Here is a 70,573-nt window from a genome sequence, read left to right on the forward strand (position 1 = left end):
CCATGGTGTGAGCATATCAAAGCTTCTACCATGGAAAGATATCCCCCCAAGAGAAGGAAGGAGACACCTTGTAGCTAAGAAGGATCCTCACGCAGAAGTGGTTGGGGGAGTTGGGGGAAAGTCTGAGTGGGTATCCTAGAACTCTACCCCACTCTGAACTCTGACTCCCTTTCTAGGGACCTGTATGCACAGCTCTAGCTTTCGTATGTTTCTTCTCCGCCCCAGCATTCAGTTGAACAGGAGAAGGGCTCCTGGCATGGGGACAGTAGGAAGAAGAGTTTTGTAGGCACAGGATATTCCCTCTCTCTGGGTTGGGTCTAGTAGTGGCTAGGAACCACACAGCAGCCCTCAGTCTCCCAGGGGCCTCAGTAGTGACAAGTCTGAGAGCAACCACATTGGTTGGCCTTCAGGCTGGCGAAAGGGGTGTAGAATTACCCTTTGGCATCTACTATAGTAAATTATGGTACCTGCTCCAGAAAGGCAAAGGCTGACACATCCTCCTGCTCAACTCTTTATCAGGATGTCAGGTGGCCCCCAATTCTTTAACGACGCAGCAGGTGCTTTTGGGCCCTGCTGTGACAGCCTGGAGGGTGAAACACCTGAACATTCTTTTGTGGTCCTGTCGCAAAAGCACAGAGTCCTCCCTTCAGCCATCTCATGTAGTCAGCCGGTAGAGGCGGGCTGTGACTGGGAAGTGCAAGAAAGATGTCTCTACCCATCTCGGATTCCAGCTCTTTCTGGGAGATTTCTGCAGCCCTTGCTGAATCTCTTCCAGGCAGACTCCACAGCAGTGCTCTCCATGTTTCCCTCCTCCAGTCCTCTGAAGCCCAAAGCCACTGTGAACATGGACTCCAGTCCTCTCTCCCAACTTCCGCCATCAGATAAACCAGGGCAGGAGTGTGGGCAACTTACCAGTGGCTACACTCCTGAAGAAAACACCCTTCCCAGCAAACACTAGTTACCTATAATGCCTCGAGGAGGGGCAGCCCCTTCATGATCCAAGAGGGAAATGTTGACAGACCCCATCTTCTTTAGACAGTCACTACCTTTTGACTGCAAAGCTAGGCCATGCCCGAAAGACAGCGTTCCACCACAGGCCACTCCTCCCTCCAGCTCTGACATTTTCCTCCCTTCTACAATGTTCCCCGAGCCTCAGAGGGGCGATAAACATATCTGTCCTATTTATGGCTGAACACTACTGACTACACTTATTCTCGGCAATCTGGCCAGTTACGTGTCCCTCCAGGAACTGCTGCCCATTGGAAAACAAGCTTCTCTGGATGAAACTGACAGTGCACCAACCCATGGGTGTGAGCATAGGTGTTTGGAAGGCAATTTGACCAGCACATTGTGTCTGTTTAGTGAAACAACAGCAGTAACCGTGCCAGTAGGACCTGTGACTTCCTCAGGCATGAGATTTGACAGTCCCTTACAGAAGCTGCATTTTTCAGCTGCGATTTTAGCCACACAGGGCCATGTGAGCACTCCTGGCAAGTGAGACTCGAAAAGAGGTCACTGTGAACTTCCAAGCCATCTCATTCCTGGGGAAAGGAATGCCCTCTCTTCTCCTGAGTGGAAAGCAGAAGTGGTAGCCAACTGTGGTCATGGGGACAAGTGTCTTCTCCTAGCATTTACACCCTTTGGCGTCTCCTCCCACACTGTGGGGTGGGAACGGAAGCCTTCTGTCAACAGGCACGTGTGTGAGTCACCTTGGAAATGTATCCTCCATGCTGGCTGCTTCACCCTCAGAAGGCCACCAACATCCACCTACTGAGTGAGGCAGTGAGTCTCTGGCAGACACTGCTAGAAGTCACCTTGGTCCACACAGAGAAACCCACAATGAGTTATTAAAACTATTGCTATCTTAGGGTCATTTGCTAAATCAGATAACTATTGTGGGTTGAAATGTATTCTCCCGAAATTCAGATGTTGGACTCTTGCCTCTGAGGACCCCCCAGGACCTCAGAACATGGTGGCATTTGGAAACAGCCTTTAATGAGATAACCAAGTTCAAGTGAGGTTGTAGGGTGAGCCTCAGTCCAATATAACCTTATAAAAAAGGGTGTTGTTGAATTAGGGAGATGACGGCTCCGTCAGTAAAGTGCTTGTTGCACAAGACTAAAGACCTGAGTTTGACTCCCAAAACCCAGAGAAAAAAAGCTAAGTGTGGTGCTAAGCACTGGGAATCCCAGTGATGAAGAGACAGGCAGCTCCTCAGGGTTTACTGCCTGGTCAGCCTGTATGCTGTGCCTCCTTGCACCCAGTGTGGCCTCTGTCTGTTTGCCTGGGGGGACTCGTGTCCCTCGGGGACACACAGGACATTTTTAGTTGCTGCATTTGTTGGAATACAGTTTCAACCGCATGTGGTAGAGACGGACAAATACCTCACGTACAGCTAGAAAGAATTTCGTTTCTTTACTCCCGAGCCAGCAGGGAGTCTCCTGCCAGGATGCTGAGGGTCTAGGGTGCTCCTCTCTCAGTGTTCTATTTCCTACCTCTTGGATGTCACCTGAATCCACTGTGGTGAATCTCTAGAGTTAGTTGGACCAGAGAGAGCAGGGCAGGAATTAAGTTCTGAGAACCAGACACCTGGGGCGCAGATTCCAGGAGGATGGCTCTGAGCAGGTCTGAGAGAGGTCCCTCTGTGTCCTGTGTTGTTCTAGACAAAAAGAAACCTCAGGGTACGAACAGCTGGCAAGTGTCCTGGGCCTGGGGCACCATCCAGGTCATGGAGGAAATGACAGGGGTGTGCGTAGATGAGATTATTTTTACCAAGACCTGTGCAAACAGAGGTGCGGGCTGGTCTGGCTAGTTTCTCCCTCCCCTGGCACCTGGCATACAGGGCCATTACCAAGTAGGCAGTGTCTGCTTGGTTGGGAGCCATGGAGGTAGGATGGACAGCTAGAGAAAAGGCAGTTAGAATTGGCCCAGGTACCCCCCAGGGGCTTTCTAACTAGAGCTACTAGTTCCCCCTAGGTGAGGTGGGTTCAGACTCAGCTACTGCTGCTTGCTGGAACATGCTGAATCCTCTTAGATTCCATATCAGGCTCGTGGGCTGGGCTGCAGTCAGGGTACCAGGGTCAAAAGTCAGGGTGGGTAGAGAGATCATAGTCAGGTGTGGTTCTGGGACCATGGGTCAATGTGGGCTGAAAGGCTCACTCTCAGGATCAGGGGTCCACCTAAATTGGAGCCTGTAATCAGGTCAAAGGTCAGGCTGGGATCAGAAGTCATGGGTGAAGCCTGAGATTGGACCTGGGGATTAGCCTGCAGTCATGAGAGAGGCTTGGCCAGGGGCCAGTCACAAAGAGAACAACACTGCGCAAAACTCCCAGCCCAACCCATTTTCATGCTTCCTCACCCTTCACTGACAGCCACTTTGGGCCTGCCATCCCCAGCAAAATCCTCTCTGTTCTCCCAGAGGCAAAACTGACACAGATCCCGACACAGATCCCCACTCAGAACCTAACAGGGCAGTCGGAGACAGGTGGGGTGCTCCCAGAAGGACCTGTCAAGGCAGAGCTGAGTTGGGGTGAGAATATGAGCTCCTTCCTCACAGGAGATCCTGGTCCTCAGGATCCAGGTAGGAAAAAGCACTGAAGGCCAAAAGAGAGGGGTGACCAGGAGACAGCCCCTAAGCTGGGGCAACCTTAGAAACCTGCGGACACAGATGGCACTGGGTCCTAAAAAGGTTCACCATTTATCTCCTAAATGTGTCTGGCTGAGGATAAAGCAATCCAGGAACTCGGGTGGTGTTTGTGTAGCCCTGCTGCCTTGGAGTTTACCTTGTTCCAGCAGTGGAGCAAGATGAAAAACGCTCTGAATCGCAAATGATTAAATAGCATCTCAGAAGCTGTTAAGGGTCTGGGCTGGTGTTTAAGTAGGAGGGAGACTAGGAATTGGGGTGGGGAGAGGAAAGCAGTTTTTAATATTAAACAGGGAGGTTCCCAGCTAGAGGAGGAGGGCGAATGGGAACCCCCCGGTGAAGGGCACTCAAGCTAGGGGAGACTCTAGGAGATTCTCAGAGCAGCAGGAGGCTAGAGTGGCCAATCAGGGGGCAGGAGACAAGAGTCTTGAGCAAAGTGCTCAGGGTCTGTGAGCTCTTTCGGGGTCAAGGGTGATGGCATCACTGGTGTCTTAAGACAATTAGTCTGAAAGGAGGATATTAAAAGCTGGGTGTGGTGGCACACACCTTTAATCTTAGCACTTGGCAGCCAGAGGCAGGTGGATCTCAGAGTTGTAGGTCAGTCTGGTCTATGTAGAGTGAGTTCCAGGACAGCCAGGGCGACACGGAGAAACCCTATCAGAAGTAAATAAACCAGGAAGAAAGAAAGAAAGAAAGAAAGAAAGAAAGAAAGAAAGAAAGAAAGAAAGAAAGAAGGAAGGAAGGAAGGAAGGAAGAAAGAGAGGGAGAAAGAAAGAAAGATAGATAGATGGATGGACAGATAAACAGACAGACAGAAAGGGAAAAGAAAGAAAGAAAAGGAGAGAGGGGGGTTAAATGACAGCAGAGGGAGGCAGGCACTGACTTCCCTTGGTTGATGCGGAAGATGAAGAGAGCTTGTGAGAGGCACTGTCCAGGACTCTAACGGGTGAAGCTTATTCAAACAAACAACCCACTTTAAAGAGCATTGTAAGGCAGGGAAGGGAAGTTAAGGGTTAAATAATGACTACAGATCTAGAGCTGTGAAGGAATCTCAGCGTTTTGCCAGTGCGACAGTCCTGCCACAATCTGGTGCAGCTTGGTGGCAACCTCTCATCCCTCAGAGCAAAGCTCCTTAAACTGTGGTCATATCCTCTCACGGGTCACAGAATGGACTGTGGTAGGTCGAAAACATAAAGGGCTCCGAGCTAAAGTGACCAAGTATTACTCCAAGATCAATCATGTCTCGAACCTGAAGCCTTTCCGGCTCACCCGTGTTGCGTGACTTCACCGACGCCTTGCTTCTGAAAACAGCACACACACACACACACACACATACACACACACACACACACACACACACACACACACACACACACACACGTCAATATGAATACTCAACCAAATACTGTGAATGCAGAGTGGATACAGGAAGAATCTAAAGGGTCTCAGAAAGCAGAAATGCAGGTAATGGAGACAAAGGTGGCCTGGGCAGAATGCAGAGTGGGGAGGGACAGAGAAGTCACCCCCATGCTCCTTGCTCAACATCCAGCCTTTCCCTCCTTCCCCTCCCAAGTTCCCATCCTCTGCTCACAGTCCCCCTCCCCATCGCTACTTCCCCATTTCTCTTCCTCTGTTTCGAAGCCTCCATCTTCCAGGCCTGCTTTCCAGCCCTGGACAGGGAGCCCCACCGAGCAGCTAGGTCACCAGGCAGCTCTAATGTGAGATCTCTGATGCCCAACCCCACCAGATCTGCTCTCTCCTTCAGAACAGCCTAAGGATATGAGTAAGGAGGTGGGAAGGGGTGGCCCGTAGGGGCCAGCTTTGCAACCATGGGTGATGGTTCCTGTCTTGGCTAGACAATGTGCTACCACAGAGGAAGACTGCAGCTGGAGAAAGGCAGAAGTGGCTAACGATGGCTCCTGTCCAGGCCAGGAACTTGGAGTGCCAAGCCTAGGACCACACGAGCCTCCTTGAGAAGTGCTGGACTTGCTTCCTTCCCCTGCCACAGGAAGTCAGCAGCCACGCACAAAGGACACAGCCCTCTGCCTCGCCATGGTTCTCAGGCCCTAAGGTGTCAGCCTCTGCTCTTGCTAGGCTCTCACTCCTGACTAATACAGGTCTCAGCACCAGCCACGGAAGGGTCAGGTGGGTTTGACTTACCCTGTGTAAAGCACCCAGGGACAAAGAAAGGCTGAAGTTGTTTGTTTTGTTGTTGTTGTTTTAATTTATTGAAAGGATAAAGCCAAAACGAACTCGAGCTTTAGAAAATGAAGGCGAACCTTCTCTCAAGCTGGAGGGAGAGCTCATGAAGAAGGTACGAGGGAGACCTGGGGCTTCAGCTGGGCCAAGCCCAAGTCTGCTCCCTCCCTTCTCAGACTGCAGAGCAGTCAGGAGCTTTCAGACCTCCAGCACTGGCTTGGGGCTGCTGGGAGAGTCAGCCTCCAGATTGAGGAGCTACGGTCCTTAACCTGCAACTTGCAGACCGACCCTCACTGTCAGGTCACCCAGCCCCGTGTGTAAGCTATTATAATGGATGGTCTCTTCCTATGTGTGCACTACAGAGCTGTATCCAACACACTCCTCTTTGTATTTCTTAACTTTGCTTTCCCATCTTAAATTCTCATTCGCTCACATTGTCTGTATTGATTGAAACTATACCTAATCTCTGACTTTTTTTTTATGCTTCTATAGGTGGCTTAGTCTCAGTCTAACCCTTCTCTACGTACGGCCTTTTATTGGGCTGTAAGAGTCATTCAGCGTTTTATCCTCATCTTCTTTCTACTCCTTTCCCTTGGCTTCCTCCTCCCCTTATCTCTGCCCTTTCTCCCCCTCCTCTTCTTCCTTCTCATCCTCTCTCTCCTCTTCCCTCTCCTCCTGCTTGTTTAGGAATTACATGGGAATTTCTATTTCCCCAGTGGATGGCTATAAAACTTTAATGCTCATTAATCTCTAGTGAGATTAATTGTGTTGCTGGAACTCTGCCTATGCTTTGTCCTACCCATGCTATATATCCCTCTTCCAGAATCTCTGCCCAACATCACCTGTGCAATAGCTCACAAGAACCCCGGGCTAGGAGAGGCGAGGTGAGTGTAACCCTGAGCTCTCCTGGGGTGGGAACCCCAACAGGGATCCATCACTGCAGAAATGAGCTCTGAGAGACCACCTGGTACTGTCTGTTGTTCTGGGCACCAACCCCTAGCCCCAGACCTTACTCCTAGCTCTGTCTTCCTCTGTTGACAGGTGCACACACCAGCCTGTCTCTCTCAGACACTAGCATTGCGTGAGCAGGGGACAGAGGAATCGTGTAACCCCACTTAGGAGCTAAGCTTGTGGAACTCAGGGTAACGACTTGAGGACGCAGCAGTGATACTCAGGGTCCAGTCATGAGATAGATGCTGGGGCCTAGAGCTCTGGGGAACACTGGTGCCATGGATACTTGATCTTACCAAAACTATACTCATAATCACTGCTGGCTAGTCTTATATCAACTTGGCACAGGTAGAATTATCTGACAGGAGGGAACCTCAGTTGAGATAATGCCTCCATAAGATCTAGCTGTAGGGCATTTTCTTAATCAGTAGTTGATGAGGGAGGAATCAACCCATCCTGGGTGAGTGCATCCCTGGGCAGGGCTGGTGGTTCTGAGTTCTATAAGAAAGCAGGCTGAGCAAGCCATGAGGAGCAAGCCAGTAAGCACCACCCCTCCATGGCCTCTGCATCAGTTCCTGCGTCCAGGTTTCTGCCCTGTTTGAGTCCCTGTCCTGACTCCTTTGGTCAATAGTGCTATGGAAGTGTAAGCCAAGTACAACCTTTCCTCTCCAACTTGCTTTTGGTCATGGTACTTCCTCACAGCAATAGTGACCCTAGTGGACAGACAGACACATGTACTTCTATGTGCATATACGAGGCTGCCCACAGGGCAGTCAATATAAGGAGCAGCCCCTCCCTCCAGAATCTCTAGACTCCTGCACCATGAACCTCATGCCAAGGGGCTCAAGGATGGATCACTGACCCCTGAGTTTGGAGGAAGGGAGTTCTCAAGTGGTCCCTCTGTTCAGATTGGGAGCTCTAATGATAGGACCAGGGTCTTTTCCTCAATCCCTTGGGCCAAGGCTGAAACTGCCCAACTCTGTCCATTTCCCGTGCCGCAGTTTCCTCTGTGTGGACATAGAGGCAAATCACTTAGGCCTGCCTTGTGGAAGGACTGGCATGGATGGAAATGCGTCTTAGTCAGTATAGTGGTTACACAGAATGCACAAAGCTCTGTGTTCAACCCCTAATACTCTATAATCCAGGCATGCCATGATATGTACATTCAGGGAGTGGACAAAAAAGGATCAGGCGTTCAAGGTCATCCTTAGGTATATAACAAATTCAAGGCCAGCCTGGGTTACATGAGACTCTGTCAAAGGAGGTGGTGGGGAGTGGAGAGGAAATCTTGTTTTCATCTCTGCAGTGCAGCCTGAAGATCTCACCCATTACCTGCCTTCTTTTCCTTTACCATTCGCAAGACAATAAAATCCCATTCTCCAAGACACACCTTAGTGTCTGCTCCCCTGACCACCTGATATGAGCCTTGTGTCTGTGGCACCAGCCCTCCCCAGAGCTCTAGGCCATGGCCTTCAGGAAGCAGGGAGGTAATCTCACGACTGGATCCTGGGCTTCACTGCTATGTCCACTGGTCATTATAAAGTGTTCCCTACCCTGAGTTCCACAAGCTTAGCTCCCAAGCAGGGCTGCAAGATCCTCTGTCCCCTGCTCAAGTGATGCTAGGGTCTTCAGAAGGCACATTTCCATCAGTGACAAACTGAGCCTCCCCACAGGTCCAGGCATGGTGATAGATAAGAAGAGAGAGGTGAGGAAACAAAGAAAGGAAGGAAGGAAGGAAGGAAGAAGAAGGAAAGAAAGAAAGAAAGAAAGAAAGAAAGAAAGAAAGAAAGAAAGAAAGAATACTCTGAACATCTGCTAGGGCCTCCTTGTGACCCTTCAACTTACTGATGGAGTTGAAATGCTCTAACACTCAGAAAGGTCTAGCCAGCAATGAAGGTGCATTCGTGCACACTGAGGAGGTGGGAGCACCCCTCATTGATACGGACTTAAAGCTTTTGGTTCTTTCAACTCAGAAGCTCAGTCAGTCAGGGATGGTAATACTGCTGTTGCCCAGATGGCAATGTGACTGGATCTGCTGGTGAATGGCTCCCCAGGCCACATCTGTCACCTGGCCTTGACTTAGCCCCCTTATGCTGGTCTCAGGTCGAGGACATTCTATGTTTCATGGCTGCCCTTGTTGTTCACCAGAACCACCACCTCCTCCTTCCCCTTCTTCCTCCTCCCCCTCCCCCTCCTCCTTGACTCATCAGCTATGGCACAAGGCACTGACTGAGACATCCTGAGAGGTGGCTGCAGGCCTGGAGGAGGCGAGGGTGGCACACGCCACAGGGATGCACCGGGCTGGAAGCCAGACAGGATTGGATGAGTAACTGTAGATTCGTTCTGCTGAGCTTGTTGTCACGGGGAATGGCAAGTGACTGTCTCCCCCCCCCTTCCCCTTCCCTCCGCTTCATCCACTGCACCCCTGTGATTCTGGCAGCTAGAATCTGAGCCAAAGTCTGGGAACAGGTTGCAGGGATCCAGTAGAGATCAGGCTGGCTCAGGACTCAAGCGAGAATGGCTTCAGAAATGGGGGCGGACCATGGCTCAGGCTCTCCTGTGACAGTTCCAACATAAGATTTGTGAGGCAAAGGCAGGCGATATGGGAATCCCTTCTCAGGACATAGTGGGGAACCACCATAGCAGGCACCTGCTACCCCAGCCTTGGGTGTCTGCTCCCCCAGCCTCAGGAAGCCCATCTGCCCCCATCTCTGCTTCTGATGTTCCTTCCCTCCTGAAGCCTTTCCTATTACCTAGGTAAACAACAGTGTCCTCCTCCTCAGATTCCACAAGGCTCCCCAAGAGTAGGCACATGGTTGACCTCCCTGTGTCTCAGAACACAGACTTCAAGAGGCAGGAGTTGACAGGCAGGAACCTGGGTTGCATTTTTAAGGTGGTATGTTTTTTGGTTTGTTTTTTTGTTGTTGTTGTTGGTTTTTTTGTTTGTTTGTTTGTTTGTTTTTTGATGGTAAGGAGGGATGGATCCCCGAGAAACAACCAGAAAGAACCAAGAGTAGCTTTCACAGCAGAGAACTGGAAGAAAAGCTATTCTCCCTGAGCCACCTTCCTCTCTTGGGGGTTGGGCCAGGAAGACACCAGGGGGTCCTGCCTATGCTCTCAGCTGTAGCCTAGCACCAGCCTTCCAACCTCCAGTGGAAGGAGGATCAGAGTAAACTGGGCAGTCATCCCCACGGGCCACCCTCTCACCGTGTATTTACTTCTCCTATCTGGTGAGGAGCAGAGCAAACGTGGAGTCTGGCTTCCCACTCCCTTCCGTGTACCCGAAAGCCCCCCAAGATCTCTGTCCTCAGAGACAAGAAAATGCTAACAGGCCCGTAAGGTGAAGCACCAGAGCATTTCGCTCAGGCTGGGCTGAAATCGCCAGGAAATCGCCTCCCTCGGCCTCCAGAGCAGTGTGATCACAGGCACATGCCACCATGCCCCACTTGCTGATGGGATATCAGCAGTCTGCAGCAGCCTAGGTGACATATGGGGGTGGCAGGGTTGAGAGCCAAAGCTCACATCTGGAACTTGAGCATGCCACCTCAAGAGCTGATAGGACTCCACTGCCCCAGTAGAGGACTAAGGCCTGAGAGGAGGGTGCCCATGACCACAAGGGAGGCAAACCCCTGATTCCTATGCTCACAGTGGCTTCAGAAATCCTAGCCCTGAAGTGCTGAATGGCAACTACTAAACAGCTCCCTCTTCTGAAATCCTGTATCTGGAGAAAGGTCTGTGCCAACTAGCCCATTCTTTATAGGAAGCAGACATTGCAGGGAGTGCCTCTTACCTCTATGCCCTGATGTGTAGCAGAGGACTGGATCAGGATCAGAGGGAGAGAGAACAAGGGAGGTGCGGTAGACTAGGAAGGAGAGGACCGGGGAAGCCAGGGGTCGCTTCCAGACTTTTCTGTAACCGACCTCAAGGCCACGCCCACAGCCCTAGTTTCCCACGTTGCAGGTTGGGAAGCCTGGAGAGTCCTCGGGAAATTCCCGCGCCCCTGCTGGCCAGAAAGTGCCTGGAGACCGACTTCCTTCAAGCGGATCGCATACCCTACTTCGCGTAGGGACACGCGGCCCTCTCCACCGAACTCCGCCCTTCCTCCCACCTTCTATCCCACCGCGCCATCAGCCCCCTACATCCCCTTCTCACCATGACCACTCGAGCTCTCGGAAAGCCATCTGCACGGGTTCCCTGAAAAGTCGCGCGCAAAGGGCTACGAGTCGGTGACCCCGCGCCGCACGCTAGCACCGAATAATCCGAGCCCTAAGGACAAGCGTCGGAGGGAGATCAGCCTCAGATCCCCCGCTGCCAGCCCGCCCAATCCTGGAGACACAGCGCGGGACACTGGCACTAGCTCCTGGGGACTCCGGGAGAACGGATCTGTGGGCAGTTTGGGCCCGCGAAAGGGTACAGGCTTCCGTCCCCGCGCGGGGGCGCTGAAACATTGACTTCGCCTCCCTCACGAGCTGCGCGGGCCGAGACTGAGTGCTCTGAGTGCACCCTGCCCTGGGAGCGGCCTGGAGGAACCCCAAGTCGGGACTCCCTTGTCGCAGACGGTTCCAGCAGCGTGATTCGCGGACCCCATCGGAGCCCAGCCTGCAGCCCCGTAAAACTGCAGCCCTTCTCGTTCAGGAATCTGGGTTGCAAGCTGGCGTGGGAACCAGGGAGCGGGCCGCTGGACCCCCTGGAGCCGACGACTAGAGGAACTCAGGCCCGGGGACCGAGGGTGCGGCCGAGCTTGGAAAACGAGGTGCAGGCGCGGGGAACTCTGGGCGGTGTCGAGCCCAGCGTCCCTGCAAGGAGCCGAGAGAACGCGTGTTAGCGAGCAGCTCCAAACGACGCGCACCTCTAGCGGGACTTTGCGCTCACGCCCCCAGGGCGCCCAGGCTCCACCCCCTACCTGAGCCGAGGCACCGCCTCCGCCGCGCCATTGGCTAACCTCTCCGCCCGTCAGACGAGCCCCCGCCGCCCCCCCCCCCCCCCAGGGCCTGGAGCTTCGCCTCTTAGCGCCCGGGCCGCTGGCCCGCGCCACTCTCCCGCGCTGCACCGGCCACAGACCCCGTTGCCGCTCCCGGCCGCTTGCCGCCGGCTCAGGGCGGACCATGCGCCCTCCGAGCCCACCGCATGTCCGCTGGCTCTGCGTGCTGGCAGGAGCCCTTGCCTGCGCCCTCAGACCCGCGGTGAGTGTGCGCCCCTCCACCCAGATCCCGAGGATGGGGGAATTGCGGGGGCGGCGGATCCGGGACCATCTGGCCATGGGGGGCGGGGGGCAGCAGGAACGCGGTTCTTCTCTCTTCTCCCGGTACCGGATCTAGCCCAGAGGCGTGGGAGCTCGGTGGCGCCGGGTCCCAGAGCTCTCACCATGAGGTGATCCCAAGGAGCGGTGGAGAGGTTGGGGGCGAGAGGAAGCCCCAGACTTGCCTTGCGATGAGTGCTTGTGGGGATACAAGGGGAGGGAGGCTGTGGGTGGCACGATCCAGTGAGATGGGAGATCCTACAGACTGTCGGGTGGGAAGGAGGTTGTGAGTGTCTGGAAGCCTCTCTGGGTGTTTTGTGAACTTGTGGGATGAAGACAGCACCGCATCCGACCTAGACAGCATTAGAGCCCTCACCCTGGGAAGGGGTCCTTGGGACCCGGTGAGACTCTCCTTCTTGTGCCCTACCTCCTCTAACTGTAGGATGATGGTGGTCAGGTAAAGGTCAGAGTTGGTGACAGGAACAAGCATGTGCTGGGAAAAGAAGGAGGGGCGGGCGGGCTTGCTCTACCTTCGACCTCTGCTTCCTCCCACACCGACATGTGTGTAGGTGTGCTCCCGTGGCTGTGGCAGACTCACCAGGGCCATGGGGCAGACACCTGGTCACCTCCTCTGAGAGTAAGGAAGACCTCAAGACTCAGAGTCCTCCTAAACCCGTTTTACAGAAGGGCAAAATGAGGCCACAGGCGCCACACCTGCCCCTGCCAGCCACACTTGGACAGAGGCGATCTTCCCCTCCCTTTGCTCCAGGGCTGTGAAACTGTTACTTCAAGGTTGTCTTTTCCTAAGTGGATTCCCGTCTGGAACAAGCGGGCTGCCTGGAGGAGGGTGGGGGAATCTTGGTCACCTAGTGGGGTTTATCCCATGGTTCCTCCCTTATCACCACCTCCACCAGGGCAGGGATCAGGACATGAATCTGTTTCCACCTAACTGGTGTCTGGCACACCCTGCCCTGGGAAAGTTCATCCCCTGGAGAAGGTGCTGCCCCTTGAGAATTGGCAAGGGTTGCCCCTTCCTCCTGTTCATAGTTCCTCCCCAAACTCCAAGCTTCATCAGACTGGGACCCTCAGTGTCACAGTCTTCAGGCCACACTAGCAACCCTCCAGCCTCCCCAGCTCTGTCCCAACTACTCCATTTTGGATAAGCCAAGCATTTTTGGACCACTGGAGATCTCTGACTCCAGGTTTTCATCCAGCTAGAAACAGCTTGAGCCCAGCCCCTCCAATACCCACCACCCCATCTTCCCACTTATTTGGCGGCAACTCTGCCTCCTCCTCCATGGAGCCTTTCCTGGTTGCTCCTGATCTTGCCGACTCCGACCCCATCTTCCATTCCACTAGCCTCCCAGCCTCAGCTGTCATGTCCATCGTGGGGAGTGAGGCTAGTCCTCTTGGTCCACAAAATAAGGGGAAGGGACTTAGCCTAGCATGGACTGAAGGGGGGTCCCAGCTCCTGCTGTTCTCTCTCCATCCTCACTTTGCTCGCTCCTGGAATAGGCACCCAGTGTTCCTGCTCCAGCCGGACTTCGGGGGGGACATGTTATCAGAGTCATAAAATGGCAGCTGCAGAGTTCACAGCGGAGGCACGGAGCCTTATCACGTTGTTTATGGGGCCCTGCCTTGGCCTAGGAAGGGAAATCTTTGAACGGAGGAGAAGCCAAAAAAAAAAAAAAAAAGAAAAAAAGAAAAAAAGAAAGAAAGAAAGAAAGAAAGAAAGAAAGAAAGAAAGAAAGCTTCCAGTGTCCCAGAGGAGGAAGTGAAGTGTGTTCCAAGGCCTTCCATAGCTCCTCCCCCTGGGCAGCAGACAGGTGCCCAGTGCCAGGTTGGTGGAGACACTCAGACTAGAGACGGTCTGAGGTCCTACCTTGTAAGAGTCTCCACTGGAGAGGACACCACAACTGGTAAGCTCAGATCGATGTGGGGCGCAAACTCCTAGAACTGAGGGACAGGCCTGCTGTGACAGACAGACAGACAGGGAAACCCAGAGGAAGAGGCAGGGCAACGTCCTGAAGTTTGACTACGCTGGCCAACCTTCAACTGCAAACTATGAAAGCAGCCCCCTTTGCTAGCCTGGTTCCTATCAGAGCCTGGATGGATGGGATGCAGGGTAAGACTTCCTGTTCCCCACGAAGGTAGAGGCTACCTCACCAGAGGAGTCCTTTCTGGACACTACTATCAACCTTTCCAAGGTCTGCCTCCACTATTGCCCAGTCTTCTGGCCTCAGCAGACCATACTGTGACCTTTAGGAAACATGGCAGCTACTGGGACAGAACACCTCCTGGAATAGAGACAGCCTCTATAGGACCCCCGGGGCACGCCGAAAGATGGAATTCTCTCTAGACGTGTATGCCTCCCCATCCTGGGGTCAGGAGACCTCGCCTCCTCTGAGGCTTCTGTAGCTTGTGTGGGAGTCACAGCTTAGGACAAGAGCCTTGGATGCTGCCCTTCCCCACAGCCATGGCCAGTTGGCTTAGGAAATATCTTTGATATTCATAGAAGGGCCTGGTTTCCTCGTCTCTGAAGGAACAAGAAAACCCTTGGCCCAGTGTGAAAGAGAATCGGAAGGCAGGGCTGGGCTGGAACCAGCTCCACATTTTGGCTGAGAACTGATCTTAGGTCTCAAGTGAGACAGGATTGGGTGTCCAGACAGGACCTTCATGGACTCTGAAGGAGGAGGTGATAGTGAAGATGTCAGGTGGCCCATGTGACAGGTCACCTCTGCTTCTTGGTCCTAAGCAAGTATAAGGAGTATTAGGATAAAGCTGTGAGCGGCGGCTCATGCCTGCATTCCAGCACTCAAGGGGCTGAGGTAGGAGGAGTGGATTCAAGGCTGGCCTGGCCTCCTTGTACACTCCACACCACCCATAACTCAGCTCCAGGGCATCCTCCTGTGGCCTTCTTGGGCACCTGAAGGTGTGTTGTGCACCCACATGCACTAAGACGCACACACATGCACATAAAAAAATTTAAGTCTTTGTAAAAGGATAGTATAGTGAGTATACAGATCTCTCCTAGGTTCAGCGTCGGCTAATTTCAACGTTTAATGTTTACATCATTTGTTTATTTTGGCTAAAATATATTTGAGTCAATTAGAGGAATGTTGACCTTTATAACTCCTTGGTTCCAAATGCGTCTGTAAAATCAATGACCACTTTTCCTCTGTGCCTATATGACACTCTGGTCACACCTGACACTAGTCTGTCTCCCTCTTTCCCATATTTAACTATTCTTCAACCACATTTAAGCACCACAGGATGACCAGTGGCATCTTCCGAGGGTTGTCCCGTCGCCATGGCTCTTTTGTCTGACTGACGGTCAGAGAGCCCGCTGGCCAGCGTTTGGGGCGAGAGTGAGGTGCGTTGGCAGTGAGCATGGCGCAGGGCTTCCCGGGCAGGACCATGCCACTATGCATTCTATCTTCTCTGGCTCGAGAGTCTAAGATCCGCATTTCTCAGGAAGTGCCTCCTCCTAACTACCTTCAAAAACAAGTTCTTCCGGCATAACAGGTCACTGGGGGAGGGGGAGAGTCCGCAGGCTGGCATCTGCCTGCGAATCGAAGACTTGCAGCCTTGGGCTCCTTGAGGGTTGGTGTGCAGCATTCAGCAGGTGGTACCAATACTAGCACCACCTACAGATCCTGGTCCCTCTTCTCCAGAGGTGCCTAGGACAACAGGAGTTGAGCAAGGGCCCCGAAAGGAAACTTCCCAACCAGTGCACTGAGATGACGCAGGTTGGCTGGGCTGAGATTTCAGCAGTCATGAGAGCTCTTAAAAGTGTTTACTCTGTGTATGTATCTCTGTCTGTCTGTCTGCCTGTCTGTCTTTCTCTGTGTATAGTAGTGTTGTCATTGTCATCGAACAGAGCTGGGCCTGGTGACACACACATAATCTCAGCACTGAGGAGACTGAGGCAGGAGGATTGCCAGAATGGTTTCCAGATTAGAGCCATCATAAATAAGTGTCCATATACCATCACAGAAAAGTTACTGTAGGGCATCCCTGTTGTTTTCTTGGGTCAGTGGCTAGGCTGACTAGCCAGATGTACACCACTGTACATGGCTTTTACCTGGGTGCTAAGGATCCAAACTCAGGTCCTCATGCTCACACAGCAAATACTTTACAGATGCTGGCATCTCTACAATCACCTGGAAAGCTTTTTAACCCTCAAATGCAACTCTGTACCCTGATTTCTCTGCTTTCCTCACTTTGCACACACACACACACACACTCACATAAATCAATGCACACACTCACATGCACATACTCACGTGCACACACTAACATGCACATCATACACACACACACACACACACACACACACACACACACCTGTTCAAGTTGTACTTCTCTCATTCTGAGCATACAGCTGTCCTCAGGAGGAACCATGATTCACAAAATGTGGATTGGCAGAGAGGGAAGATTCATGTGCTTGGGAAAGAGGCATGAAAATACCAGGAAGGGAAAAAGAATTCAGACGTGCTATCGATGAAGGGAACAGGAGACTCAAAACCTCTCTGTTTGGTTATGGTTGCCACTTGTCAGTGGGTAGGGCATTCAGACTGCCTGCACATTTGAAATGCATGTGACAGGAACAAGCCTGGCCTGGCATGGAACTGGGATAGGGCTTTGGTCACAACTGCAACCTACTTACAGCATCCCCTACTGTGAGGCATGGGTCCTCGGCATGTGAAGCCAGACAGGATAGGCTCCTGCTGTTGGGAACACTAATGTTTGAGGAGACAGGTGCAGACGTGTTGGAGTAAATCATCCAGCAGTGGCCACCTGTCTGATCCAGGATCTGTGGTCCTCACAAGGCTCTGCCACCTCCCCAAGACTGTTCTTCCTCAGGGATGGTGGCTGTGCCATGTTCCTCCTCAATGCTTACAAAAGATTTGTGTGTGTGTGTGTGTGTGTGTGTGTGTGTGTGTGTTGTGGGGTTGTGGTGTGCATGCTTGAGTGCACGTGTTGATATGGCAACACAGGTTAACTTACCACACTTTCCCACCTTTCTCCCAGGCTTTCCCATGCCCTCACCAAGAAGATGTGGTCTTTATTTAGTCTTCTACAGGGCTTCTCCCTTCCTCCGGTCATCAGGGTCTCTCTGTGGCTATCAAGTGATCTTGGGTTTGGAGGGTGGTAGGGGACATGCAAATGGATAGCAGTGTTGTGACGGTTTTTATATATGGCTAGTGCAATAGGGAGGACAACAAATAGGACCAACTGCTGCCGATTTCCCATCTCCTCAGGTGGTCCCAAATTCCATGATAGGTCACACTGCCACAAGTCATTCACAGTGATTCTTAGAGCTTATAATTCTGCAGACAGCATTTTCCCTGGCTCCATCCACCTCGTACTCCCTTCAGAGGTCACCTGTTCCCCAAAAGACTCTTGCTTCCCTGTATCCAACCATCTATAATGTGACAGGTCTTCACAAAGTGTGAGTCCCCCTACTCTCATCCTTCTGGACCACATTTTTTAAGGGTCTACCATAGCCTAGGAACCAAAGCTCATACTTCAAAACTGGCATTCTTCCCAAGTTTAACCCCAACTCATATCCATGACTCCTCACAAGATACTCCTAGAACTCCTCACCATATCTACACAAGGTTTCCTGCAACCTCCAACATGGGGCTTTCATGTCTGCCCATCTGTGGGTACCCTGGGATGCTGATCACCCCTTATTGTCTGACTCTTTCCTCATTCTGTATAAACTCTCTCTTCAACCCACCCTGATGCTCACTGTCTACCTAGATCCCACCCTGGAGCTCATCCAGTGATCAGCAAGTTTGGCTCTATTTGGCCAAGGAATTTTCCAATGTCCACTGCGTGTGTCTGAAGTCCAGAAGGATAATGCGGATGTTTAGAAAAAGGAAACAAATGGGAGAGGAAGTCCAAGGTCTGCTTGAATTCCTCAGTGATAAGGGCCAGAGGGAGCTGCCCTGGCTCTGTTCTCCCAAGGGCCGTGGTTGACCAGATGGCCAAAGGCAAATCTCTGGCAAAGGATTGATCCTACACAGACTAGAATTAGAGACATAGGTCCTATCTGGGGTTGTGACTTACTGGGTGACCTTGGGTCCTTCTCTGGGTCACTGTTTCCTCTACATTCTTCCAGATGGGTATTTTACTCAACTCAATTTTGGCAAAGACAGTCTAACTACTGGGTACCATACCTCTTCATGGTTCACAGCTCTCCGGGATTCCAGATTACCCTGGGGACTCCTGGATCCAAGCCCCTCTCCTCTCCCTGACCAAAAACCATGCTCTGGGGTAGTACTTCTGGAGGGACAGTTGCATGATGTCAGCCAAAATTCTGTTCAAGAGTAGGAGGCAGAAGTGGCTCAGAACTAGGTGCCCCACAGCGATTCAGAAAGGAATATCTGGGAAGATGGTTGTTGGTAACCGACCTGCCACGCAAGCATAGTACTTGAGTTGGATTCCTGGAACCCATGGAAGAAACAGGAGGAATAGAGGAAGGAAGGAGGAAGGGAGGAAGAAAGAAAGAAGGAAGGAAGAAGGAAAGAAGACAAAACTGAGGGGCTAGCAGGAACATGAAATCTCAATGCTGAGGAATGAGAGATGGGTGCATCCCTGGGGCTTGGGAGACAGCCCACCCAGTATGTTTAGCATGTTCTAGGCCAACGAAAGTACAATGAGGTAGATGGTACCTGAGGAACAGCACCTGAAGCTAATCTCTGGTCTCTATATGCACATTCACGTTTTTGCACATGTACACACATATATATGTATGTATGTATACACATATATGTGCATTACATATATGTGTGTATATGTAATGCACATGTATGTGCATGTATATGTAATATACATGCATATATATGTTTAGATGCTTAGAAAAAGGAAAAAATGGGAGAGGAGATTCAAGGTCTGCCTGCATTCCTCGGTGGTAAGAGGCAGAGGGAGCTGCCCTGACTCTGTAACTACCACTTGACAGTCTTTGTGGTAGTTACACACAAAGACTTAAGAGGGACCCTAAAAGAGAGGGGCAGCCACTGTTCTGTCCTCAGACTACAAGAATGGACACACTGGGTTCCTGGGATAGGAAAATTAACTTGAGCCATAAACGAGGCTATTGGCTCCTGTTGTGGGAAGATCTAGTTTCAGACATGGCCCGCCTTCCCTGTCAGGGAGCTCTGGGTTTTCTCTGAGTCCATCCTGCCAACCCTCTGTGGCCTCATCTTCATGTTCTGTTTGTCAACAACATCACCACAGAAGCCCCAGCCTCTGATCCTTTGAGGTTTTTTTCTGATCCAGTGGGGAGAATTAAACCTACTTGCCTCGCTTAATCCAAAGTCCCAGGCGTGCGAGCCTTCTGCCTCAGAGGAGCCTGCCTTGGGCTGCGTGCCAGGCGCTGAGGCTGGGAATACTGAGTGACTTAAGTCTCGGTCACACCAATCTTCTGTAATCTTCACCAAGAGCAGTGACCGAGTGGGGTAGGGTGGGGTGGGGTGGGGGTTGGGGTGGGGGTTGGGGTGGGGGTTGGGGTGGGGGTGGTTCTTCCCAAATGAGAACCTGGCACCAGAGCAGAGGAGAGGAAAGCTCGTACGTACGGCACATGCACAGACACATCTGGTATCCACGAAGCCCGTCCTGCTTTCACACCACTCCACGGTGTGACACAAGGTGACAATGTTAGGAGGATCCTGAGAGTCTGGGATAAGGCTGCAAATCCAGCTGCCCACAGACTGGTGCCCAGGAGGACGCGAAACAAGGCAGAATAGTGATGGACAGAGGTGGCCGGCCAGCCTGACTGCCTCTTTCAGAGGTGCCCCAAACTACCCTACACCCCACACGTGGGGATGAGCCGGTCACAGATCCCCGAAGCCACGTGGCAACGAGTATTCTAACTGAAAAGTTGGGGCATGTGATCCCTAAGAGGACACAGAGGCACCGGTCTCCTTCAAACCGCCTGTCCCTTCTTGGAGCGGTTCTGCTGAACGAGGCTCTGTGACAGCACTGTGCTACTTTCCGTGCGGCGAGTTGAAAAGGGACTCAGCAGGCCATGTCTGGACCCCAGTTGGCTGGGTACCTGTGTTTGCTGTGGGACATCCAGGCCTAGACAAGTGAGGTGTGGGTGGCGGGGACAGATGAAAGTGGAGGTCTTCCCGTGGATCTGGGCCAGGACAACCACGGTGCTCGTTGGACCACTGGTGACTTGGGAAATTACGAGGCTCACACGAACAAGAGACCTATTGTGGTGGAAAGGACCTTTTTCATAGTAGTAGAAGGGAGCGCCCCACTGCTTGGGTGCAGGTCAGTCACTGGTGTTGACTCACACAGACCACTGGTTGAGTGCTCTGTTCTTCGATGCTGCCAGCTAGGAGGTCCCCTTAGAAGGAGGAAATACGGGGAAGCCCCCATGTCTATGTTACTTCGGCAAGACGTTGAGTGGGAGGGGCGGGGCGGGGACAGGACTGACGTCCATTTTCCAGGCAGAGACTGAGCCCCGGGTATAAGTACTGTAAGGTAGACTCAGAGTCTCTAACCCTGAGGTCGCTGGAGTTTTTATCTAAGCGCTGGTGGAGGCTGATACTCTGCATCCCAGGCAGACGGGAGGAAACTGACAGAGGATTCCCAAGAATAGCAGCCACTTCCTAGTGTCAGAGTCAGACTGAAGCTGTCCCAGTCCATCTGCTTATCCACAGAGGCCTTTACCTTCTCCACACCCACAACCCTCCAAGGCCTGACATTTTCCCCTTGGCCCCAGACAGCCACTACTCAGACTCATAACTACCCCAGTGCTGTGTCTTGTGATGTCTGCCCACCTCACCCTGCCCTGGGTCAGCCTGCCAGTGAGTGGGGGAGAAGCCAGGCTTCTCCATCATCTCCTCTCCCAACTTTGCAGAGGCTCGGGAGGCTACTTGGGGTCTGCAGATTTCTTGTGGGGCTCCGCTCCTTCCTTAAGCCTCCCTGGTCCTTGTGGACTCTATTTTAGCTTTTATTTCTCTGTGGTGAAGGAGCTGATGAGGTCTGGCAAGAAGGGTCAGTATTGCTTTTCCATCTCCATGAGCAGGAAAGAGCAGAGGTTCCATCCATGAGGGAGGTGCTGCAGCCAAGCTCCCTCGTTCTGCCTGGGCTTGGCCCCAGGAGCCGGAGGCTGGTATCCAACGTCCTATAACAGAATCGCTAGCAAGGACCCACCCATGCAGGGCCAGAGCAACAGAGCCTAGGGATCAACTCAAGACTCTGGGGAAAAGCTCTTTCCAGGGTCAGAATCTTTACAGTAGCAGCCCTGTTTGGGAGCCAAGAGTTCTGAGAGGGTTCTCAAGGCAAAAGCTGGGGTTCGGTGAGAATGTTTGGGGCACACGCGTTGGGATGGAGGTGCTGTTTAGGGCTGAGGTTGAGGTTCAGTATGGGTTTGGGGTGATGCTCAGTCTGGGGCTTTTGTAGGGTATAAATTAGAACCTGGGATAAGAGTTCATCTGGGCCTAGGATGGGTATAGACTGGGTTGGGGCTGGGGTTCAGTATGAGGCTAGGGTGATGATCTTAGCCAGAGTGGACATTTGGTGTGGAACTCAGATCCCCCCCAAGGCTGAGCGCTGGTTCCACCTTGGTTGGCCCAGCTTGGCCCCCTGCTCCTCAGGTCCGTAGCTGAGGCTGACACCTTCTGTCTGCTTTGTCCTCAGGGCAGCCAGGCAGCCAGCCCGCAGCACGAGTGTGAGTACCTGCAGTTGATTGAGATACAGCGTCAGCAGTGCCTGGAGGAGGCCCAGCTGGAGAATGAAACCACAGGTGAGTCTGTGTGTGAGCGGAGGAGTCCCAGGTTCCCCCATGTCACCAGCCCCGTCCAAAGCATGAGGTTACCACAATAGTCAGTCAGATGGGGATCAAGGGCACAGGTCATACCCCAGAGCTCTGGGCCTCAGACCCAGCAGAAGGGCTACAAGGTCACCATACTTTCCTGACCCCATCCACATCTGGAGATTTCCCAGCTCTTATCTGGGAACTGCCTTTAAGGGTCCAGCCCTGGCTGCTGGGCTACCCAAGGAGGAAAACAGAGGGTACTCAATGGTAGAGGCTTTCCATGATGAGACTGGTGGCTTCTGTGAGCTCCATCCACACCCACCATGGGGGCACCCCAAATCAACTCTCTCAACCCCTGACTTACCTAGAGCTTAGAAGAGACCAACTGGCCATACCACGCAGCAGCCCATCAGGATAAATCGGAGAGAGCTCTGTCTGCTTGGCTTGGTTACTCAGGGTTGAGCAAGTTTGAAAAGCTGTCCGGTCTAGGGAAGCAGAGGGGCTAGAAGAATGAGAGGCTCAAGGCTCACTGTATTGGGAGAGAGTTAGCATGGTGGGGCAGAGACAGTTAGGCAGCTGGGCCTCCCTTCCAGGTCATCTCCCCAGACTGGGCTTACAGTTATATAATGGGAGCAGGGCGCACCTGTCCAGCTTGCTGGTTCCTGGCTCCCAACAGCACCCTGAAGTTGTTATGTAATCTTTTTGGGTCCCTCCTTAACCCTGGTGCACAGACCTGAGAGGATGCAGGTACATAGTCTCACAGATGGGCCTGGCCTCAGCCACTCTTTATGGCAGGATGGCCCCTAACTCCTGTGACCCTGAGACTGAAGTCTGGGTCAGCGGCTGACTAGACCTGCTTACTGCCAGGCTGAAGACTGGCCTCAGCAGGCCTCGAGATCATGGGCAAAGCCCAAGAAGCTCCGTCTCCAGACCCTGGGCCCCATTGCAGCTTCTCTCCAAACTGATCCCCAGGGTGGGGACTGGCCACAGTCATGATCCCAATGAGGTCACTGCTGGCACAGGGTACCTGTGAAGTGCCAGTGCCTCATACACAGCAACCAGACCAGGGCCTGGAAGAGGGCAGGCCTAGGTGTGCAAACTGTGTCAGCCCTGATGCTGCTGAGGCTCTCGCACACCTACGTTCACATGGGTGCAGGTGGGCACCCCTGGCCCAAGTCTGGCTGAGGCTGGGCCCTGGCCTTCCGGAGTCTATCTCTCTGCCTGCCTGAGTGTCTCTGTAAGACAGAGGTCTGTATCTGTTTAAACCTGGATATGACAGGTGTGCGCTGTCCCTGCCTGTCCGTGCGTGGGTGCACCAGTGTGTGTTCCGTCTGTGCATTTGTGTCACTCCGTCTACCCACGTGGTAGCCTCCCTGTGCTCGTGCATGCAGATTTGCATGGATGCCTGGGCTCAGTATGCCTGAGAGCACATGTGAGTGTGTGTCATTATGTACAGGAGATTCTATAAAATTGACTTACTGGGACCTCTGTGCCTGCCTGACTCTCCATCCCCTATCTCAGTTGGGTTTTCCTATTGGGGTCTTAGCCCTGAGTGGGGAAATCTCCCAGACACAGTCATTTCTAGAAACTAAACATTCGAATCACTGTCTTTCCTCCACATGGCATCCCAGCCCAGCTGCCCCAGCAAACCAGCCCTGAGGTTTCCCCCTGCAAGGAGCCTCCCAGCCTGCACCCCATGGGCTTCTTTTCCTCAGTTCTCTGCCTGCTTGCTGACCTGGGCCCAGTACCAGTTCACAGCATGCCATTGGCTGTGCTGCACTCAATTGAGGACAAATGCAGCCTTCCCATGGGCATGGCTCAGTCTCTTCTATTCTTTCTCACCTCTGGTTGAGCTGAGCACAGGACCCAGGACCCACCATCCTCGGACAGACACACACACACACCACCACCACCACCACCACCACCACCACCACCACCACCACCACACAACACCACACATATACATAACACACACACACACACACACACACACACACACACACACACACACACACACCCTCCAGCTCAGGCTGGCAACCCTGAAAGCCCGAGGCCTGGCAGAGACCCAGACACAATAGCTGGCCTGCAAAACAGGGTGTGCCCGGCACTGTCATCAAGGGTACATAAAGTCCAGCGGCAGCCAAATTCCCAGAGAAATGCTACCAAGCCCTGCAAACCAGGAGAGGAATGTGTGAATAGGCGAGAGACTTGCCACACCTCATCCTGCCACATTGCCTCCGTTTCCTCATCTGTGAAATGGACTGGTTACATAAACTACTGATTTAGAGGCTGAAACAATGTTGCGACATTCCAAAGCTAGGGCTTACTGATGTTAATTGAAACAGGTCATTAAGATCGTAGGCAGATGCCCAGCCTAAGGGGATTCTGTAAGTCTTCCTAGGAGCCAAAGCAAACTTCGAGGGAGGGAAGGAGGGAGGGAGGGAGGGAGGGAGAGAGAGAGAGAGAGAGAGAGAGAGAGAGAGAGAGAGAGAGAGAGAGAGTGAGTGTCAGGAGAGACTGAGGGGAAATGTTAACATGGGTGGGGGGAGGGGAAGCACCGGAAGAGAGGCTGCTCTCTGTGTGACTTTGTTAGCCTTGGGTGCAGGTAACACCTGACCGCTGTAGCACCTGGAAGGCCCTCCCCCTCCCACCCCACTCCCTTCCTTGGCTGCCACATGACTGAGGCACTGAGAGTCCTGCTTTTCCCCCAAGTGTGTGCATTCCTTCACCTCCTCTTCCCAGGCCCCCTTCTTGAGAACTTGTGAACCTTCGGACCTGGGCTGGTCTGGGCTTGGCCCAGCTAGCATCGACTTTGACTCTGGGGTTGGGTTTCCTGAGCAAAGCTGTAGGGCTGGCAGCGTGCAAAGAGACTAAACGTCCTCAAGAGAAGGGTCTGCGGAAGTCACCACACCACAGGGGCCCCCACGTTGTTTTAGAACAGCTGGAGACACCCTTGGCATCCTCACCCGCCAGTCTCAAACCCTAATAAACCTTCAGTCACGGCCAGACTGCAGTGCTGGAAGAGCCAACTGCCAGCAGTACGCTCTACTGTACCCGGAATCCTACGGCAAGCGTCTCCAGCGCTGCCTTCCCTATTATAAAACAAGACTCAGATGGCGCACACTGGTGTTTTGAAACAGTGACAGTCTCTAACAGAGCCTCTTGGGATGGCGCTTGCTTTTTTGTTGAGTGTGGATTAATAGCCTTGTTTGTGTGGAGAAGGCAGGTTCAAACCGCAGGCTGAACTGCTTGAAAATGTTGCCTGTAATTTGGTAATATAAGGTTTTTGAAATCTTAATGTCTGTTTTCTTACAAACCGTAAAAAAAAAAAAAAAAAAAAATGAAGGCCGCGCATTTTGCTTCTGGAAAACATGCACGGCGCTCTATCAAAGGAAGCGATTTATAATCAAATGCTGTGTGCATGTGCAGGCGTGATGGCAGTCAAAGATAAGAGGGGACAGTCTGAAGGTTGTGCCTATAAATACAAGCTCTGCGAACGAGAGGGAGCTATAAACACAGACTGAAGTCTAAACCGTGCTCGTCTCTGACTCAGAGACCACAGGCACGGCAGCAGGTGACACGGCTTCCGAAACTTCAACCGACTCCCGTTAAAGTTCGGAACAAAGTGAAGGGCAGGCTGTGTTCCCTTTTCTCCCTCACTGCTTTCCCCGGAACGCTCTGCAGAACTAAAGCCACTGCTCTGAGGATTTGGATGCCAGAGCCTCAGCTCTTGCCATTCAAAAAGACTGACACCCATGCAAGGGCTCAGTAGCTCATCCAGCCTGAGAGACAGTTTCCCATGGGGCAGAACCAGCTAGGCTCCCTGCCTGGCAGATCTGCTGCTTGTCCATCAAATGGGCATGTAGCTCAGTTGGCAGTTAGTCTGTGTAACAAGTCCTGGGCTGAATCCCCGGCACCGTATAAACTAGGCATTGTGGTGCACACCTATGATCTCGATAGCACTCAAGAGATACAGACAGGAGGACCAGAAGTTCAAGGTCTCCCTCAGGGCCAGCCTGGGCTACACATAAATAAATGATGCCATGTAGGGAAGTTCTATCGCTGATGGAGAGAGGACGTTCTTTCCTTCCCGTCAACATAAGACCTGTGCATCCTGAGCGGGCATGGCCTTCACTCAGACAAGAGCCCCTCTAAGGAAAGGAGGAGGAAGAGAGTCCTCACTATGCTCACTTGGTGTCACGTGCCCTCTGCCTTCACCCCACAGGCTGCAGCAAGATGTGGGACAACCTCACCTGCTGGCCGACAACCCCGAGGGGCCAGGCGGTAGTCCTGGACTGCCCCCTCATCTTTCAGCTGTTTGCCCCCATTCATGGTAAGAGCCCTGGGCTGAAGGCCAGAAGCTGTGCATGGGGCCAGCTGGGGACAAGGGTCGGGGGTGTGTTGCCACTTAGGGAAGTGGGAAAGCTGTCTGAGGGGCTAGAGAAAACCGGGGGCATCGTGGCCAAGAATGGCATTGAGTCTGGAGAAGAGTTGTGGGATTTGATTAGCTCTTCACATAGAGATAAGCATGTGGGAAGGGCTCACTAAATATTTGCTCAGCAATTGATAACTGATTGACGGGCAGGTCTGATTGAGTTATGGTTCCCATGTTCTTGTTGTCTTGGTTGTGACTCAATCTGCCGAGGCCCGGAACAGATGACCTTTGGGGCCCCGGGCAACCGTCACACAGCTTTGCTTACACACCTTGTCGTGTTCTGTTTGATCAAACATTCACACGTAAGGCAAAGGGGGACCTCAAAGCCACATTCAGTCAGTATGAACGTGGTGGCTTCCATCATACCAAGCTCCACTACAGAAACAGTGGGAAGGGACATTGGAAACAGCCACCCACCTGCCCCTGGGGACCCCAGTGTTAGCTAGAGACACCTTTAAGTGAGACAGTAAACAAATGTACAATAAATGGGCAGAGTTCCTGGGAGGAAGGAAGAGGTGGGGCAGCCCCTGTCGCTCTCTGACACGAGGACCTGAGGGGATGTGAGCAAGCTAGCTCTTCCATAGCCCCTCTTGACCCAGAGTGTATCTGAGTATGGAGATCTGAGCCCTCAGTACCCAATGACCAGATGACCTTGTGAAGTGAGCAGCCTTGCAGCCGGGATGTACTCCATGGGTCCAGCTCTGAAGCTGATGGAGAGAAACGGGAGACTAGGGCATGTGACTGGAAATATGGAGAGAGCATGAATGAAAGAGTTGGCCTTCCATTTCAAGAGGGTCCTTTGCAAGAGTGGATAAGGTTGATGCCCACCCCCACTCCTGTGCTTTGGGGAGACAGGGCTGAGGAAAGCATCTCTCCTGAAAGCACTCCCCACCCCCACATACAAAGAGTCTAGTTTCCTATGGGAGATAAAAGTCAGAGGGTAAGAGGGAAATATTCTACTGTGGCCGGATAAGATGCCTGCAGGAATCCTGGGAAGAGGGATCCACGGGTAAAACTCTTGCTGTGCATGTATGGGGACCCTGGAGGTCAGATCCTTGCAAATACAGACACTTGGGGTGCATCTGCAATTCCCGTGTTCTCAAGACAGAGACTACCATTAAAGGCAGAGCAGACAGATGCGAAAAGAAAACCCTGTGGTTAGATGAGTGAATAAGGATCCCAGTTGTCAGGCTACTGGAGGTACGGAGCCCAGACAGCATCAGTCTGGCAGAGGAACCATTGAAGCAGGACATAGGACCAGGTACAGATGGATGGACAGACAGACAAGTGGATGAATGGGCAGATGGATAGATAGGAACTTGAGTGGGCCATGCTGAGCGGCATTCTCTGTCCCCAACGTATACACTGGGTCAGATGACAGGTCAGCGGGGCCATTGTAGAGTTAGGCATCCGGCTCTTTACGGGGTTCAGGGGAGGGAGTTTTGCACCCTTCATTGGTCTGGTGTGTTTGATAATCTCTTGCCTGGCTCTTCTGACATGGAGTTAATAAATCCACAGGCCCACATGTTCCTAATGTTCCCTGACAAGTGTGGAGCGTGATACCTTTCTGTTTGCATGACTAAGTTGCTCATCAGTCTGTGCCTTCAGTTGGTGCTGGACAGGTGGTGACTATGTACACAGACCAGAGTCTTTCTGCCTCTGCATTTGAGCTAAAAAAAATAAAATAAAATAAAGGAGCCAAATCTGTTTTGCAAAGTGGAGTTGCAGAGACATCTGCTGAGTCTGTCATCTGGACAGCAGGGCCTCAGCAGCCCCCTGCAAGAGCTTCTCACCTCAAGGGTCATGGAGCGGAAGCCCGGCAGCACCATGGACAGAACAAGACTCAGCTCTGGTCTGCCTCCTGGCTCTAGACTCAGTGTCTCTTCACTCTGTTGCCCGCTTCCAGGTTATAACATCAGCCGTAGCTGCACTGAAGAGGGCTGGTCACAACTGGAACCAGGCCCCTACCACATTGCCTGCGGCCTGAATGACAGGGCATCGAGTCTGGATGAGGTGAGGGGTTCTTGTGCCTCTGTAAATCCTGGGGTCCGCCCTCCTCCAGTTCACATCTCCCAAGACCCAACCCCTGGCTCCTCCAACAGGGTACACACAGGGCTTTTCATGTGGGTCACACCCAAGGGTGGCTAGCCCCGGAGAAGCCAAGACTGAAATAGATTCCCCCAAGCTGGTTCACCTCTCTACATCTGTTATCCCAGCACTTGGGAAGCTGGGGAAGAAGATGAGTTTGAGGCTAGCCTGGGCTATACACGGAGACTCTCTCAAAATTCTACTTTGAAACATGAGTGATTGACAAGTGGGAGTTGTGAGGTCTCCACTCTTTCCCGTGCGGATATCCATAACGCACGGCAGAAAGAAGAATCCATTCACCTCCTGTCACCCTCTGGGCACAGGGTCCATTTGTCCGTGAAACCCAGGGCTTGGTGAGTGCCACTCAGCTGCTCTTGGGAGTCCTGAGCACAGCTTCCTTACATTAGGCAGGGGCAGCGGGCACGGCATAAAGCTGGCCCATCCCCATCTACAGCCCCAGTTTTGAGTCCCCCCCCCACCCTGACTCCTACCCACGATCCTTGCCTGCCTCCCTGCAGCAGCAACAGACCAAGTTCTACAATACCGTGAAGACCGGCTACACCATCGGCTACAGCTTGTCCCTTGCCAGCCTCCTGGTTGCCATGGCTATCTTGAGCCTGTTCAGGTGAGGCCTGGTCCCAGGCAGTTCACAGTCTATGCCCTTGCCTCTGCTAGGCCAGCCATCCCAACTCCAACAGCAGGTGGCCAAGATGTGGCCTCTGGAACACTCTTTGTCCCCTTTCCTGTATATTGGGCACCAGAGGTAGAGCCTGCCAAAACACTCTGGATGTACAGGAGGTTGGGGACTTGGCATGTGTCACCTTGGAGGTGGGGCCTGTAACCTGGAGGCCACACCTCCTCCCACCACCATGCCAGCCAGGATGGGGTGGTCCAAGGCTCCTCTGCATCCCAGATGTACCTGCCCCTTGCAGGAAGCTGCACTGTACCCGAAACTACATCCACATGCATCTCTTCATGTCCTTCATCCTGAGGGCCACTGCCGTCTTCATCAAGGACATGGCCCTCTTCAACAGCGGGGAGATAGACCACTGCTCTGAGGCCTCGGTGAGGACCCATCTGACCCCACACACTTCCTCTTTATTCTTCTGCTCCTCATCCTTCTCTTCCTCCCTCACCTCCTCCTCCCCCTCCCCTCCCCTCCCCCTCCCCTCCCTCCCCTTCCCCCTCCCATCCCCCTTCTCTCCCCCCTCTCCTCCCTTTCCTCCCCCTCCCCTCCTCCTCCCCTCTCCCCTCCCTCCCCTCCTTAAGGACAGAGAGACTTGTCAAATTCCACCCCCCCTTTCAGGTTTCTGTGCCTCTTCGGGGTTCCTATGTTTGTTAGTCAGAAATGCAAGTGGGTTCCTCATAGTCCATGCCCAGAGCCTCCATCCAGCCTCACCACGAGTTTCTGAGCTGACTTCAGGCCACTCCCTGCCTCAGTTTCCCCACCATCTGTATTACGTCCTGCCCACGTTCCTCGCAGCTCAGCCTTCTGTTCCCCACAGCCAAGATGTCGCTCCTCACACCGTTGTCCTTCCCTGCCTGCTCTTGCTGCCTGCATCCCTCTGCCCCGTCCTGGGCTTTCCTAGGGTCAGGAGCTCAGAGGCCCTAGGAGGAAAGTTGCCAGGCACCGGAGAGTCTGTCTCTGTTTTGTTATTTTTTTTTCAATGCTGCAATAAGACACCTGGAAGAGGTTTTGTTTGGTTCATGGTGCTTGCTGCAGCCCAACGTGGTGGGGAAGGCATGGAGGCAGGAGCGGTGAGGCAGCGCTCATGGTACCCACAGAGAGAGATGAATCCTGGAGTTCAGTTCTTTTTCTCCTTTCTATTCAGTCCAGGTCCCCAGCCCGTGGGACAGTGCTGGCCACCTCCTAATTAACCAAATCTAAGAACTCCCTCTCAGGCATGCCCTGGGTGTACCAGCTTCTGTCAAGTTGACAATATTAACCACCATAGTCTCTAGGGAACTCAAAGGACGTCACGCTAGGACACGGCTTGAAGTGGGACTCCTGTGCTGTGTTCTAAGGACGCTTAGCCTCTGAGTAAGCTTCCAGATCAGTAGTGGGATTCCCAGGATGATGGGATCTCAAGTGGGGAGAGAAGCCCAGGGTTGACTCCACAAGCTGGAGCCAAGAGCAGACCAGAGAGAGGCCTGAAACTCCCAGGGAGCTTGTAAAAGCTCATGGGGCTGGCCTGCGTCAGGAGAGACTGGAGTGTGACCCAGAAGAGGACTTTCCGATCAGAGGCAGGAGAGAAAGGCTGCTCTATGAGAATGCCTTGCAGACAAAGGCTTCGGAGAGGGGAGGCAGCCCAGATTCTGTGTGTAGGGGGATGGAAAATAAACGTTGCCTAAGAGGGCATCTGGAAGCTGTGGAATGAGTGTTTCTGTGAAGAGACCTTCATTCAGGTCATGTCAACTGGACCACTCGGAACCCCTGATCACCCACTCCACGGCACTTGGATTTCCTGCTGTCCTCACCTGCCTGGGCCAATCTTTACCAGTACCTACGGCCCCCAGAAGGAGGAGCCCCTCCCCCTCGCTTAGTTTTCTGCCACTGTGATAAACACCACGAGGAGGAAAGGGTCATTTCATCACGCAGCTCACAGTCCTTCATCCAGGGAAGTCAGGGCAGGAACCGGGAGGCAGGAACAGAAGTAGAGGCCGTGGCAGAATGCTACCTACTGGTTTGCTCCTCACGGCTTGCCCAGAGTCTGCCTTCTTATACCTGCCTGGGGGTGGCACCACCATGGTGAGCTGAGCCCTCCCCACTCCCCAGCAGTCATCAATCCAGAAAAGGGCCTGCAGCTTTTCTCATGGGCCAGACTGGTGAGGACATTATCAATTGAGGTTTCCTCTTCCAGACAGACACCAGCTTGTGTCGAGTTGACAAGAAACTAGCCAGCACACCGGTTCAGCTTTCTCCACACTGTCTCTGCCACCACCCCCACCCACACTCCAAAGCCTCAACCCACACCTTATGGTCAGGGAGCAGTGAGTGAGTGGAGAACAATATGGAGAGAAGAATGAAGGCAGGGCCTTTGGAGGGAGCAAGGAGGTGGTTACCTAGGCAGGGCTGTGTGAGTCCTGGGCTGGCTCAAAAGTGGACAGACAGATGAATGGGAAAAAAATGGGTGCTTGTGGGTGAGTGGAGAGCCAGCCTAAGTGAGTGGGTGTGGAGACAGCTATGTGGGTGAGTGGAGAGACAGCCTAAGTGAGTGGATGTGGAGACAGCTTAGGTAAGTGGGTGGAGAGACGGCTTAAGTGAGTGGGCGGTTGATGGATGAGCAGACACAGTTGATGAATGGATGCCTAGGCAGTAAATGGATGACCAAGCTGTCATGAGAGGGGAGGTCAATACACAGATAAATGGTCAGGCTTGGTAGCTCATGCCTATAACCCCAGATGCAGAAGGCTGCAGTGTAACTGTGAGTTGGAAGGCAGCTATGTAGTGAGTTCTAGATCAGCCTGGTTAACAGTGTGAGATTGACTGAAAACCCGGACAGATGTCTGATAAGTGGGGCAGGTGGGTAGGCAGCCAAGAAGTGTGTCCTCAGCTTTTTTTTTTTTTCTTTTCTTTTCTTTTTTTTTTTTTTTTTTTTTTTTTTTTTTTTTTTTTTTTTTTGGAGCTGGAGACCGAACCCATGGCCTTGCTCTTGCTAGGCAAGCACTCTACCACTGAGCTAAATCCTCAACCCGTGTCCTCAGCTTTGACACGGTGACACCCCGTTGTTACCAGTGACACCACATTGTTACCGGTCGAGTTCGTGCTGGAGAACCTCAAAACGCGGTTACCAAAAATATGACCCAAAAAAAAAAGCTAACATTTTAAAACAAGCTTACCATTTTGTGTTGGACTGCATCCACGGCTATTCTCAGCTACATGTAGCCAGCCACAAGCTGAGGATTGGACATGCCCAGAGACACAGGGATCCGTAGCCAGAAGACATACAGAAGACACACTGACAATAACTTAAGTTACCAGCTCAGCCAGAGGGCCTGGGATGTAAAGTCAGGATCACAGGGACGCCCACTGTATGCGTTTCGGGAGTCTAACTGGGAACTAACAGTGGCCAAGTTTCTGGGCACAACTGTGTTTGCTCGCCCCACCCCACCACAACCAGAGGTTGGGCAGTGAGGGACCTGCCACCCCTGAACCTCCCTCTGCTCCTCCCCACAGGTGGGGTGCAAGGCAGCGGTGGTTTTCTTCCAGTATTGTGTCATGGCCAACTTCTTCTGGCTGCTGGTAGAGGGCCTCTACCTATACACCCTGCTGGCCGTCTCCTTCTTCTCCGAGCGGAAGTACTTCTGGGGGTACATTCTCATCGGCTGGGGTATGGTACCAGGGAGGGGGCGAGGCTGGGGGAAGCTCCCTAGGAGGTGGGAGGGTACAACCCTAGCCTGGTTATGAGCTTCTCCGCTAACACTCACGAATGACCCCAGAACGTGTGACCCTGGGGCCCCTCCCAACCTCCTGCGGCTGCTCCGTGGCGCAGCACCTGAACAAAAACACCTGTTCCCCCTTTCTGATGCTGACACAGAGGGACCCTGTCAACCTATAAGGGGTTAAAGATCATAAAAGAAAAAAAACCCAGTCTAAGTGGTCACAGACCCTAAGGCATATGGCGCCGCTAACTCTTAGAGAGTCTTTATAGCATGAACAATGTGCACACTGTAGGTAGAAGCCCTAAGTGTCCACCCTTTTTTCTCTCTCCCTCTCTTTGTCTCCTCCTCCGAACCCTCTCCCTATCTTCCCTGCCCCTGTCTTTGGTTCCTCCTCCGAACCCTCGCCCTGTGTTCCTGCCCCCGTCCGTTCCCTTCTCTTCCTTTCTCCCTTGGCCCCCGACAGGAGTGCCCAGTGTGTTCATCACCATATGGACGGTCGTCAGGATATATTTTGAGGATTTCGGGTGAGCCGATGTCCCATCTCTTCCCTCTGGCTGCTGTCATCTGGGGTCAGAGTCCCTGGGTCTGATGCTGCCGCCAAGGTTTGGCAGGTAGACAGACCAAAGCATCAAGCCCAAAGTAAGAGGGTGGAGGAAGGCACGGGAGTAGCAGATTCTGGGCTTGGGGGCAGAGCCAAAGGCGCCTGGGGACGGGCGACCCTCAGGCTGAGGACTCCTTACCCCACCTCCACGTTCAGGTGCTGGGACACCATCATCAACTCCTCCCTGTGGTGGATCATAAAGGCCCCCATCCTCCTCTCCATCCTGGTAAGCCCTCTTCTCACCACTGAGCCACCTCAGAACACACAGGAAAGGAGGGTTTCGGTCAGAAAGGAACCTCAGGTTTCCCTCACCCACCCGTGCTCCCAGCTCTCCCTCTAGAGCAGATAAGTCGGAGGGCGGATCCCTGGGGATGCAAAAGAGAATCCCAGATGATTTGCCTCTAAGGGAGGAGCTGCCAAGAGGTTCTATGGAGGGGTGGCAGAGCAACGGAGGAGAAGACAACCCTCCCCAGCTTCCTCTCTCTAAGTGACCTACACTGGGAGTCCCTCATTCAACAGGTGAACTTCGTCCTGTTTATCTGCATCATCCGGATCCTGGTTCAGAAACTACGGCCACCCGACATTGGGAAGAATGATAGCAGCCCATATTCGTAAGTGTGGGCCCCAGCACCTGAGCTCCGAGCCTCCATCCTGGGTCCTCAGATCACCCCCTACACATCACCTCACACCCTTACACTTACCCACAGACTCAGCCTCCCCTGCCCATCACCGGGCCCTCTGAACCTACATCTGCTATCCTGACACTCCATGTCCTTCAAGTTCAAAGCGCTGCCCCAGAGAGCCAGAAGGGAATGGGAACCCTGTGCCTGGCTCTCGCACGCTGTGCTTGGTCTGACCTGTCCCTGGTAGAGGAGATTCAATAGATGCCCAGCAGGTGATGCTCCTAGGAGACCCCATTCCACACGGAGGCAGCCACATTCAGTACCCACCAGTGATGATAATCTGATAATCGTCCTTGCAGAGATCATGCTGGGTGCAGGCTGAGAGGTCTCCAGGCCTCAGCCCGTGTCCAGGATCCCCTAGTACAAAGCTCCCAGCCGTACAAAAGACAGATGCGCACTTCCTCACCCTCCAAGGTTGGGGTACACCACTATGGGGGGGGAAGAGAGGAAGTTTTTCTTTCCTGTTGTTGTAACAAAGTGCCTGACAGTCAATATAAGGAAGCAATCAAAGGGGGTTGGGGATTTAGCTCAGTGGTAGAGCGCTTGCCTAGCAACCGAAAGGCCCTGGGTTCGGTCCCCAGCAAAAAAAAAAAAAAAAAAAAAAAAAAAAAAGGAAGCAATCAAAGCACGTTCTAGTGCTACCATCCGTCGTGGCAGATACATGGCTTCAGAAACATAAAACAGCTAATCACCCTACATCCAGTCTTGAGGGAGAGATGAACGCCGGCACTCAACTCACTTTTTTCTTTTTACTCAGTCTGGGCCCCCAGCCCATGGAATGGTGTTACCAATAAATAGTCAGGGTGGGTCTTCCCACCTCAACCCCATCCAGAAATCCCCTCTCAGACGTGCCCAGAGGTTTGTCTCCTCGGTGATTCTAAGTCCTGTCAAATTGATGGTTGATATTAACCATCGTGAGGGCCATAATTCATTGCATGGAGAAAGGAGGGGTGCTGTTCCCTGTGCTGGGCGCTGGGAGAACCAGCAAGTTTCCATGGAAATCAGAGTTTGCGGGCAAGTGAAGGAAACACAAAACATGACAAGGGTACCCAGGCAAAGGCTGTAGAGCCTTCGTGCTCACTGTGGCAATGGAGAATAAACCCATCATGCGGGCCAGATAAACCTGGCAATCCCACCAGGGCCATCCAGTCCTGGGATCCTAGATGCTCTTAAACTGGCCTCTGTTAGGGGAGTCTAAGCTGTGGCTGGAAGACACCCCACTAGAGAGTCACGAGCTGCTGGATTTGGGATTCTGTTCTGAAACCCTGTGACTGTCGGGCCCGAGGCTGACGCTTCCTCCCATTCCTGGTGTGACAGCATTCTGTCCCCAGCAGGCTGCGTGGGCAGAACATCCTTCTCTGTTCCAGAAGGAGATGTGTGGGGCTTGCCCGCTGCTGAGAGGCAGCACTCCGGTCCCTCACATGCTGGTGTCCTTTACCTCAGCCACCTTGTTTCCCAGAAGTCCAGCTACAGTGGGCTAGAGTCTGGGGGACAGAACCCAAACTGGTGGTGGCCAGGTCTGTGTGGGTGATATGGAAAGGAACAGCTGTCATAGACAGAAGGGGGAGCTGGAGCTGGCCATCCCCAAGGAGGGGCTGTCAGTTCCCACTCTCCATTTAAAGAAAGCCTCCATCTGTCAGCCTCTGAGTATGGGATGGGTTCATGGCCAAAGAGGTGTAGCTGGGAGCCAGGCCCAAGAAGGAGGGGAGGGCTAGGGTGCACCTGCGTGGGGCGGGATTTCAGGACCAAGGCAGGAGAGCCGGGGACAAACACAACCACAATCTACCCTGACCTATTCTCTGCCAGGGAATCAGGAAACTATGGTCCTCACTGCCTGCACCAGCTATGAGGTCTGTTGAGGGACATAGTGCTTGGAGGGAATGCTGGTCCCTCTCGTACCAGGGCAACAGAAAGACAAGCTGGTCTTTCAGAGCAGGACTCTGTGTGCTGCTGTGAGATGCCGGAGGGATGCAGTTTCAGGAAAAGTGGTAACTCCCAGAGACAGGGCCCAGCAGAGAGCAGGAGCCATACGTCTGCACGTACTAACCTTAGGAGCAGGCATAACATGGAGCCCTCTGAGCCCTCCTGCACACTGGGCACATGTGGCCATCCCTGGAGCTGGGAAGACTCTATTTCTAGGAGCTAGTTCCGTGGAGACATCCACAGCACTTCTGAGGAGATGGCATCCCTGAAGGGTGACATTGCCTCACTCTTCAGCTGGGGACACAGACCAGGAGGAGGGGGATGGACGGGGAAGTCTGACTTCCTAAGTCTTACATAACACAATCCTCAGTGGCCTTCCTCCATAAGGGGGAGAAAGAAGGGAGTTTAATCCTCTTATGTGCAAGGAGGTGGGGGCAGGAGAGTAGGAACATTGACAGACAAGGGGCAGCAGTAAACGTGGCCATGCCATGGAGGTAGGAAGCCACTCTTCATCCTCACAGGGTCCGGTCACTATCAGCATTTGGTTTGCCCACACCCATCTACAGGTGTGGCTCTCCATACCCACCCACCCCCTCTCTCTCTCCCTATCCCCAGGAGGCTGGCCAAGTCCACGCTTCTGCTCATCCCCCTGTTTGGAATTCACTATGTCATGTTTGCCTTCTTCCCCGACAACTTCAAGGCCCAGGTGAAAATGGTCTTCGAACTTGTCGTGGGCTCTTTCCAGGTATGAATGTGGGTCTGAGGAATTCACCTGGGGCTGCCATAGGCTCTGAATTCTGGTCTTTTCCTTGTCCTAAGTTCTGGATAAGCACTCCCTTTGGGCTCAGTGCTTTCCTTAAGCAGGGGGTGGGGAGGAGTAAAGGGCTCTGGGGAAGCAGGGTGGGCTGGGTGGGGCTGGGAGTGCCCGCAGTCCCTTGGCCTCACCTCTGCTGTCCTCTTCCTCCTCAGGGTTTCGTGGTGGCCATCCTCTACTGCTTCCTCAATGGTGAGGTGAGTATCTCCCAGATCTTGGTGGGCAGGCTCAGAGTCTACAAACCTTGACGGGATCCTGGCGGGCAAAGATGGTTAAAAAGCTTGTCTCTCTCCAGGGTGGTTCTCAGACTGCAGCACCCTAGTTTCCTGCAATCTCACTTTAAAACGCACCCTGATTGCTCCAAGGTCCTGAGGACTTAAAGCCTGCACTTTTACAAGCCCTGGGTGGTTTTAGGGGAGGGGATCCTATGCATATCAGAGGTGAAGAATAACTCCAGCTAAATGGGTGTGGGCTAAACTGGGGGGTAAGACATCGAAGGAATGCGCAGTTGCTGCCACAAGTATACACTCACGTGGGTGCCTGGATGAAGAATTGGGGTACACTCCCCAGGCAGCACCCCTCTGCCTCCCTATACTGTATTTTGTGACCTTCTGCTTCCCTTCCCTCTCTCCAAGATCCTGAGTTGACTCTCTGGCTCCCAGCCCAGTCCCAAGCCTCCCAAGATAACATCCAGGCTTCTCAATTTAAGTTAGGGCCCGTTTAACTATGCTACACTGGAGGCTGAGTATCCTTCCCGCCCCTAGGTGCAGGCGGAGCTGCGGCGGAAGTGGCGGCGTTGGCATCTGCAGGGCGTCCTGGGCTGGAGCTCCAAATCCCAGCATCCGTGGGGAGGCAGCAACGGCGCCACATGCAGCACGCAGGTATCCATGCTGACCCGCGTCAGCCCGAGCGCACGCCGCTCCTCCAGCTTCCAAGCGGAGGTCTCCCTGGTCTGACCGCCAGAGGCCGCCAGGCCCCTTCACACCCTCTCCACAACGGCCCCTGGAGCAGAGGTCTGTAGCGACACCGTTGGCTCCAGCTTTTCATAGGGACACACTCCTTTGCCGCAGCCAGGACCGGGTCTATGCTAGCTGGAGAGCGGGGAGCTCTAACCTTGGAGGATGGTAGGAGGATCCAGCATCAGACTCCACCTCCCAAGGCCATTCTGCCAGTCATGCGCACAAAATCTGCATACACCTGGAAAGCAACCGCTTGCCCTCAAAGCTTTGGAACTCGCGGGGCAGAAGGTTCCGCCCGCCCTGTGGTGCCTAGAATCCACTGGGACGCTCGTGTCGCTTTGGGTTAAGCGTTGCCATTGAGACTCCTCTCTGAGGATGCAGCCCCCTCCCTGCGTTTATCTGCCAGCTCTTCTGGGTGGGTGAGTTCTTCTACCTCAGGCAGATGGTTATGACCTGGAGTTTCAGTTTGGGGATCGCAGCTGTGTTGTGGTCCTCTCTCAGGATGGAATTGTCCCAGTGTATCCTCAGACCTGGGAGCTCAGGGACCTACCTCTGGGGAGGGAGAAGACAACCCCAGTCAGTGCTCACCAAGTGACTTTGTCCAACAAATAGGACCAGTCCCACTAGCCTTATGTACAACCAAAGCAATATCGAGCTGCCTGCTCTGGGCGCTCATCTACACACGCCAACCACTGCTGCAAGGGTCAGAGGCATGAACACACAGGCCCCTTGATCCTGAGGTCACCCTAACATCACTGGTAGTGACACCTGGGTCTCGGTGAGAGTGGGTATCCTTTCCCGTGGCTAGTGCGAACGTAAAGACTACCTTTTTACATAGTATGATCTGCTGGATTCTCTTGGGGTTGTACTACCACAGATGCTATTGCCCCACAGTCCCCAGTTCTTGCTGCCTTGGAGCGTGATTATGTGGCTGACATAAAAGCCCAGGGGTCAAGGCATCTTAAGTCCTCCTCCACCCTTAATTCAACACGGCTTCTAATCCAAGCAGTTGTCAGCAGGCCCCTGCAGAGCTGCACCAGGCTTGTACGACAATAAACGTTGGCTCTGACAGGCTTAGTTCCCCTGGCCACTGTGGGTCTCCTGCTTCTCCTGAGAAGCTGTGTCACCTCTGCAGTGGTGAGAGGTGACCCACTAAAGCTACCACCCTTCACTCCTCGGACAGGCAGGAGCCACCTACTTCCATGGGAGGACTTATCCCAAGAGCCTTTGATTCACATTCGAGTGTGAAGAGATTGTAACAGGGGTTCCGTTGTGACCCTCTCTCCCCTAAACCCATCTGGAAGGAGACAGATGCTGCCTCCGACCGAATCAAAACAGCCAACGGAGCTGTCACAAACAGCAAGGGTTCACGATCATTCCTGAAAACACAGCAAAGAGGATATGCAGCCACCAGGTTGCTGCTGTCTACGGGCCAACCAAGAGGGTCGGGTCAGTGGAGGTTCCCCAGTGTAAGTCAGTGAGGAGAGGCCATGTGGCTAAGGGAAAGGAGTAGACACAGCAATGGGGCAAAGCAGGTGACATTGGTCAGAGAGAGAGAGAGAAAGAGAGAGAGAGAGCACTCCCAAGGGTTTGTGCAAACACACTTGTGTAAACTTGTGGAGTTGTCTTGCTGATGAAGCCAGAAGTGTATGCTGGTGTGAAGAAGCCAGAATGGGCTAGCAGGGGTTCAGATCTGCCTGCAGTACCCCATTTGAAAGCTGCTGCCCTCAGCAGTGAATGGGCCCGAGATCCCCCCCCCCCAGCAGTCTGTGTTGTGGCACCGGGGTAAGGCACAGGGCTCTGGAAGTGGAGCAGTTACCAGCCAAGAGGACAAAGTGGGTAAAACCAGTGTGTTCAAGAGAGGAAAGACAGCGTTGGGGCACCGCTCTAAGGTTAGGAGGTAAGAGGCTCAGTGGAGGGCATTCCTGGATAGAGAGAGACTGAGAGGCTTGGGTGAGGAGCTGAGAAAACTTGTGCTGGTATCCTAGGTTAGTGACAGCCGTGGGGCTTCCAGTCCTTTGACAACACCCAGGTCCTTCTGGCCCTGCCAGGTACCTGTCTAGCCCGGAGAACTCATCTCTATCGCCACCTGGTGGACACTTCAAAGACTATACCAGCTTTGGCCACCTTAGGGCTTAATACTGTCAAGTAGGTCTCACACTGGGGGACAACCAACACAGAAAGCAGGGCTTGAGCTCCCAAAAGTGATATGTAGGCCATATCTAGGGCTAGCCCCACACCACGTCCTCAGATCAAACCACTGACCTCATGTGAGTCTTGCCTTGACCCAAAAGAACCTGATGGAACCCAGCCCCTGGTGGCTCCTTAAAACTGGCCCCTACCCATAGCCTCCAAGGGCAAAGTTCAGTTAACTGAAGCGGGTGTGGATAGGGAACTGTACCGTCTGAGCACAGAGAAGCCCCGAGGAGACTGGTTTACCTGCTAGCAGAACGGCACTGAGGTGTTTGAGGGCTAGGAGAGGTGTTGGAGTCCCAAGGGAATGTGTTGAGTGTCAGGGATACCCGAGTATGGCTGAGTCGATGTTAGGGGTACTTGCCAGTAGAGACAGAGAATGTCTATCAGATGGAGCTGAGAGATGAGAATGGGTTGGTTAACTCGGAGAAGGACCCAGGTCTGGAAAGGGTGCCAGGCCATGGGCAGGAAAGGGAGGAGGTCAGTCAGTGAGACAATGGCCTGGTTTGGGACATGCTGAATGTTATGTCTGCAGGGTGTCTGAGAAGAGCCCCTCCAAGGCTTTTAGATATATGACCTAAAGGGACAGAAAACGGAAAGACCGAGGCAGCCCCTTTGGAAGGAACAGTGAGCATTGGGGCAAGTCCCCAGGCACCCCATGGGGTGTGCTGGACACAATCAGGAGAGGAGGCTGACTCAGCCCCTTCATCCTAGCTGCCACACAGGGTCTGTTTCAATGAGCAGTGGCCAGCTTCCCTACCCCCATGTGGGAACAAGAACAGCTCTTATCTCTCTGGGGGAAGGGGAAGGGGCGGAGCCACAGCTGCTAGTCATTAAACACCCTGCTCTAGGCAGGGATGGCCAAGATATTAATAGCCCCGGGAGTCTATGGCCCCGAAGACTCGGCCTCCCAGGGAAAGGACAGAGCAACCGCAGCAGGCCAGAGGGATGTGTCAGGAGGCCATCTTGGCAATGCCCCAGCCTCCACACAAAGCAGATGGGAGAACCAGAAAACAGAGAAGGAAAGTCCTGGTAGAGGCCGGTGTTGAACCCAACTTTCCAAATCCCATGGTCGTGCCTCAGATAGTCTATACGTTGTCAAAGATGGGGTCATTTGGCTGCGCCGTACCTGGAGACGCAGAAAGAGTTGATCCGGTTAGCAATCCTGATTCCGTCTTGACATATTGTTTATCCTGTATTTTTGCATTAATTTTGATATTTTAAAATACTGCATTAAAATATTATTTACCTTGAATCCCGGGTTGCTGTTTTGTTTTCCCACTTAGCACCCTCAGAGCTGCCTCCAGAACGCCCACCCTAGCTAGCTCTTGTGTGAGTCCAGGATTCTCAGCATCCCTGAGTTCCAGGACGCCACTGTGGTATAAGCACTGAAGAGCTACGGGCTGTCCTCTGTGTTTCCTTCCACAAAGGACCAGGGTGATGTCAACAGGACAGCCCCAGGGCTACAGGCTCATGTCAGCATAGACCCCAGGGTTCCTGCTTTCCTTCTCAGCTCTCTCTGTGCTGTCAGATGCCTGCCAGTGCCCCGAGCTCCCTGCCCCGAGAAGCCCATCCACAGGGACGACGGAGACCACCTTTATCCAGAACGATAGTCCATCTGGCACTTCCCTTTTACAGAGCACGAGGATGAGGAGGATAGGTCAAGAGGTCACCTCGTCAATGTCCACACAGGACAGGGGGGATAAAGGGTGACAGGAGGAGGGATTCTACTTGACACAAACTAGAGACACAGGGGAAGAGAGAGCCTCAAGTGTCTCCATCAGAGAGCATGTATGTCTGTGGGGGTGTTTCCTTGATCGTTTTGATGGAGGAGGAGCTAGCCCACTGTGGGTGGTCACCCCTGGGCCGGTGGGCCTAGACTGTGTACAGAGGCCAGCTGGGCAGAGGCGGGGAGCAAGCCAAGCCAGTGAGCATCACTCCTCGGTGGCCTCCGTTTCAGTTCCTGCCTCTGATTCCCACTGAGTTCCTGCCTGGGCTTCCCTCAGTGATAGATTTTAAAGTGTCAGACGAAATAAGCCCTTTCCTTCCTAAGTTGCTCTGGGCGAGTGTTTTACCACAACCACAGAGAGCAAACTAGGACAGCTTGCTTCCATAGTAAAGCAAGTTGACTCATTGTTAAAGTCTAGCTCAGTCTCCTTTTGTGGCTCTCTGGGGACATGTGCGGTCTTTGGCCGGCCTCACTTGGGCTGCTTGGTATATGAGGACATGAGGCTAGAGCCGAAGGCACCAAGTCAGCCGTGGCTCAGTGCAGGGCAATGCTCTGGGCATTTTATGCACAATGAGAGTCAATGGTGGGGGGCTGGTAGGAGAATAGGAGTCAGGGCACGTTTCTAGACTCGTGGACAGTACCAGTTCCTTCCCTGTTGCTCATTATTGAGAGAATGGTAAGAAAGCTCTGTGGCCAGCCAGAGCCAGCCAGTGGCCACCATACTACAGCAAGAACTGTCTGTGCCTTGCTGGGATCTTCCAATCATCACTGAAGCTTCTCTCTGGTAGAATCCACGGTGCCGAATCCGGGAGGCTTTCCTAGAGCCTCCGACACCTGGCAACACAGAGGAACACAGAGGGGTCTAGAGGGAAGACTGGATGCTGCTTCTAATGCATCCGTGTGGTGGCTTCACAGTGCACATTCTTCTTAGCAAAGCCAGAAATGTCTATGACCAGGAAGCAGGAGTGAAGCTTGGAGGTGGAGAAGGCCTATGTAAATGTCTGATGGAGCCGGCTACCCACAGGGCAACTGGGTTCTGAGGAACTGGCAGAGCATGCCTGAGGGGCAGAAAAGAAGTGTCAGCCCGTGACTGTCTTTGCTTGCTGCCCAAGGTGTGGCCCTGTCAGGCCATCAAGGCACCAGGTGAGGGGCCTTGCTGTGGGAACTTAAGGAAGAGGTGGGCAGGAGAACATGAGCCTAGTAAGGTGTCTGTGGAGACAGATAAGAGCCTGGCACTGAGTAGGTCTTTGAAGGCACTCCCTAGCCTTGCTATACAAGATTGTGGCCATGGTTTGCAGCCTGTTCTTTTGGCTCTGGCTGACCCAACTCCTCTGGGCAACTCCAGACCCCCACCAGCCCAACCTTGCCTCCCACCATTTCCAGGCATGAGCTGTCTTACCCCAACTTCTAGATTGGACCTCTACCGTGCACCAGATAGCTCATGCCCCATGGCTCTCTGGAGGTTCCTTGCCTCTGGGGGCCTGTGGGCTGGATGATGTTCATGGAGTTGGGCATTTATTCCTTTCCTGGCCTTTTAAGGGGTAGTGGTGGGCATGAGAAAGAAGCTTATGTAACCCAGGCTGGCCTTGAACTTCAGATCTTCCTGCTTCTACCTCCTGAGTGCTTAGTGTAACAGGTGTGCACCATCACACCCTGTTTATGCTGTGGCGGGAATCAAACCTAGGGCTTTGGGCATGCGGGGCAAACACTACCAACTGAGCTGCCTCCACCCACCAGCTTAAAATGTCCCCTATGAACTCTGAAAGGGGATCTGACGAAGCAGCTGAGGTTGGCCTTGAATCATTTTGCCTAACTTCCCAAGAGCTAGGCTTTCCATGGTGCACCAAACTTACCTTCACTCAAATCCTCTCCTATTCAATCTGTAGCTTCCTTTGTCCCTTAAGGCTGGTGAGGGCTGGGGGAGGGGCTCTCGTTTCATAGGGAGTTGGGGCGATAATCTTCTTTGGTGGTTGCTGCCTCAACGATGCTTGAGACACGGCCGCCTGTGTCAGAGTCCCCTCCTTCCCTCCTGGCAGTTCTATGGCATCATCTCCCCACATCTTCTGGAGATGGAAGCCCCCCTTTTACCACCTTTCCCTGGGACAGAAAAGGACAGTGGCTTTCAGGGGTGAGTGTTTGGAATCCCAGCTCAGACTGTGTCACACCGTGTTACATTCAGCAGTGTCATGGTGTTAGGGGACACAGTTCAAGATGGCAGAGAAGTCACAGAAGGGCGCGTGCGATGCAGCTGGTGACGTGCGGAGAGATGGACGCTGGTGCCAGCTTGCTTTCTCCTCTTTACTCGGCCTGGGACCCCAGTCCATGGGACAGAGGAAGCCACAAAGAACGTGGACTTTCTCTTCTCAGTTAACCCTTTCTGGAAATGTCCTCACAGATACACCCAAAGGCGTGTGATTACAAATACAGTCACGGCAAGGAAGGATAGCCATGACACTGGCTCGCCGCTCACCCTGTGCAAAGCGGCTGGTACTGGGGATGGGGGCGAGAGACCCTATCCCCAGGAGTGATAACAGAGACACTCGAGGAGAATCAGAGATGAAATGAAAGTCGCTGGAGTCAGGGCTTCGTGGTCAGGTAGGCTGCTTCCAAGGCCTTCTCTCGGCACTGACAGGAAGACATGGGCAGGCTGTTTCCCCTTCCTGATGAGCACTGTATTTCATGGGCACATAAATCAGAACTGGGACCCACATACCTCAAGGTCAAGTCCAACTTCCCAGTCCCCTTGAGTATAAGCAGCTTGAACAGTGTCTGAGGAGAGCGGGGTGCAGGATGAGGTAGAGCTTAGGGTCTGGGGTGGTCTTCTGCAGTCTCTCAGGTGTAGCTACTGGAAGCAGGGGTGGGTTTTTTCTTAAGTCCTCCATTGGTTGCAGTAGTGACTGAGTGACACAAACTCCATCAAGTCTGTGCAGACTAAGAGGTCCCCTACCCCAAGCTCAACATCCTCTGTGCCAAGTGACAGAGAACAGGCAGCTCTTGAAAAGACTAATATTTACTCTTCAAACGGGAGCTGGCACGGGCTGTTTCCTGTGGCTGGTGGCTGGTTCACCCGAGGATGGACACAAAAGGAGACCAGCAGATGTCCCCTCAGATACCAGCCATGAGACAAGATGTCTGTGTGATGGAGACAGCCTGTTCTGAGGTCCCCTTGCACCCAACCCCTCAGTTTGCACACCTCCAGGACAGTGAGCTTCCGGTCTTTGTGAGGCCTGCTGGACGGTCCCGTGAGAAAGTTCACTCTGACTGGCCCCACGTTCCTTGCCTCTGGCCCTTGCACTGATCCCTGGGGCCTTGGAAAATGTGCCTGGAACAAGCCCCCAGGGCCATGGTGGTCCTGGTCCGCTTCACCAAGCCCCCGTCGCCCTGGCTTCACTTCCTCAGGCTCACACTCTGGGCTCAGGCTATTTCTGGGGCAGGAGGAAGGGTTGGCTTGGGGACACCTCTGTCCCCCTACAGCTGTTCCTTGTCCTCATGAGAGCCTCTCAGTCTCCTGTGGGAAAGTATCAGCCAGAAAACTACCTCAGCCTGCCTGGATCTGGGGAGAGATGGTTCAGGGGTTTGGATGTGTGTGTGTGTGTGTGTGTGTGTGTGTGTGTGTGTGTGTGTGTGTGTGTGTGACTGGTGCCCACTGCTGCTTTTCTCCCTTCAACATCTCCTACTTTCTACTCCCCACTTACCCCATCCCTCATGGAATCCAGAAACACACCCTTACCACTCCGGCCCCTAGTCTCTGCTTTGGCTCCTCTCTGGACCCAGAAGCAGCCATGGGCAGCACTTTTCATTGTTTTGACACAGGGTCTCATGTAGCCCAGGCTGGCCCCGATCCCCTAAGTAGTGCCAAGAACAACTTCTGACCCTCCTGCCTCCTTTTCCTGGGTGCTGGGACCAGTCTTGAGCCACACACCTGGCATGTGTGGTGTTAGGGACTGAACCAGGCTAATGCTATGCCAGTCACTCTACCGACTCAGCCACACCCCCAGCCCTACCATTCAGCCTTCTGCTTTGCAAAGTTCTTAGGTGTAAGGTGACGTGTCCTCCCACGGTTTTAATGTGTACCCGCGGCCGATGGTCCCGTGTTCTGTCGCTTGCCCACTGCTAGGCTTTTCCTTCCAAGTTTCAGTTGTGATTGTGGTTTTTCTTGCTGATCCACACCAACTCTTCCCACCCCAGCCCTTACTGCTTTTACTTCTGCCCAGATGATCCGTTCTTCTGTCTTTCCCTCTTCACACTTCTTTCCTCCTGTTATCAAACTTGTCAATCTTTTTAAAAATTTTTTTAACTTTTTTTGTATTTATGGGGGTTTCCCCACGTGTGTGTATCAGTGCACCACATACATGCCTGGTGCCTGCAGAGGCCGAATGGCGTCAGATGCGCTGTAACTGGAGTTATAGACAGTTGTGAACTGCTGTTCAAATACTGGAAACCAAATCTAGAGCCTCTGAAAGAACAGCCAGTTCCCTTAACCACTGAGCTCTCTTCGGCCCCACACCTGTCCATCTTTTTTTTTAATTTATTTATTATATAGAAGGACACTGTCGTTATCTTCAGACACACCAGAAAAGGGCATCAGATCTTATAACAGATGGCTGTGAGTCACCTTGTGGCTGCTGAGATTTGAACTCAGGACCTCTGGAAGAGCAGTCAGTGCTCTTAACCACTGAGCCATCTCTCCAGCCCCTGGCTGTCTTTTTTTTTTTTTTTTTTGGTTCTTTTTTTCAGAGCTGGGGACCGAACCCAGGGCCTTGCGCTTCCTAGGCAAGCGCTCTACCACTGAGCTAAATCCCCAACCTGACCTGGCTGTCTTTTTAAGGTGAAGTATCTTCACCCTCAGATCTGAGGGTCTTCTCTTTGGCATTCAGCAAACTCCAGACTTTGCCTCGTCCATCCGAGAGCGGCTTCACAGAGCCTCTGCCAGGCCCTTCTTCCTAGGCTTCCCTCTGCTGGCACCAAGTAAGCAAGCTCAGCAGCTGTCATCAGGCCTCCTGCTAGGACTCAAGGAGAAGGGGCAGACTCGCCAGCCCCAACTCTCCCTGGCACAGAAGAGGCATCTTCACGGCCCAAGACTTTATTATTAGTGGTGCTACCAGATGGGACAGCCCTCCCTCCAGGCCAGGGGACAGGCTGCTCTCTGACTGGCGTCCTAGGCCAGTCCTTGGCTTCTCCACCTGAGCAACAGGACTTGTTTACCTTCAAATCCCAATCCAGCAACTCAAAATCTTATCGGAAAATGGCCTCCTGCAATGGCTGGGACTCTAGACACCCCACACCTACCCCCAATCCACCAAACCACCCACCCCACAAAGGCTTAGGAGGCTGGTCCAAAGAAGCCGTTTGGACTTCCCACCGTTCCTTGGAATTCTGTCAGCTGTTTCAAAGCAGCCTCTGAGGAGGGCAGCAGCCCTGGGTGGGACGAGGGGATGTGGCCAGTTGCTGCGCCTCCTGGTGGCCATTCTTTGATAAGGCTGACCTGTGGAAATGAAACCTTCACCCCTCGTACAGAACTCTGAGGTGCCTTTCTGGCACACAGGAGGTGGCAGCTACAGAGCCTGTAGGCTGCCCACCCCATAGTCCCACCCCTGCCCTTTTGGTTAGGGACCCGCACTAAAGCTCTCAGACCTAGAATACTCTGACCTGTTCAGACCAGGATGTCACGTTTCCCCAAAACCTCTCCCACAGACCACCTCAGACCCACAAGAAAAGTAAACCCTGATTCAGAGTCCCACACGCACACGCGCACACACTCACGCACACACGCGTATTAGTAAAACACTTTAGATTTATTCTCTACACACTTCTTAAGCCACCTCATGTCGTTTTAATTTTAATATACACAGTATATAAACAGCTGTATTAGATCCGCACGTTGACACGTTTCAGTTCGAGCATGTGGGGGTTAGGATGTGCCCATCGTGTACTCAGATCTTTGTTATCAATGGAAAGCAGCTCATAATGTGGGCAGCAAGTACAGAGGGCGACCGTGAGGGGTGACTGGTTTTGCTGAAACTAGCCTCAGTTTTTATGTTCTTAGTAGAAAAGCCCATTAAGTCCAATCAAATCCTAGAGGCAGAGTTATACAAAGACCTCATAACATTCCTGAAGCAATCCAAGGATCACATCGATGTAAGGATCAAGGTCACATGTATGCACCAAACTTGGCTCAAAGGGGAAAAAAGAATGGGTTTCACTTTACCTTAAGTAAAACACGACTGGGGCCCTGAGTCCCGACTGCCCATGACTTCACATGTGCAGATACTTCTCTAGCCCACTATCCCAGATGTGAAGACCAAGTCCTTTCCACAGCTGTCCTGCTGACATCTATCTCCCTAGCAACGCAAGGGTGGCAGTGCCAGCCAGGTGCTGGTGGCACCCGCCTTTAATCTCAGCACTTGGGAGGCAGCAGCAGGTGGGTCTCCATGAGTTCAAGGCCATCCTGGTCTACAGAGCAAGTTCCAGGACAACCAGGGTTAGAGAAACCCTGTATTGAAAAACAAGACAAGAGGAGGAGACAGAAGAGTAGTTGCCCTGTTCTGGGCTGGACATGGTGGGGCATAGGGGCTTTCCTTGTAGAGATCAGAGACATCTAAAAAACCAGCGTCCTTGGATCCTGGAGCAGGTATACTGATGCTGACTATAACAGGGGTTCCACACACAGAGACCATGAGGCAGACCCAGGAATAAAAGGAGCCATTTCCTATCCGGATTGAAGGCATGGGGCCTTTATATCACAGCAGCATAACATGCCACCCTGTAGGTGCCTGGACGCTGGTGCAGCTGCTGCCTGCTGCACACACCTGTGTGTAATAAAGATGGGGGCACCATCCCACGCTAGCGCTGGCCCCAGTGGTCTCGCAGCCTCCATGGCTAGCCCCAGGCAGTGACCGCCCACCTTGAGGCTTTCCTGTTGTGTGCTCTGCTCACTTTCCCAGCCACTGGCCCCTGTGGTTATAGTCACAATTCCCAGTAACCCGGTAAAAATCAAAACTCTAGAGGCTTGTAATTTATCAATCAGATTTATATGAGTAAATTCTCAACCCACAAAACGCCCAAAGAACTCAGAGTCAACTGATATTGATTAAAGCTGCCCACTTAAGACTGGACGAACTGTCCTGTAATTATCCATCCCGTGTATGATATTCATAGCTACCTGTGGCTCTTTAAAGCCACGAGGATCTGGGTCGTCCTTCTCTTCCTCCATTTTTCTTCTCCCTCTCCGTACTCTCTCCCCTGTCTCTAGGATCCTCAGCCTGCCTTCCTTTTTCACTGCCCAGTCACGGGCTCTTGCCTTACCTTGTGCCTGCCCTCACCTGCATACAGACATCAACCCACACACACCCAGAGGCCTTGTAACCCTTTCTTCCTGTACACGTACAATGGTCCCCTCCGTGACCTCTTGTAATCCTCACCAAGGGCACTGAGGAGGGCAGGCAGGGACTTCTCCTGTGACACAGGACTGAGTGGAAGAGCCAGGCTGACCTCCAGGCCACTAGGCTGGCTGACCTGTGTGTTGCTTTTCCCCACCTCAGCTCTCAAGGACACCCTAGTTTCTCTTCTTCCACCCTCCTGGGCTCTCACGGCACACAGGTGGCGTGGCCCCAGACCTGGGGGAGACAGTCAGACACGAGCAACAGCTTAGCAAGTGTTTGTTGGACACAGTGACAGCAGTGAGCCCCCGGCCATGTACAGCCTGGGTCACGAGTCATTCCTGTCAAAACACACAGGAGAGAGCTTGAAGTGTTGCTGTTACAAGTGGCTCCCTCGGGAAGCAGCACGGTACGGGAGCAAATGAAAGTGCGGCATGCAGACCTGGACCGGCCCAGGGAACCTGCAGAAGACAGACACACCTCTTCCCCGCCTCATGCTCCAAACAGCCACCTGCTTAGGCCTGCTGGCTGTGGCCCTTGACCCCAAGCAATGCTGACAATCAAAGTGCTGCTTCCCCTGAGTGCTGAGCCAAGGCAGGGCAGAGGGTGGGACTCCAAAGCTACCTCCCTCTCCATCACTCGATGCTAGGCTTCCTGTCTCTCCACAGACTCTAGCTTGCATCTCCATCTGGAGGGAGGGTAGAAGGAGGCCAAGTGGAAACAGGCATCAGGAGGGAGGGGACACACGGTAACTAGGAAAGAAAGGGGGTCTAGAAAAAGGCCCCTGTGCATGTCCACAGGGTTCATAGATAGCAAGAACCATAACCCTACCACTCCCGTGGGGTCTGTGAGGCATCTGAGACTGAGAGGGAAGTCGACCTCAGATGGCCCAGCTGTCTCCACCTTGAAAAAGGAGAGCCAGGCAGAGTACTGGTCAAGGTGAAGCTCGCTGAGGGAAAAACAACCCAAACCAAAGGCTCTCTGCCTAAGCCTGTGCTGGACTGCTCCAACTGACTGGCTAACAGCAGCCAGGCAGCACTGATCAGGAAAGCACCTCCAGTTTGAGCTCTGTTTGCACCACTGTTTCCCGTGAGCCAGCTGGGCCAGAGGAGCAGCCATCGATGGGCAAAGAAAGGCTCCTGCCTTGGAACCAGTTTGCCTGGCATCAGGAATCCCACTGGGCTACAAACATTTAAGCTTCTTCCTCCAGGGAGGTGAGGCTTCTCTTGGCTGGGCTTCGAGAGAGGCGTTCTCCTTCCCTAGAGGATGCCTTTTCCTTCCGCTTGCAAGAGTCAGTTTGGAACCCTGTCTAGATAAGTCATGAGCCTTGTCACCAAGCATGGATAACCCCACTGGCATCTACGAAGTGCCAAATGTCTGTAACAAGGGCGCCCTCAGGGACTGCTTCATTACTGCTTGTGGACTGACAACCACGGGTGTGTGCAGTGTCCAGATGTAGAGCAACACAGCACCACACAGGCTGAGGAGGAAAACAATACAGTTTTAGGCTGACTCGTTTAAATTACTTTAAAGTTTGGAGTTTTTTTTTTTTTTTTTTGAATGTGTGCTTTAAATTAAAAGAATTTTCTTCCTCCTCTGCCTTTCTCCTTTCCACTTCAAAATTCTCTTTCGGGGAGAGTGAGCATTTGCCTGCACAGTATACACAAACGTATGCACGTGTGTCACGTGGGTGTGAGAAAAAGTGATGCAAGGCTGAAGTTCATGTCCAAGGAAGCTGCCGATGCAACACTCATACCCAGACATTGCAGATTTGACTAAAAATAGAAAATTCTCTTATAAGGAAAGGAAATCACAACGGAGATGCTTTTTCAATCCAATTCTGAGTCACGTAACCTCTTTCCGGAAATGATACCTGGTGGCTGACTAACACAGGGTACTGGCAACAGCCAAATTTAACAGGATTCTCTAACCCTACGCTCTGGCTTTCCCCATTACTCTGTAACTTTTGGGGTAGTTTTCTCTTTTAAAAACTACCAAAATAGGGTTTATCGCTTTTGGAGCCTCATGAGCCAACCCACGAAATTGTAGGTACACTCCAAGAACAAGCCAGAGAGGTGAACCCCAACATGGCCTCTTGAGTACCACCAGATGCCCACAGTGGAGATACAGGGGGTCTTACTCAGAAGCACGTGGAGCCGCTTTACAGAGCGTGTGCCAGTTACACAAAGCTTTTGAGTGTTAATACCTACTTAATACCTGTCCATAAAACGAGGCCCATGATCTAATCAGGATGCTTGAGGGAGGCGCAGAGGAGTAATTAACTTGGGAGGCCTCTCTAGGAGGAGATGCACAGGGCCAAGTCTCCGGCAGTGTTACAGTGGCGAGTGCCCAGCTACCACAACAAAGGCGGATAACAGCGGCCTCCCTATTCCTGCCAGGGACCCCCAAAACCCTGGCATTTCCTCTCCACTCTGTTCCTCTAAGAGGACCCTGAAGGCCCCGTATCTGCCCATGCCTAGAAGCTTCTGACCCAGCGATACTGGTTATTAATCTAAACATAATTCAGGTAGGTCCTGCAGATAAACCACATCTGTGTCCATGAAGTCCGGCCACCATAAAGGGTCTCTGTCCTTTAAATAAACCCGGATCTCCTTAGCATTTTCTCAGCCTAAGTTTGCTTCATTCTGAATGAGCTTCAATTTATATCCAAAATATATTTAAATATTCCCAAGGTTTATTGAACCCAAGTTATCAAAAATGTAAACAGAATTTACCTAGCTTATATTTGTGAGCCGTATTTCTAAGCTTTAATTTACCCTGTACTGACACCATAAGGAAAATTAAAGTTACACGGAACCTGCAAATTGACGTCAACTCTGAAGCCTCCTCACAGACGCCGGCCATTTACTAAATCTACCATTGTGGAATCTAGTGGTTTGAGGTTATCATTAGATTTAGGAGACCAAGATGCGGCCACTCTGACCGTTGAAGATGCTCTCTGAGCAAGCGCCTGCCTGCTCCAGCTGCCCTGTCCCGTGCTCGGCTGGTGGCCCTTCACAAACGGTCCACACAAACCAGGACTGGCAACCAGCAGTCCCGGGTCCTCCACTGCACCTGCCAGAACCTGTGACCTCGGGAGCGACAAGGATGGAGGTTTGAGGTGAAGTTGAGAAGCAGGAGTGGAAACAGACTGGCCTTCCAGAGGGGAGGGGGGAAATCAAAGGTGCCATCCAGTACACGATGTCCTCCTCACACTCCGTAGTCGGACTGCCTCTCCTGCAGCTGTCTGGTCAGGATCTGATATGAAGACAGAAAAGCCACCCCTACGTGGAAGAGGATTTGCCAGGTGTTCCTCAGCCCGTGCAGGTACGCATTGCCCAGGCAGATGGAGGCCAGCATCAACAGCACCTTCAGAGTCCGGGTTGGACTGTAGAACAGGTACAGATAACACTGAAATGAGACCACAGCACATCCAATCAGAGAGCAGCAGCCTCAAGTCAGATCAGGCACAGGCAGCTGCATGCATTCACTTATTAACTGACACCTGTGTGCATTCTCTTATTAACTGACACCTGCATGCATTCACTTACTGACACCTGCATGCATTCACTTACTGATACCTGCATGCATTCTCTTAACTGACACCTGTGTGCATTCTCTTATTAACTGACAGCTGTGTGCATTCTCTTATTAACTGGCAGCTGCGTGCATTCACTTATTAACTGACACCAGCATGCATTCTCTTATTAACTGACACCTGCATGCATTTACTTATTAACTGACAGCTGTGTGCGTTCACTTATTAACTGAATTTGCTGCGGCAAAACCAGGACCAGCTGCTGCTAATCACTGGATGAAGAGGCGATTAAAAGGAGAATGCAACAGGTGTCACAGGAGGATGGATGTTAGAAACACACATGCGGGTGTCCAGACTCAGATGCAGGGAAGAGAGGGATGCACTAGGGAGCAGACCAGGTAGGGAGACCCTCCCAGGACTGAGTGGCCTCCGTGTGAGGTCCTCCTTGGGGACCGTGATAGCTGAGTGAGCTAGCATGGAAAGTCATGCATTCCGGCTGTAGGGGGAAACTGTGGGGTCCTGCTGTGGTCTCTCCTGAGTCACAGCCACATTGAGTGTCACCGTTCCCTCAGGCACCAGCCTGCAGTCTTGAAAAGCCCCTGCTCAGGGGCTGTACCCACCTGGACGATGCAGGCCACAGAAGGAATAAAGAAAGCCAGGATGTTTCCAACCTCCTCCTGGGCAACCTGGATAGATCGGGACACAGAAGAAAGGTCTGAAAGGAACCACTGTGGCACCAAGTTTGTTGCCCTCATTTCTCTGGTGTAACTGACAGTACAGTGACGCCTAGCCAGATCCAGCGTTGGTTTGTGACCCTTTTCAATGATTAGAGGGACCTTGTACACTCCTGTTCCAGGCCTCAGGGAATGAGCTCCCATCCCTGCACCCCTCAAAATCCTTCTCATCTGTTAATGTGACGCTTCCTTTAGTACCTGCCCTGGGCCCTGTCCCTGCCTTGTGCCATGAGAACCTCAAGGCAGGGTCTAACTTAACCGCCTTGCCAGTCAGGCACCAGTTCTACAACAGACAGCTGGCAAGTGCCTGATTCACACCACGCACCCATCAAAGATGAGCTGTGGTAACCAGCCTAATGGCTATCACTACCACTCTCTAACACAGGCATGACGCTGCTCTTCAAAAGTCAGTCTACATCAGCGTCCTGGGTTCAAGACTCAGAAGCACCACCCCTTCATTACTCTGTAATCGACAGAGAACACTGCTGTGAGCAGTGTGCTTCTATCTTCTTTATAAACTGAAAATTTATACAATATACTCACATAACCACAATTCCCCTCCCGAAGATTCTCCTACTCCCCCACCCAACCAACTCCACACTCTCTTTCTCTCTTAAACAACACACATGCAGGAGGAAGAAAAAAACAAAAAGCACAGCAAACATGTAAACACATGCACACCCACATACACATGCACGGACACACACACAGGCACACACACACACCATAATATACAAGCAAATGACCAATAAGATTTTTTATAAAGTGCCCAAAGCAATATGAGACAAAAAAAATCTACAAAAAACATTATGGCTCTATCTTTAAAAACAACAACCACCTGCTTGAGCTAACAATAGTAATTCTATTCCTTTGTCAAGTGTTTGAAATGCTTCTAAAAATAATTTTAAGGAAATATTTTTTGAAAGCCTTGAAATAGTAGTTTCACCACCAGTGGCCAACTAAAGGAATGTTCACTGGGGCCCAGGGTGTGGCTCTCTGCCGGAGAGAAGAGGCTTCTGTTGCCACACATCACACGGTAGAACCTGACAGTGTCAGGTTCCTGCATGCTGCTGCTAACACACCCTTGGTCCCTAAGGGTAAGAGGCAGCCCAGAGGGCACAGAGGCAGCCCAGGGGGCACAGAGGCAGCCCAGAGGGCACAGAGGCAGCCCAGAGGGCACAGAGGCAGCCCAGGGGGCACAGGGGCAGCCTAGAGGGCACAGGGGCAGCTTAGAGGGCATAGGGGCAGCTTAGAGGGCACAGGGGAAGCCCAGGGGGCACAGGGGCAGCCCAGAGGGCACAGGGGCAGCCCAGAGGGCACAGGGGCAGCCCAGAGGGCACAGGGGCAGCTTAGAGGGCACAGGAGCAGCCCAGGGGGCACAGGGGCAGCCCAGAGGGCACAGGGGCAGCCCAGAGGCACAGGGGAAGCTCAGAGGGCACAGGGACAGCTTAGAGGGCACAGGAGCAGCCCAGGGGGCACAGGGGCAGCCCAGAGGGCACAGGGGCAGCCCAGAGGCACAGGGGAAGCTCAGAGGGCACAGGGACAGCTTAGAGGGCACAGGAGCAGCCCAGGGGGCACAGGGGCAGCCCAGAGGGCACAGGGGCAGCCCAGAGGCACAGGGGAAGCTCAGAGGGCACAGGGCAGCCCAGGGGGCACAGGGGCAGCCCAGGGGGCACAGGGGCAGCCCAGGGGGTACAGGGGCAGGCCAGGGGGCACAGGGGCAGCTTAGAGGGCACAGGGGAAGCCCGAGGGCACAGGGGAAGCCCAGAGGGCACAAGGGCAGCTCAGAGGGTACAGGGGCAGCCCGGAGGGTACAGGGGCAGCCCAGAGGGCACAGGGGAAGCTTAGAGGGCACAGGGGAAGCTTAGAGGGCACAGGGGAAGCTTAGAGGGCACACGGGCAGCCCAGAGGGCACAGGGGCAGCTCAGAGGGCACAGGGGAAGCCCAGAGGGCACGGGGGCAGCCCAGAGGGTACAGGGGAAGCTTAGAGGGCACAGGGGAAGCTTAGAGGGCACAGGGGCAACCCAGAGGGCACAGGGGCAGCTCAGAGGGCACAGGGGAAGCCCAGAGGGCACAGGGGAAGCCCAAAGGGCACAAGGGCAGCCCGGAGGGTACAGGGGCAGCCCAGAGGGTACAGGGGCAGCCCAGAGGGCACAGGGGAAGCTTAGAGGGCACAGGGGAAGCTTAGAGGGCACAGGGGCAGCTCAGAGGGCACAGGGGCAGCTCAGAGGGCACAGGGGCAGCTCAGAGGGCACAGGGGCAGCTCAGAGGGCACAGGGGCAGCTCAGAGGGCACAGGGGAAGCCCAGAGGGCACAGGGGCAGCCCAGAGGACACAGGGGAAGCCCAGAGGGCACAGGGGAAGCCCAGAGGGCACAGGGGAAGCCCAGAGGGCACAAGGGCAGCTCAGAGGGTACAGGGGCAGCCCGGAGGGTACAGGGGCAGCCCAGAGGGCACAGGGGAAGCCCAGAGGGTACAGGGGAAGCTTAGAGGGCACAGGGGCAGCCCAGAGGGCACAGAGGCAGCTCAGAGGGCACAGGGGCAGCTCAGAGGGCACGGGGGCAGCCCAGAGGGCACAGGGGAAGCTTAGAGGGCACAGGGGAAGCTTAGAGGGCACAGGGGCAACCCAGAGGGCACAGGGGCAGCTCAGAGGGCACAGGGGAAGCCCAGAGGGCACAGGGGAAGCCCAGAGGGCACAGGGGAAGCCCAAAGGGCACAAGGGCAGCCCGGAGGGTACAGGGGCAGCCCAGAGGGTACAAGGGCAGCCCAGAGGGCACAGGGGAAGCTTAGAGGGCACAGGGGAAGCCCAGAGGCCACAGGGGCAGCCCAGAGTTCCTGCAGCAAAGCTGGCTGCATCTTAGCAACACCCCAGGGCTCCCAAAGACAGTCACAAAAGGGATCCTTCCAGACTTGTTCAACTTACTACAAAGAGTAATTTTTTTTTGTTTTATTCCTTTATTTGATACCCTATGCTGGCCCAGAACTCTTATGTAGCTGAAGATGAACTTGAACTTCTGATCCTCCTGCCTCCACCTCCCCAGTGCTGGAATGGTGGGGAGCATCATCATGTCCAGCTTTTGGATTTAAATTTCTAAACTGTCGTATTCCAATTTTGAACATTGGTAAAACCTACCTGTGCTGGACAGTGGTGGCATGAGCCTTTGAACCGAGCATGAGGAAGCAAAGGCAGGTGGATGAGTTTAAGGCCAACCTGGTCTACAGAGTGAATTCCAGAACAGCCTCACAGAGAAACCCTGTCTCAAAACTTTTTACAAAAACAAAAACCAAAACCAAACACTAACAATCTGACAAGTAAAGTGCCCCACCATTAACTTCTGGCACTTGTAAAGAAAAGTGGGAGATGAAGGTCCAGGTTAAAAGCTCCAGGCTGAAGTATTCATAATGTCCTGGAATCGATCCCCAACACCACCAAAAGCTAACAAACAAAAACTCTGTAAAGAGAGTCACCTGTAAAGAATGCTCTGCAAGGTGAACTCCACGGATGAGGTTCAGGGCCGCGCACATGATGTTAAGAACAAGGGAGAGGACGCCCAGGGCTGTCACCGGCTTCATCCGGAGATTCGGCGCTTCACAGGGAACAGAAGGAAGAGCGTCTTGTGAGAATCGTGTCTGACAGAAAGGTGACTACTAACTAGACCTCTGCTAACGGGTTCACATGCTAAACACAGACCACAACGCACACGTTTACACAGTGGCAGAAATTAGCAGGGCAAAATGAATGGATCTTAAAAATAGAGGCAAACTTCTTCCAGGAAAAATAAAGTGCTAGATAGATAGGTAAGTAGGTAGACAGACAGACAGACAGGCCTTTTCATATTAAACACAGATTTGCAAGTACTTAACCCCTTTTTATTTTAATCAGGGGTGACTTGCTCCAGGAATGAGGTACCTGTGATCATCGGCAGAAGACCAGAGTGTCAGGGACACTGGGAAGCGTCCCTCCAGACACAAGGGCCCAACACAGAATCAGGCCAACATTCAGGCTGAGGTGCTGGGGGTAGGGACTGTCAAGACTCTAGAAGCACCCCCACCATTCACCTCAGTCTTCAGTTTGTAAACTGCTCCGCTCTTTTTCCAATACGGACACTGTTCAGTGTCATGTGGGCATCCAGAATTATTCACAGCAGATAACTTTTTAAATTCTAAAATACCCAGGACCAAGAGGTATTTAATCTAGAACAGTCTGAATGTCTAGACTATAACTGTGGCCAGGCTGATAATGGAAACAGACTCGCTGTTTCTCAAAGGTCACAACTGAAATGGATTTCTGGTTCACAGATGCTGTCCAGCCCGGTCTTCTGTCCTGCTCCTTTCCAAGCATCCTTTCTGGTCCTGACGTTTCCCAACACAAAACGCGCACACACACGCACGCGCACACACACGCACACGCACACACACGCACGCATGTACACACACACACGCACACGCACACACACGCACGCATGTACACACACACACGCACGCACGTACACACACACGCATACGCACACACACGCACGCACGTACACACACACACGCACTCGCACACACACACACACACACACGCACACACACACACGCACACAAAACAGGAAGCATGTGAGCCCTGTGAACCACAGCCCAGCTAATGCCTACTTGTTAATGTGTTAGTTCCCACAGAGCAATTCGAGTTCCTGTTAGAACAGAACATGCTACCTGTGAGGCCTCGGGACAGTAAGGTGAGGGAAACCACAGTAAAATGTCTTAGACAGACGAGCAAAGTTGGCACTTCCAGGATTGCTCCTCTTGTCTAAGTGTTTAGGAAAAAAACATAGGTCACAAAGGTGTCCCTGTGCTCATTCGAGACAAGGGAGAAACTTGGGCTCCATTACCCAGTCTCTCCTGCAAAGGCCCAGTGTCCCCCAGCGTAAACTGGGACAGCCTGCTCACTGACAGGTGAGCCAATCTGGGGATTTACTGGTTTAAACACATTGAGCCAAAACCACTTTAATTTGCCACAGGTAATTTAATATGCCACAAATGCAAATTTAATATGCCACTTAAATTTCAAGCCCTGAGTTTAGTACAGAAGTTTAAAGAATTAGATTAAAATATTAGATTGTTACGATGTTGGCAGCTCTGGCAGTAGGTGCACCCTGGCCTGTCTGCAGAGGTCAGAGGGCTACGGGGGGAGTCTCCTTCTGCAGAGGTCAGAGGGCAACAGGGGGAGTCTCCTCCTATCAGGCAGTCTCCAGGGATCAAACCTAGGGGCTGGGACTTGGCGACTGGCCTTTACGCAGAGCCACAACACTGCCCACACTGCAGGACTCTTAGATGCTACATAAACCCTGTCCCTGCAGCCTTCCTCCAACACGAGGGTCAGGGCTTCCCAAAGCAGGCTCCCAGTGACGCCTAAGTCAAAGAGAGTCCGAATTGTCCAATGAGTGGCTTCCGACAGCAGAGTGGTTCTGAGAACACTGAAACCTGTGAACTTCACCTTGAACAACCTGCCTGGTTGTTCGGTCTGGAGACCCCAGAACGCCACGGACTGCTTCCTTAAAGCAAGCCTCTATCACGAGGGTAAGGTTTGGTTTGGTTTTGTTCTTTATAACAAACCATCTGGAATTGGGGTCCATCCGAATTCTTCCCAGCCTATCGGATATGTCCCTACCAAACCAGCCCATTTCTGGTGGGGGGAAAAATCCCTATTTGGCATGCGTCCCCTGGTCTTCGTCAGAGAACAGCCAGCACTTACCAGGTTCAGAGTGCGCTGGGGCGTGGCCATTCAGCAAGCCATTTGCCACATCTGTGCCCTCCAGGGACACGACTGCTGGAGGCTGGGACTTCAGCTCCTCTTGAATCTTTTCTAAGCCACTCTTCATCTGGGAGGAGCTCATGTGGTTAAAATGCCACTTTGTTTTCTGAATGACACTGTCTGCAGAGAGAGAGAGAGAGAGAGAGAGAGAGAGAGAGAGAGAGAGAGAGAGAGAGAGAGAGAGGCCAAGTCGAGCATCCTCAGAATGGGGCGGATGGGAAGCGAGGCGCCCGTTGCTAAGCAACCAGTAAGTCAGATTCCGAACAGAGTCAGTTATCGGAGGTCAGGTGACTGCTGCGTATTAACACTAGTTGGATCCACTTCTTGAAAGAAGAAGAATTAAAGTGTGGCTGCAGAGAAGCCACCAACCCTCGGGGACCTAGAGATAGCAGGAGGCTCTGGGCCTGCCCCCTTCAGGCTGTCTCTAAGCTTGGAAACCAGAATGGCTATTCCTGAGGGTCTCGTATCAAAAGCTTTTTGTTAAAAAAAAAATCACAAATAAATATGACTCTGTTTACAAGCTGGGAAGGCGTATCTGGAAGGTGTGCCGGTTGTGTTTGCCAACTCGACATGAGCTAGAGTCATCTGGGAAGAAGGAACTTTACAGTCGAGAAGTGTTTTATGAGACTGGCTGGAAGGTGAACCTATGAGGCATTTGCATAAGTTATGATTGATGTGGAGGACAGAGCCCACTGTGCTCAGTGCCACCCCTGACGAGGTGGTCCAGGGCTTCTAAGAGAGCAGACTGAGCAGGTCCTGGAGAGGAAGCCTGTAAGCAGCACCCTCCACGGCCTCTGCCTCAGTGACTGCCTTGAGTTCCTGCCCTGACTTCCCTTCATGGTTGTGTGTGTGTGTGTGTGTGTGTGTGTGTGTGTATCTGTGTGTGTCTATGTGTGTATCTGTGTGTGTCTGTGTGTATGTGTCTATGTTTGTATCTGTGTGTGTGTGTCTATGTTTGTGTGTATCTGTGTGTGTCTGTGTGTGTGTGTCTGTATGTGTATCTGTGTGTGTGTGTGTGTGTGTGTGTGTGTGTGTGTGTGTGTGTGAGTGTGTGTATGCATGCTGTAAGCCAAATAACCCTTTTCTTCACATGTGGCCTTTGGTCATGGTGTTTACTTCAGGGACAGGAAAAAAAAACAGGACAGAGTGTTGGCTTTGATTCTTTTAGTTATATTACTATTAACCCACTTCAACAAATCATAGCACAGTTTTGTTTGTTTGTTTGTTTGTTTGTTTAAAATTAAGGGCTCACTTTCCTATAGATTTTTAAAAATTTCCTTTTCCCCTCCTGTTGAGATCAACAGTTTTCTTATCTAAGTCCTGAAGATAAAAAAATTAATTAATTAATTAATTAAGGGCTCATATCATCCAGGCTGGCCTCAAACTTGCTATATAGCCAATGATGGCCTTGAACTCTTGATGTGCCAACTGCTAGGACTCCAGTGCACCCCTGTGCCTGGCCTAACCACCTTTGAAGTGGAAGCTCAATCATACAGCTCTCTGACTCTAAGGAGCTACGGTGCTGGGACGGTCTCCTGTCAGATCTCACTGCTTTGCAAGGGAGGACCATACAGAGATAAGAGCAGAAGGAGGCAGCTTCATTCTTCTCCAAATCAACTGGGGCCAAGGGAGCCACAGCTGTGGCCTGCTTACAGACAGACAGCACTGTCCAGACAGGAAGAAGAAGGGCCCAGGGCAGCAGCTTCACGAAAGCCTCCCAGGGCACCCCAGGTCTGCCACAGCGAGGCCCCATACCTGGGCATTTCCTGCTTCTAAAGGTAACAGCCCCGGGCCCTCGGGGCTGAGGGACAGTGAAGGCTCTGGCAGTCACCGCCAGATGGCCTAAGTGCTGGCACCACACCCAAATACTTCCAGATCCCTGCTCTAGTCCATCCCGGATACCAAATGTCCACTGCCACCTCTCTTGTTCCCTACAGCAGTGTCCCCAGCTCTCCCAACACTGTGGCCCTTTAATACAGTTCCTCATAAAATAATTTTTGTTGCTACTTTGTAAGCGTAATAAGGGAAGTTGGAAGCATTCACAACTACTGTTGCGTTGTGACGCAAATATCTAATACATCTGATGATCTTGGGCAACCCCTTTAGCCTTTTGGGTTCTCTTTTTTTTTTCTTTTTTTCGGAGCTGGGGACCGAACCCAGGGCCTTGCGTTTGCTAGGCAAGCGCTCTACCACTGAGCTAAATCCCCAGCCCGGGCAACCCCTTTAGAAGGATAGTTCAACCCCCTCTCCTCCCCCCATAAAGGGTTGCCATACACAGGTTGCCACACGCTGCCCTAGAGCTCAAAATAAACCACTCTTAGCCAAAACTGGACATGCCCCACGACTATCAGGCTGTGTTCTGTAGACTTGGGATCACACAGAACCTTCTGGCTGAGCCTGGAACAAAAACGTCTTCTTCCAAAGCTGTCCTTGTCAATCTGCTTGAGCAAACCACGTTTTTCTCGTTTCCAAACTGTTACAGCCTGATGCTTTGACAAGATGGAGGAAAAACAAAACCCAACCAGACAGACAAATGAACAACCCCTGCAGAAATGTTCCATCACCACCAAAGCTGGAAGCATCCTCTAATTTCCAGGTTCAATCACACTCCCTCAGAGGCCCCGCCTCAGAAAGACAGTGAACAGTTTAGCTCCTGGGAGATCCTGTCTTGGGCAAAGCACCCCAGTCCTGATTCATACAGCACCACTCTGGTCTACACAGGCTGTGGTTTGCTGACCCTCGCTTCAGGGGCCTTCGGTGAAGCCTACATAGGTTTCACCCTTCCTCCACCTCCTCGCAGGCTCTGAAGACACAGAAAGCCACTGTAGTGAGCTTCAGGGCCACTCGGATTGCTATGAAATCAGTGGTGTGTGCTCGAACCTCCCACGGTTTTCCTGGACGGTTAAGCCAAACCTAAACCTCAAATTCTACACGCAGGACACCATATGAGAGAAGAAAGAATGTGGAAGACAGATACAAACCAAACTCAAGGAAAGTGTAGGGCCGGGAGGCCAGGCCGATGCAGGTAGTGTCATAGGAAGCTATGAAGTCCCACCACAGAGCCTCCAAGAAGCAGAAGGCCATGGCTGCTGGGCACTGACGTGAGCAGATGGCCATGCAGGCCACGTCCCCCGATGACAAGAAACTGAAAGAGAAGGAGATGCCTGAGCTGCCAGTACACAGGCCTAACAGCCCCACCTCATCTCCCTTGTTATTGTCTTTTTAGTTTCTTTGCTTTAAAGACAAGATCTCTCTATGTAGGTCAGACTGGTGTCAAATTATGTAGCCCAGGCTGGCCTTTAGCGGATGCCCTCCTGCCTCAGCCTCTTAGGATTACAGGCATCCATATACATGCGGGCAAAGCACTCGTACATGTAAGAGTAAAAACAAAAACAAATCCATATTAGTTGCTTTTCAAGAAAACACTAAGCTGCCAAGATGGCTGAGTAAGTCGTGGTGCTTGTGGCCAGGGCTGATGACCTGGGTTAAATCTCCAGAATCCACATTAAAGAGCTGGGCGTGGTAGCATGCACAGGCCGTCCGAGTGTCCTGGAGCAAGATGGGAGACGGAGACGGAATTGCTTAGAAGGTCATAGGCAAGCTAGCCCACAACAGGCACAGCCGTAGAAACAAGAGATGCCGGACCTCACAAGGTGAAAGGACAGTACCAGGTCCCAAAATCAGACCTCCCCTTGAATGCCATGGCATTTGAATGACCGCAGTTATGTGTAAACGTGTGCATGTGCACCACATATTTATATGTGCATGTATATGCACCACATATTTATATGTACATGTGTGTATGCATGTACACTACACACTTTCTAGTGTGTACAAGCCACTGGGTTCCACCATGAGCACCATAAAAATAAGCAAAACAAGAAAAAGAAAAGCAGCAGAGTAAAACATTCTACCATCCTGTGTGTGTATGTATGTATGTATGTATGTATGTATATATGTATGTATAATTTGATTGTGATAGCATAGAGGTTTTTCAAGAAAAGGACTTTCTGCCCAGACCTGCTTCTCTGAGCTCCATGTAGAAGGTGCTCAGAGGACGTAGAGGAGGAAGAAGAGGAAGAGGCGGCAGTAACTCAGAGGAGACGACTCTGTGGGTGTCGACAGCTCATGTCTCCAGCCACCACCCTGCCTGACCGCCTGACAGCACCCTTCAGCCTTCCACCCAGCATGGCTGACACCTTCCTTTTCTTTTATGATTCTGAGACCAAATGGCTCTAAAATGACCCCTACTTCTCTTGCCACTTATAAGAATTATAACAAGAGGGACTTGGTAAACAAAGACATAAGTAAAATCTCAGGTGTAAAGTTTGCAACAAGCCTCCCTGCTATATAAGCCCGCCTCATCCCCGAGGGCTTCTTGCCTCAAATCTCAACATTAAGAAAGGACCAGCACACCCGGGGACCAGCTGGCTGTCCTCAAGTCCTGGCTCCTCCACTAGCTCGCTGGAGCCTGGGCTAAGTGGCTTGACCTTAATTCCTCTCTGTAAAACGCGTGACCCTGCCTGACCTGCCTGACCCTGCCACGTGTGCCATAGGCCGCTGGAAGCACAGGAAAGCCGTTAGGGCATGAAGCATCCGCAGTCTCCAGCAGCAGCATCGCCCACACCCACCCTGCAGTGGGGCTTCCCCTGTGGTAGTAACACAAAAATCTACCGCTCACTTTAAGTCTCTGAAATGAGAGACCCACCCTCACCCGTTTTCATTCCTCTGTTCCTCACAGGAGGATCGGAAGTTCAAAGCCATCCTCAGTTACAGTGTACGCACACGCACGGCTGAGGGAAATCCTGTGTCTGGGCTCTTCCACTCTCTCCTTTTCCCTCGCTGGCATTTTAATATAGCTTCCTCTCTTCCTCCGTCTAGTGTACCTAGTTGGAAAATTAAGTGACTGAGGGGTACCCACAGGGGCAGGGGCACACGGCACACGTGTGGGTGCTCTCTGACAGTAGAGGAACGACCAGTGCTGCATTGGGGCTCTGAAGATGGATGCCACGCCTTCCCTGGTGTACACAGCCTTCGACTGCTGAGACCAGACCTTCCTTTACCTGAGCTGCCTTTAGCAGTGCCACCTTGACGACATTCGGGCCCTGGAGAAGTGGTTACTTACTAGATACGGAAGTCACAACTCTCTGCCGAGCCTCGGCCTGGATGCTGAGCCAGCCTCTGGGCTAAGGCCTTGAGCTGCCTCCTGCATTCCAGAAACTCCTGGGCGTGGTAAAAGTCAGTGGAGGCCGAGAGGGGCAATCCATCCCTCACCCGTACTATGCTGGCAAAAAGGATCATGGACATGGTCCGAGAGAGAAGTCATGAGGACACCTGAGGAAAGGAAGGATCCTTCGTCAGTGAGGCCAGGAAATGCAAACTCTTTCTCCTATGTCACTCCCAATGCTTTCCCTCCCTCATTTGTAACCTTTCTTCTCCTCTTTACTGAAGACCTCCCATCTCAGAACTAAGCACACTGGGGTGAGGGGCAAAGGAATGGAGAAAGGTGGGGCCAGCAGGTCTCAGGAGCAGCAGCAGCAGCAGCAGCACGTTATGGTGTTGAAGGCCCTAAAGGGACGGGAAGTGCCCGACACAGTACCAGAAGAAGGTGCTAAGCAGTTCAGCGGCCACACTAAAAAACGGAGGGGTGTGCCGGAGTCTGGTAGGGGCGGTGGCAGGGAGAGGCAGAAGGCAGCTGCAGAGCTGAGAGAGCACATCCTCCAGAATTTCTGTTGTCTGATACAGAGCCACTCAGTCTTCAAGAGGATGACTGAGCCCTTACAGATGGCTGAAGGGAGTCAGTTAGCAAATCACATCATAGTATGATATTAAACATTCGGTCACGCCGTGTGAACACATTAAGAAACAAAAGGAAATAGATCTGGGCCGTGTACCTGTCAGGACGGAAGGAAACCCATGTTAGCACGGCCACAAAGCCGGCAGGGGTTGGGCTACCCACTGACTCCACTGCACATCTGGATGGGACAGGGCCTACGCATCTGTCTATGAGTCGGCCCAGCAAGAGATCAGTGGCCAAGATAGCTCTGGCTGGTCTTTCCATGCTACACACCCCTCTTTGTGCTCACGGCCCTCTGTTTAGTGGAATTCATGGACACACTGGTGGCTTGGGCTCAGGAAGACATTCTTACTCCAACAACACTCCTGGTTTCTAATCACCCATGCCCTTCTCAGGGGCAGGTAAACACACACCTACACACACACACACACATACACACCTACACACACCTATGCCCAAATACACACCTACACACACCACACAAAAACATCTACACACACTACACACACACCAATACACAAACACCTATATTCACACACCTACACACACCTATCTACACAGACACCTACGCGCACACACACACCTACACACACCCTACACACACATGGCAATGGAAATCTCAACCCCTTCACCCCCAAACCTTCCAGGCTGCCAGACTGGATTGACTCCTGCCCTCTGTCAGACAGCCTCTTCTTCTCATGCCCCTGGTCTAGCACTTCCACAGAGTCAGCTGTTAAGACCAAAAGCCACGCTTCAAATTCCCTGCAGTTCCTGCAGGGCCAGGCCAGCCACCAGAGGGCACTGTAGGCTTCACAGCCTTGCCTGGCCAGTGCTGACGCTGACTCCAGGGGAGAAGAGCACTGAGCACGGAGATCAACTGAACTGGTTTTTAAAAACATTTTTGAAATATTTTTAAACTGAGACAGAGGAAGAACACAAGATCAGTTTGAGAACAGAACAACCCTGGGGTTCAAAACATTAATTCCTAACGAGGACTTGCGTGTATGCCCTCACACGGCACAAGGAAAGAAAAATAAAAAATCAACGAATCAAGGCTACAGCAGAAGGTACCACCACGTACAATACCCACCATATGTCAGATGCCCACTAAGACTGCAAGGAGGAATTGGGCTTCCAAGTGACGGGAACCCTAAGAACCAGTTTGGCCACTATTGGAAGGACCCACAAGACCTCGACTTCACCCACAAGGCTTTTACTGACCAAACCTGCTTTTCCTCAATACGGTAATTAAAAGTTCTAGCCGCTTCCAGCTCTGACCTTTGCACAATGGCTGCCAAGACTGAAACCTTTAAATCCTTCCAGCTATCTCTGATGACTGAATAGAGTTGCCATTATGGTCAACTGTGTCTGAGGGACGAGACGCAGCTGCCTGAGACACTGAGGCACTTACACCCAGCTGAGCAAGAATTTTAAAAATGGAGACAGAGTGTTTTTAACACCGTCTTCCTTTAGATCATGCATGTTGGGGTGGGATGTTTAGCTCAGTGGTAGAACATCCACGTAGTATGCACAAAGCCCCCAGGGCCAGCATCCAGCACAGCAAGCAAACAACTACAGTTCCAAAGGACGGAAAGGGAGTTTATAAGAAAGGGAGGCTAATCTTTGTGAGAATTGATGTCTGTAAGCTTGGGGCCACGAGCTGTCATACCGCAAACTATACTCTAATAAGAGGGCGTGCCTACAGCCCTGTTGCCCCTGGTCTTCGGAGGCTGAGAGAGGAGGGTCCTGAGTTCAAAGCCAGCTGGGGCTACAGAGACCCTACCTCCAAAAATCAGAATAGAAAAGGGGAGAGCAGGGGAGATGTGGCCGATTTGTTCCAAGGTGCAGAGTAGGCTTTTCCAGGCCCTTCTAAGTGCCAATAAAACCCTGTAAGTCAGCTACAGAACAAACACAAAGAGGTTCTAAAAGGAAGCAGGAAGGCAAATGGTGGATCACGGGGCCCTTCCATGACACACATCTCAGACCTAGTGTTGGAAGAACTGGCACCTCAAAGCAGCCAATAGGGAGAGAGCACAGCTCTCATCACTACAACAAAGCCTGCTCACTCTAGTGAGAATCAGGAGTGGAGCAGCCTTGAAAACCAGAAAAGCTTCACATTAAAAACCAGTCTGGAGGCTGGAGAGATGGCTCAGCAGTTAAGCACACCAGCTTCCTCTTGGGGAAGACCGAGGTTTAATTCCCAGCACCCACGTGGTGGCTCACAACCATCTGTAACTCCAGTCCTGTGTAGTCTAAGCCTCTTCTGGTTTTTCCAGGTTCTGCCCTCGTTTGCACATACTTACATAGAGACACACACATGCACACATGGGTATGCTTACATGTGCACTTACACAGAGACACACACATGCACACATGGGTGTGCTTACATGTGCACTTACACAGAGACACACACATGCACACATGGGTATGTTTACATGTGCACTTACACAGAGACACACACATGCACACATGGGTGTACTTACATGTGCACTTACACAGAGACACACACATGCACACATGGGTGTGCTTACATGTGCACTTACACAGAGACACACACATGCACACATGGGTGTGCTTACATGTGCACTTACATAGAGACACACACATGCACACATGGGTAAAAATAAGTCTAAAATAAAAAGAATGCAGAGGGCCGCATGGTGGTGGTGCACTTGGGAGGCAAAGGCGTGTGGATCTCTATAAGTTAGAGGCCAGCCTGGTCTACAAAGTAAGTTCCAGGACAACCAGGGCTACTCAGAGAAACCCTGTCTCAAAAAGAAAAAAGTGTGTGTGTGTGTGTGTGTGTGTGTGTGTATTATAATCAGAGCATTCTGCTGACTGAGAAAAGCTGGTATCTAAAGGTCACATACCGGGTGTGAGTTTAGTGGAAACGTTGAATAACATAGGCCTTAGATTTGAGTTTCAGACCTGCCACCACCACCACCACCACCACCACCACCATCATCATCATCAGGAAAATGAAAATGGGGCTGCATACTGTATGAATTCCTCTACATAATGTTCTCAAGACCAGCCTAAGCTATGCAGCAAGACCTTGTCACAAAAATAAAGATCTGGGAATGTAGATCAGAATCAGATGCACAAGGCCTTGGATTCAATCCTTAGTACCAATTAATTAATTAATTAATTAATTTAGAAAAGCAGGCCTTGAAGGGCCCACCGTATCTCTCTCTGTATTATCTTTGCAACCCCTTGTGACTGTACCTCAGAAACTGAAAATAAAAAAAAAAAAAAGAAAGAAATTAACATCAGGTCTCCATGGTGGGGCTTCCCTCCACAGAGTCATATTTACATGTAATCACCAACTTGACGGCTCACAACTGTAGTCCTGATGGCCGTGAAAGACCAGAGAGACCTTTATCCCCAGCCGCTTCTCGCCTGGAGGGCATTTTTAAATTGGAAGATACTATTATAACATCCAAGGTTCATGACATAAAGCTACCTCAGAGACAGCTAGCATTCCATTTAAAACAGGAGTGGGACAAACCTGAGCTAGATGATGCCTGCCATCCTAGTGCCGAGGCAGAGGCAGGGCTACAAGTTCAAGGCTGGTCTGGAACAAAGCCCTGACACATCACACGGGGGAATAAAGGTGCATGCTGTCCCTCCGCCTGGCCACCTGGAGCACGCACAACTAAAATGAAATTATTTTAGCTGAGTAGTGGTGATGGATGGACCAGAACAGGGTTCAGGACACCGAGGGTTACAGGGAGAAACACTGTCTTGAAACAAAAGGAAACAAAACAGAAACAAAAAAACACCTGCCAAGCAGACAAAAGAGGGACTGGCAGTGATCTTATTTCTGTTCACTGAAACAGAATGTCTGTCTGCGGTGTCTCTGCCATACCTCTGAACCATACTTTAAAGAGTCTACACAATGATTAGAGAGAGAGAGCAAGAAGGTTTCTGTGCCAGAGTTCTGTGTCAGCAGAAGTGTAGAAGGTGACCAAACATCCATGCTCACGTTTTATGTGACACAACTGTTTCTTTTGTTCGTTGCTTTGGGTTTTCTTGTTTGTTTGTTTGGTTGGTTGGTTTTTGTTTTGTTTTGTTGTTTGTTCGTTTTGAAATAGGGTTTTTATGTGGAGTCCTGTCTGCCCTGGAACTCACTCTGTAGACCAGGCTGGCCTTGAACTTGTAGAGATCTGCCTGCCTCTGACTCACAAGTGCTGGGACTAATCGTGTACCCCACCACTGCCTAGCTTATTTCTATAGTACTTCCCACGCTTTCGAAATTCCCTTTACCAGGTTTGCAACTGTCCTGCTGTCATACATCATAGATGCCCATGCTCTGTCACACATACACCACAGACTGTCATGCTCAGTCACACATACATCAGTCTGTCCTGCCCTGTCATACATCACAGACTGTCCTACTGTGTATACATCACAGACTGTCCTACCGTGTATACATCACAGACTGTCCTACCGTGTATACATCACAGACTGTCCTACCGTGTATACATCACAGACTGTCCTACCCTGTCATACATCACAGACTGTCCTACCCTGTCATACATCACAGACTGTCCCTGCTGAACCCACACATTTTGTTCTTACTCCGAAGCTACTCCTTATTCTCATTTTTCTCTCATTTACTCTTTAGCTTCCTATCAAATTCCCCCAACACAAGGACAGAGGCAAGGGACAAAACACAAATTTAAACTAGCAAAAAGAGCTTAATTTAGTACAGTCAGGTACAAGCACCCATCATAGGCACAGTACTGAGGAGAGCATGCTAAGGGGACAGTAAGCCTGTGATGGATTCACTCTCTGATACAAGGTTTGAGACCCGATTCCCAACTTGGGATCCTCTGGGCTCCAAGTTGCTGGTGCAGGGGATACAGAGGGAGACAGAGGTCAACTATGGCATCTCTAAGAGCTGAAAACAGAAGGAAGCTGAACTGGATAGGAAGAATATCACGGCTGTCCCTCTGCACCTGATCTTAGTCAAGAGGTTGAGAAGCAGCTCAACCCACCTTCTATATTTGTGGGCACTGCACCTGCAGATGCAACCAACCTCAGGTGGAAAAATTTTGTTTTTAAAAAACTGTGTTCGTACTGACTACGTATGGACTTGTCATGATTTCCTAAACAATGTAATATGTAGCAGCCGTAATGTGCAGCAACCGTATACACCCAGCACACTGTGAAGATGTTAAAATTAATGCAGATATTATCTGAGGCACACAGGGGAATGTGCACAGACTTCCATCAACACAAAGCCACTGTATGCAACGGATTGAGCCCAGTCTCCCAAGGATGCAGAGGGACTAGGACCTTCGTGTGGATAAAGGTCCTAAATGCCAGAGCTTCCTTGAACCCACAGGTGAAGGAAACTCTAAGGATCAGGAGGCAGATGTAGGCTTCAGTCTCCGACTTCCATATTCTTTCTTTGGCATGTGGACCTCCAAACCAAACCTTGGAGTACACAGCTACCATCTGTCTAAAGACGCCCTTCTCCACCGCAGTTTGCCAACAGCTAACCAGAGGCCGTTGTCAAACCTGTAATCCCAGAACCTGACAGCTTGGACTACAGTGAGACTCTGTTTAAAAACAAACAAACAAGCACTCTCTCATCAGAGACTTGCTGTTAGAGAAAGGGAACCAAGGCTACATCTGTTACAAGTGCCCCTTAAAAAGCAAGAGTGTGTGGTAGCTTATGCTCATAATACCAGCACTTGGGCGGGG

The 70,573-nt window shown here is 52.2% G+C and overlaps 2 protein-coding genes across 14 annotated transcripts in view; one reads left to right on the forward strand and one right to left on the reverse strand.

The window, feature by feature from the left end:
• Nucleotides 1-5,267: 5,267 nt before the first annotated feature.
• Vipr1 (vasoactive intestinal peptide receptor 1) lies at nt 5,268-41,147 on the forward strand. Of its 3 annotated transcripts, none has more exons than XM_039080845.2 (14): nt 5,268-5,788; nt 10,754-11,976; nt 21,696-21,801; nt 26,039-26,146; nt 28,155-28,261; nt 28,858-28,961; nt 29,269-29,401; nt 32,514-32,667; nt 33,183-33,243; nt 33,477-33,546; nt 33,840-33,931; nt 36,542-36,671; nt 36,896-36,937; nt 37,505-41,147. In XM_039080845.2, the coding sequence occupies exons 2-14, from the start codon at nt 11,899-11,901 to the stop codon at nt 37,694-37,696; spliced, it is 1,377 nt and encodes a 458-aa protein (XP_038936773.1). In that variant the 5' UTR covers nt 5,268-5,788; nt 10,754-11,898; the 3' UTR covers nt 37,697-41,147.
• A 6,250-nt stretch (nt 41,148-47,397) lies between these two features.
• Sec22c (SEC22 homolog C, vesicle trafficking protein) overlaps nt 47,398-70,573 on the reverse strand; it is a 25,731-nt gene continuing 2,555 nt past the window's right edge. For 3 of the 11 annotated variants that reach the window (XM_039082762.2, XM_039082761.2, XM_039082760.2), the window contains exons 2-7: nt 64,190-64,398; nt 62,046-62,209; nt 59,005-59,184; nt 56,739-56,857; nt 53,159-53,224; nt 47,398-52,388 (exon numbers count right to left, since the gene is read on the reverse strand). In XM_039082762.2, coding sequence (XP_038938690.1) covers nt 52,179-52,388; nt 53,159-53,224; nt 56,739-56,857; nt 59,005-59,184; nt 62,046-62,209; nt 64,190-64,371 — 921 coding nt within the window. In that variant the 5' untranslated portion in view covers nt 64,372-64,398 and the 3' untranslated portion in view covers nt 47,398-52,178. 11 annotated transcript variants of the gene reach the window in all.

The sequence above is a fragment of the Rattus norvegicus genome, chromosome 8, assembly GCF_036323735.1.
Source record: "Rattus norvegicus strain BN/NHsdMcwi chromosome 8, GRCr8, whole genome shotgun sequence".
In the NCBI taxonomy this organism is placed as follows: domain Eukaryota; kingdom Metazoa; phylum Chordata; class Mammalia; order Rodentia; family Muridae; genus Rattus; species Rattus norvegicus.

Coding starts and splice junctions, on each gene's coding strand:
- Vipr1 (XM_039080844.2), top strand. CDS start 11,899: ATGCGCCCTCCGAGCCCACCGCATGTCCGCTGGCTCTGCGTGCTGGCA. Junction 32,668..33,182: donor GTACATTCTCATCGGCTGGG/GTATGGTACCAG, acceptor GGCCCCCGACAG/GAGTGCCCAGTGTGTTCATC. Junction 33,547..33,839: donor CCATCCTCCTCTCCATCCTG/GTAAGCCCTCTT, acceptor CTCATTCAACAG/GTGAACTTCGTCCTGTTTAT.